At 35.5% G+C, this 72,089-nt stretch overlaps 6 protein-coding genes across 8 annotated transcripts; 3 read left to right on the forward strand and 3 right to left on the reverse strand.

Moving 5' to 3' along the window:
- The first annotated feature begins 13,735 nt into the window (after positions 1-13,735).
- On the forward strand, positions 13,736-18,402 carry LOC110775913 (uncharacterized). Its single transcript, XM_021980511.2, has 6 exons — positions 13,736-14,066; positions 15,635-15,820; positions 15,904-16,077; positions 16,590-16,696; positions 16,778-16,974; positions 17,522-18,402. The coding sequence occupies exons 1-6, from the start codon at positions 13,923-13,925 to the stop codon at positions 17,944-17,946; spliced, it is 1,233 nt and encodes a 410-aa protein (XP_021836203.2). The 5' UTR covers positions 13,736-13,922; the 3' UTR covers positions 17,947-18,402.
- A 377-nt stretch (positions 18,403-18,779) lies between these two features.
- LOC130472559 (uncharacterized) lies at positions 18,780-22,174 on the reverse strand. Of its 2 annotated transcripts, XM_056843898.1 has the most exons (3): positions 22,057-22,174; positions 20,642-21,441; positions 18,780-20,013 (listed from the first exon to the last, which is right to left on the reverse strand). In XM_056843898.1, the coding sequence occupies exons 2-3, from the start codon at positions 21,262-21,264 to the stop codon at positions 18,906-18,908; spliced, it is 1,731 nt and encodes a 576-aa protein (XP_056699876.1). In that variant the 5' UTR covers positions 21,265-21,441; positions 22,057-22,174; the 3' UTR covers positions 18,780-18,905. The 2 variants fall into 2 exon arrangements, with proteins under 2 accessions (XP_056699876.1, XP_056699875.1); XM_056843897.1 differs by lacking the exon at positions 22,057-22,174 and having other exon boundaries at positions 20,642-22,035.
- A 6,257-nt stretch (positions 22,175-28,431) lies between these two features.
- On the forward strand, positions 28,432-35,918 carry LOC130460094 (uncharacterized). 2 transcript variants are annotated; one of them, XM_056827752.1, is made up of 6 exons: positions 28,432-28,884; positions 31,381-31,539; positions 32,200-32,388; positions 32,736-32,845; positions 33,718-33,833; positions 35,171-35,918. In XM_056827752.1, the coding sequence occupies exons 1-6, from the start codon at positions 28,675-28,677 to the stop codon at positions 35,515-35,517; spliced, it is 1,131 nt and encodes a 376-aa protein (XP_056683730.1). In that variant the 5' UTR covers positions 28,432-28,674; the 3' UTR covers positions 35,518-35,918. The 2 variants fall into 2 exon arrangements, with proteins under 2 accessions (XP_056683730.1, XP_056683731.1); XM_056827753.1 differs by lacking the exon at positions 35,171-35,918 and adding an exon at positions 34,284-35,155.
- Positions 35,919-38,112: 2,194 nt separating this feature from the next.
- Positions 38,113-46,313, reverse strand: LOC110775912 (peptide chain release factor PrfB2, chloroplastic). The gene is made up of 7 exons (XM_021980510.2): positions 45,780-46,313; positions 45,118-45,330; positions 41,786-41,887; positions 40,170-40,307; positions 39,570-39,874; positions 38,700-38,853; positions 38,113-38,561 (listed from the first exon to the last, which is right to left on the reverse strand). The coding sequence occupies exons 1-7, from the start codon at positions 46,224-46,226 to the stop codon at positions 38,427-38,429; spliced, it is 1,494 nt and encodes a 497-aa protein (XP_021836202.1). The 5' UTR covers positions 46,227-46,313; the 3' UTR covers positions 38,113-38,426.
- A 1,839-nt stretch (positions 46,314-48,152) lies between these two features.
- On the reverse strand, positions 48,153-49,661 carry LOC110775915 (uncharacterized). The gene is made up of 3 exons (XM_021980513.2): positions 49,148-49,661; positions 48,694-49,026; positions 48,153-48,601 (listed from the first exon to the last, which is right to left on the reverse strand). The coding sequence occupies exons 1-3, from the start codon at positions 49,659-49,661 to the stop codon at positions 48,153-48,155; spliced, it is 1,296 nt and encodes a 431-aa protein (XP_021836205.2).
- Positions 49,662-51,446: 1,785 nt separating this feature from the next.
- Positions 51,447-52,313, forward strand: LOC110775914 (uncharacterized). The gene has a single exon (XM_021980512.2). It carries the CDS (start codon positions 51,447-51,449, stop codon positions 52,311-52,313), a length of 867 nt encoding a protein of 288 aa, XP_021836204.2.
- The last annotated feature ends 19,776 nt before the right edge of the window (positions 52,314-72,089 follow it).

A 72,089-nucleotide genomic window follows, 5' to 3' on the forward strand; every position in this document is an offset into this window, starting at 1 on the left:
ATTTCACGTCGCGGGAAACAAAATACTCCTTACTCTCCAAGTCATACAATTGCCATCCTTTCTTTCCGAACGGATACCCAAGAAACACACACTTGCGACTCCTTGACTCAAATTTGTCTCCCTTGCTCCGGAGATTGTATGCGTAACACAAACAACCAAACACACGAATGGACTCATACGAAGGCAATTTTCCAAACAACATTTCATACGGGGTTTTATTGTGAAGAATAGGAGTAGGGGTACGATTAATCAAATAAGAAGCTGCAAGAATACATTCTCCCCAGAACTTTTTCGGCAAATTACCCTGAAACCGTAAAGCCCTACCCACATTCAAAATATGTTGATGTTTGCGCTCAACTCGCCCATTTTGTTGAGGAGTACCAACACAAGATGATTCAAAAAATATGCCATGTTTGAAAAAATAACCTTGCAAGCAATTAAACTCCGTCCCATTATCACTGCGAACAACTTTAATGACTTGATTGAATTGCCGTTGAATCATAGCAACAAAATGAAAAAAAACCGACTCAACTTCTGTTTTATTACGAATCAAATAAACCCAAACGGCTCTAGAAAAATCATCAACAATTGTTAAGAAATATTTCGCCCCACAAGACGAAACCGTCTTGTAAGGACCCCACTAATCAATATGAATCAATTCAAACACACGGCTAGCTTTACTATCACTAATAGGGAAACTCTCTCTACATTGCTTTGCACGAGGGCATACATCACAAATTTGATTAGTTTTTCTACTTAAATGACTCACAGGAGGGATCAATTTTAATATCTTCTCTGACGGATGCCCCATACGTTGATGCCATAAATCCACCACACACGTTACTGCCATCACCCGCACCCTCGGAACACCACGGAAAAAATATAGACCGTCCTGTCGTTCACCCACGCCAATCACCATCCTCGTCAACTGGTCCTGAATCACACAAATTTTGTTAGTAAACTGAACGACACAACGTAATTCGTCACTCAATTGAGTTACAGAAATTAAATTGCAATTTAAATTGGGCACAAATAGAACATTATCAATTTGCAAACCACCACCCAATATGACAGAACCCATTTGATTCGAGTTCGCAAGTTTTCCATCCGGCAGTTCGACAAGATTATTGTCTATGGTTTTGACGTTGCTTAAAAACGACAAATTTCCCGTCACATGATTAGAGGCGCCTGTGTCTATTATCCAACAATAATCGATTTTACCTTGAAATTTGGATTGAGATTTATTGGAAAGAAGATCAATTATTTGTTGAACCTGCTCACTCGACACACCAGCCAGCCCTTGAGCATTCACTGCTCCTTGCACAACCTGCTGCTGCGTGCCACTGCTTGAAGCGGGCAGTCCCCCCTGCACTGCATTCGCACGGACCACCATGCCACTGCCACCTGCAGATTGCCGACCACCCCTGCCTCCTCTAACAGACGCACCTCTACCACCCCGTCCGGGACCTCGGCCTCCCCTCTTTTTCTCGTCCCACCACTCAGGAAAACCAATAAGCTGATAACAAGACTCTTCCGTATGCCCCTCACGATTGCAGTGTTGACAAAACGACTTCTCACCATCCCCATACCTCTGTTTCTGGCGTGCCTCAATTTTAAAGGCCATTACGGGCTGCTGCCCTTCCTTGACTCGAAGACTCTCCGTGTTGATGACAGTGTGGTACGCGACATCAACAGAGGGCAGCGGGACCTGAGCCAATAGCTGGGCACGAATTGCCTCGTAGGGTTCATCAAGCCCTATCAAAAAGTAATGCAAATGATCCTCCGCCCTTATGTCTCCAACTTGTTGCGCAATATTACATTTGCACGCACCACACGTACACCTCGGCACACGACTATACATCACATACTCCTTCCATAGCTTGGATAACCTCCCGTAATACTCCGTAACAGACTCCGTAGAGGTCTGTTTACACGCTCCTAAGGCTGTTTTGACGTGACATGTGCGGGTGCCGCTCACAACACAAAATCTCTTCCGCAAATGAATCCACAACTCCTCAGCAATATCAAAATCTTCAAGTTGGGACCTTAGATTCTCAGCAACAGTATTAGTGATCCACGAGACCACCATAGAGTTAACGGCGATCCAGTGCTTCATCTTGATCCCATCTCCTGTCGGCTCCTTGATCGATCCATCAATGAAACCGTACTTGAATTTCGACACCAAGGAACGTCTCACGGCCTTAGCCCACTCATCGTAATTCGATGCTCCACGTAGTTTCACCGGCGTAATAACAATCCCTGGACCATCACCCGATCCCAGATGATAATCGAGATCAACAGTTTTGTCTCCTGCGGATTGATCATCAGCGTCGCCCATAATTTCTCACGTACAATATTCTCAAACTCTCTGGTACGGCTAGGAGAAGAAAAAAAATTAGGGTTAACAACCGTGGCTCATGATACCATGTCAAATTAACACAATGTCTCAAGTGTTCTCATTAATCTCAATTGTATATATATTACACAGGAAGGCTAATTCGGTAATTCCGTTTATCCTACAATATATTATATTAACATAATATACTCCTTATATATCGTAACAATTTTAGTCGGGTAGGAAGATAGCTACATGGCATATTGTTGGCATTATACAAAAATTGTAATTTAAAATGTCATTAGAAACGAGTATGTCAAATTATCAAGCAAAATATTCTCTGCTTCCTTCAATTAGGGATGAAGACAAACTATAATCCACGTTTTTGTGTGTTTTTGTGACGGCCTTTTTGTTTTGTTAACATGGAGTACGTTGTGAATCTTGTGATAGACATCTCACCTGAGTTTATATCTTGCATTTCTTCGTATGGGAATCACAAAGCATCATTATTTAATTAACAATCCTCCCCGACGAGCTCGGCGAGGCGGCATGCTGTGATGTGTAAGCAAACACATCACAAAGTCAAACATGTACAATTTCTTTAAAAAAGAGTATCATTTCATTAAAAAAAGTGTATCATTTCGTTAAACATAGTACCATTTCGATAAAAAATATACGATTTCGTTAAAAAGAGTATCATTTCATTAAAAACAGAGTACTATTTCAATTAAAAACATGTACCATTTCATTAAAAAAATTTGTTGTTATGTTTTTGTAAAAACATAACAGACTGCGATTTTAACTTTCTCTCCGACCGAGACCCTCCTAAGCCTTTGCCTTTAATTATACGGAGTGCTTAGAGCAACAATAAGGGAGGGACTCTTATTTTGGTGTCTCTTAGTCTCTCTCCTATGCCACATAAGCTTCAACTTCAAATAAAAGTTACCTCCTAAAATTTGTGGAAATGGACTAACTCTTAATACCAACTCTTATTCTCTCTTACCCTCTTTTTTTTTATTATATTTTTATACAAAAACAATGACATGACACTAGCTCTTATATGTAAGAGCTAGCTCTTATTTCAGAAATTTCTCTTACAATCTCCAAATAAGAGACTCCCATTACACACTTAAGAGCTAGCTCTTATTTTTTCTCTTTCCTTAAGAGTCACCTAAGAGCTCTCCCTTATTGTTGCTCTTACGAAATAAGATCGATGCTAGTTAGCCTTTGTCTATGGCCATGTTTGGTAGATAGAGGTTTGTGAGAAAATTAGAGGTTTGGACCACTATTAGAGATTTGACTAGTCAAAACCTCTAATAGTGGTGTTTGGTAAACAGAGGATTTTAAGGGAGGATTGTGCCAAATCCTCCAATTTAAAAAACGTTGGAAATAGCAGCGTTTGTGAAAGAGGATTGAAACTGAAGATTTGAAAAGTCTATTTGCTCCCATCTTCAACCTCCTTCTCTCTCCTCCATTAACAGATTTGCATTTTTTTTCTTTACATTTTATAGTACTTCGTATTACTCCGTTATTTGTAGACAAATGAATATGAATTTATAATACAGAGTACTTTACTGCGTTCTTTGTTTGTGAATTTGCTTCAATATAAGTTTAATTAGAATATACTTTATTTCCATTAAAACGAAGAGGGAAGAACATTACCTCTCAAAAAAAATGGTAAGCAGACATTGTAATGGAGAGATAGTTAGATGATATAATTACTGCTCAATATTATTTTATATCTCTAAAAAAAAGTGAAAAATGTTGAAAGTGATCGATTTTTTTTACAGTCGAACTCAAGCAGCGAAGGAGAAGAAGAATACCACTTTGTAGATTTATTTGGAGTTCTTATTATTTATTTATTTATCTTTCATTTTAATAGTAAAAGCACTTTAACTTCCAAGCACTACTCATGGTGGACCAGCTAAATATTTAGTTTTGCCCAAAGCACATACTCTAGAATTGTAAATTAGTAGCACACCCTCTACATTTTTTTTAATTAAGAAAAGTGGTATTGCTATAAAAATTGATGTCCATAGATGTCATTTTACACAATTAAATAGTTTACTAGCTTTTAGATATCAGCTAAGTATTACCAAACACATTTATAAAAACAGCTAGTTAAATCCGCAGTCAAATCTGCTAAGTAAAAAGGTAATCAGCTAACTGCTAATACAAACAGTAAACAGCTAAACGCTAAACTCTAATTACCAAACATGGCCTATAACTAATACGGAGTACTTGCGAATTATGATCCATCGATCATATATAATTGGTTAACTAGATCATCTGTACGGAGCATATATTTAGTGTTTTAGGTTTGTACTCATGTGTACTGTGTACACAGTACAGTGTACTCTGTAATGTTATACTCCCTCCGTCCCTTAATACTCGCACCGTTTCGACTGGACAGTTTGCCAATGCACTACTTTGACCACCAATATCTTTAACTTCATACTATAAAAATTTATAAAAATATTAATATTTTGAAAATATATATTAAGATGAAACCAACAATATATTATATACTAATATTTGTTTTCATATAATAGAAATAAAATAGGGTTAAAGTGAATTATGTGAATAGTGCGAAAAGTCAAAACAATGCGAGTATTAAGGGACAGAGGAAGTACTACGGAGTAGTATTTATCCCGTGTCATGCACGATTTTGTTATATTTTAAAGGTGACTTTAATTTTTCAATTCATCATATGAGTAAAAGAGTATATATATGCATTTTATTTCGAGTTTTAATTAATAGAAATATAAGAAACGATAACTTATTACCTAGCCAGAATTGCAAAATAAGCCTGAAAATTACGCCAAGGAGAAAATGAGAGAGTGAAAGTCATTGAGTGAAAGAATGAAATTAAGGATATGATTATATACCATTTTAGTCTGAAACTAGTGTACGACCCGTGCGATGTACGGTTTATATATTTTGACTTTAAGTGCAAACTTAAATTAATTTAGAAATGAAACATAGAAAAATACGTACATTTTTTTTATTTCTTTTCACGCATCACCCATAATTTCATGTTAGGTATAAAATCAGTTATCATCCTATGAGCTTAGAGATATCAATTCTAAACCTGAACCGTTGGACCCGCTAGGTTGGTTAGATCGTTTAGAACCCAAATTGTTATTAACCCGCAAGCTGGAACCCAAGACCCAATCCGATTATATCCAACCTGAACCGACCATAAAATATTAACCCCATTAGGATATGAAACCCGATAACAAAACTTGTTCTGCAGCAACCCGATCCGTTTGAACTCAAACCTAATGGATCTAAAACCCGTTAATGACCCAATCCGTTTCAATCAAAACCAGGTTACCCCGAGGAAAAAGATTTTATAATCCGAACTGTTTTAACCCGTAACGCGCTTAATCAGAAACGTTTACAACTCGTAACCCGCTTAATAAGAACCATTTATAACCCGTAACCCGTTTAATTTTAGTCGTTTACAACTCATAACTCGTTTAATTTTGTTACCGATTCTAAATTCTTAACACCTTTAAAAGTTTGTTCTTACCTGTGTTCTCTAATTAAGGCCTCAATATTAGAATTTATAAACGTACTAAAGTTTGTGATTTTATAATTTGGAACCAAATTCACCTGACCCGAATACAACATCTACCCATTTCACTCCACTACTGATTTATCCACGTTCTATGAACCTAAACCGATAAAAACCTAAACCGAGATAAACTTGAACCCGGGGTAACCCATCGATCGACCCATTTCAGATCCGATATTAAGTTCAAATACTATCTCATTTTCTTATTGTGTTACCAATACCCATTTTAAGTACCCGTCCAATTTCAAGTTGATTCTCTTGAAATCATGTCTTATCAAATGAATAAATTTAATTAGATTTAATCAGGTTCAAGTCCAGTAAGTTCAGATAAGTTTGAAAATTTTATTTCAAATAAGGTGAAGAGAACGCACCCAACCTCCATTTTTCTATGTCCACTCACTTATTTATATGTGGTCAAAATAACAAATAAGTAAATAAATAATTAATTGTACTTTGTGAAGTATTTATGAACACTACAAGAATTTGTATCTTTAACGACAACCTAATTACGACAGGTCAAAAATTCCGTCGCAAAAGCCTTTTGTGACGGGGTTAACAACAAAACAAAGACGGGATCAACCGTCGCAAATGTCTTTTACGACGGGTTAACGACGAGATTTTTCATTAACGACGACCCCCTTTTATGACGGGTTCGCGAAAGAAAATGCCGTTATTAATCAACGATTATTGGCCTTTAACGACGGAATTTCCCGTCGTTAATGGTACAATTTTTTGTAGTGGAAATAAATAAATTATGTTGGCTAAAACTCAAAACCAAAACAAACCTACGGTGTTTAAAAAAGCGCGCTTAAAGCACGCTTAAGCCCTGAAGCTCGAAGCTCTAGGGAAAACGCTTAATTAGGTCTGAACGAAGCTCTTGTGATTAAGCCCGCCGAAGCGCGCTTAAGCGCATGAAGCCCGCGAAGTGAAAAAAGCACGCTGTTGGCGCTTCATTGAAATTCTTTTTTATTATTATTATTTTACGTTGAAAGCTTTTTTATATGTTGTTATTGTGTTTTGGACCACTCCCTATTAATCCTTAACAATAGAAAGTATACCAATAGTCCAAAAAAGAAGAAAAGAGAAGACAACAGTCACAACAGCCGACCCTAGCTTCTAGCTTCTGGATAAACACTATGTTATATGCTTTATTTTTGTTAAAGCAAGGAGTAATATGTTTTTGTTAAAGCAAGGAGTAATATATTTTTGGAAGCAAATCTGATGTTTATATATTTTTGTGGTTATTTTAGTAAGATATATATTCATAATAGTAAAAATCTTTAATTCTTAAAAATTGCGCTTCACTTCGATGAAGCCCGCGCCTTGCACTTGCGCTTTGCGCTTAAGCTCTAGGACTCATATCGCTTTAGTGCACTTTGCGCTTTTTTATACACTGAACCCACCACATGCATCACCAAGAAGGATACAATTTTATCTCTATAAATGTCCATCACTCGTCGAATCACTACATATATATTATCGTCTAATAGGGTGGAGACAGACAAATGTTTATTAAATTCGCTTCACCGATTTTTTTATTTTAATTTTGATATAAATATTTTATGGAGATATTTAAGATAATAATATTCATGGAATTGAGAATACTTCTTACTCGTAAAGTTATAAGATTTTAGATATTAGTTAATTTATTTGGTGATAGCTTTCAACTTTTCATATCTTATTGTTGTGTGTCCATTTAATTAATAAATAGTGGGTCAACTACATACTTCTTAAAACGTTAATAATTAAAATAAAAATAGGCAATAAAAAATTTTGACTCGTGCATCGCACGGGTCTTATTTTTCATATATGCAAAGATATTCATAATTTCATTGTATAAATGTGTGAGAATGTACCATGATATTGTATAAAAGATTAAAGGAGTATGTATGTATATTAGTAATATTGTCAATAATATTATTGTGTATAAAAGTATTACACAAAATCGCATTCCAAATAAAAAGTTCATGATACGTTATTTAAGTAAAATATACAAAGATATGATTATGTCAGGTAGTACTCCGTATGATTACGATATTATGCATGAGATTGACTACGTAAAACATAGATGTATTTTGTGGAATTTTTCATATTGATAAGTCATTGTTATCATGAAATGCAGTCAGCCTATTCTGACAATAATGTATCTATTGCAATTAATTTTATGTGCAATATATATACACTTTTTTTATACTACCTTCGTTCTTGAAAGTTCTTTACGCTTTCCGTTTTAGTATGTTCCTGAAAGTTCTTTGCACTCTGCTTTATTCCTTTTTTAGCATATTAACTTTACATGTGTGCCTTCATTTGACCCACTACAACATGCAACTTGCAATATTTTATTATAGGAATCCACCATTACTTACCCAATCACAATATTTTAATATTAATTTTCATCCTAGCACATTGTTGGAAAATTTATAGCCACTCATTTTCTCATTTGTTACCCCACCATCACATGTTCACAAAAATTTCTTAATTACCGTGCAAATAGTAAGCGTAAATATCATTTAGGAATGGAGGTAGGCATTGATCTTGTGGACTTAATTTCAGTTCCATTTAGTTTAATTCAGTCCAGTTCAGCTCCATTTAGTTCAGTTCAGTTCATCTTCTTATTTATTGATCTTATTTTATTATTATTTGGCAAATACAACCCAGTAAAGTTCTGTCAATTACAACCCCAAACTTTTAATTTTGCCAATCACAATCTCAAACTTATACATCCATTTTAAATTACAACCGAAGTCATTTCTCGACAAAAATCACCGGAAGATAATGTCATATTTGATTTTTTTAATTTTTATTTTTCGATTTTTTTTGTTTTAGTTCTTATTTTTCGATTTAATTTTCTTTATAGATTATGTAATTGTTTTTTTAGTAACATTATGTCATCATTTTTCGGTAAATTTTGCTGGAAAAGAACTTTGAGTTGTGATTTAAGATGGATGTATAAGTTTAAGGTTGTAATTGATAAAATTAGAAGTTTGAGGTTATTATTGGCAAATATGAAACTTTATTAGGTTGTATTTGACAAAATTTCCTTATTATTTTTATAATTATAATGTTAAATATTACTATTAATTATATTGGAATGTTCATCTTTATTTTCATTTATTATTATTATTATTATTATTATTATTATTATTGTAATTTTTATTATTTATTATTATTACCATTATAAGCTTTCGAATTTTATTACACTTTTTTAAAAAATATTGTTAGAAAAATATATAAATACATTTGATCTTCATCCTTCTCATCAACTCATCCGTTCCACAATTATGTTCAAATTTAGAATTTTGACATTATTAACAATTGAACAAAATCTTCTAAATTACTTCCAATACACAAGAAAAAAACATATTTATACGGGGTATTGTTTGATTCGTCTCAATGAGTAATTTAATAATATCAAAAAATTATATTTTTTACAAATACATAATTAGTGATATAAATTATCTAAAATGTGCATTGGAAAATGTGAAAAGTATAAATTGGAACATCAATATGGAACGGGGGCCTGAGTATTACATACCCATTTAATACCCACTTTATGTATCCAGATCCACCATTTATCTTATTATGATTCTTTTCATAATTGTGCAATCACTTTCTTTTATTCTGTTCTCAGCGATATAAACATAAACAGAGGGAGTATTTATTTAGTTAAATTTTTGGGTCAATATTACGACATATAAAGCCTTAATTATAAGATATAAACATTATAAATTCTACGATGGCTAATCGAGTTAGAAATTTCAAAATCATATTTGCTCCTTCACCCCCAGTATGATATAATATGATATATTGTTAGTAGATCAAATATTTTACATTATAATATGCACCCACTTTATTCGACCAAATATTCATTCAAATATGTCATACTCCATCCTCTTAACTCAATTAATTCATTTAAAAATTTATCTTATTCATCAACTTTTAAATCGAACTTAAAATAAATTGTAAAATACAAATTAATATCTTTCTAAGTTATATGTACATATATGCTCACCCATCTTATCTTGTTATGTCTTTTGTATATTATTAGCTTTCGGTTTTTATTACACTTTAAAAAAAATAGAAAAAAAATATAAATCCATTCGATCTTCATCCTTCTCATCTATTACTTACCCATTTTATGTTTCTATCTATAATTGTGCAATAACTTTCTTTTATTATGTTCTTGGCGATATAAACATAAACATATGGAGTACCTATTTAGTTAAATTTTTGTGTCGATATTACGACATATACTTTCATTAAATTAGTTTTGCATGTACATAATATGAAACAGATCAGTTGCGTTGACATTTACTTCGTATGTCGTAATACCATTTAATGTTTATACTTCACTAATACATAAATATAAAAGATATTTTTTAGTTGGGCAACAATATCTTTTAAAATATACTTCGGAATAAGATATTGAATTGAAATATATCCTTCAGATAAATGATTTGTTTAATTAGGAAGGGGAAAAGAGTTGGAATTTTTTTTGGTATGTTTATTATCAATGGAATCTTTACGACTTATAATGAAAATCAATTATATTTTTCCTTAACTAAATTGTTTTAATTTTTATTTAATTAAAAGAGAGGCGAATCAATGAGTGACATTTGTCATCACCACATTGATTTCCTCTCTTTTAGTATAATATATAGATTAGAAGATGAATGAGAATGAAATTTATTGATGATGAATGGACATGATTTTTTGGGATTGAACGGAAAAATAAAATAAAGGATATGGTTAATTATATAGTGTAAAATTAGAAGATGAAGGATCATAAAATTAGTGTAAATTAGTAGAGGAAGGGGCATAAAATTTATTGGAGGGGATGAATTTTTTTTGGTGGTGAAAAAACATGAAATTGGAGAATGAAGGGGTATGGAAATAATTGGTATGATGTTTCAAGGAGGGACACACGACACTCCAGATTTTTTTGCAAATGTTCCTGTTATTAAGTAGTACTACCTCCGTTTCTGAAAGATCTTTACGCTTTGGAAAATGTGTTCAAAGTATGAAAACTTTGACCGTAAATTTTCACTATTATATACATCAAAACGTCACATGTAATATCTTGTTAGATTGGTCTCGGTATGTATTATAAGAATATCAGCTTCTTATAATTTTTTCACGTACAAATTAGATATATTAGTAGTTAAATATTACATTGGAGTCCGTGCAAATAGTAAATGTAAAGAACTTTATGAAACGGAGGAAGTACTACGTAGATCGATTTGAGAGAATATAGATTAAATTTTTTGTTTATATTGCTATTAAGAGAATTTCAGTCATCCAAGTAGTACGATTTTAATTTTTCCTCTTAATGTCGGGTTAACTCAAAAAACACAAAAAACTCTTGTGCTTTCTTTTGTTTTTGCTCCTATAAATAGTTTAACCCTTAAAATTTATTACGGGAGTGCTTGGTTGGGACTTGAGAGGTTTGGGGTAGAAAGCAAGGTCAGAGGTGAAAAGAGAGGTTTCACTAATCCAAACTTCCGATGAAAGTATTTAATTATGAGAGGTTAAAAAAGTGAGGTTTGAGCTAAAAGAAACTAATTTTGTAAAGTCCCTCAAAAAAAAAAAAACTAATTTTGTAAAGGCAAGATAGTTGTAGGAGCTTTCTAAAAGAGAGGTTTGTGAATTTAGTGGTCAAATAACTATTCTATATATGATAAAGTTGGTATCAAATTCACTACCCTTTATCAAATATTTTCTCAAACTATAAATTATTCCAATACTCTTATTAGTCATTTTGCAAAATTAGTAATGACTAAATACCAATTATATGCGAAATATAAGCTAATTATATATTCATATAGTCAAATTAACTAATACAAAAAGCTAACAACTAACTTTTAATTATTACAAGAAAAACCAGATATGATTTTTAAGTGGGGAGTGGTAAGGGGTGTGAATTTTAAATGATTTTTTTTGTAGGGAGCAGGGGTGTAGGTGGGGAGGTTTTTTTTTTTGCATATCAGATATGTGTAAAAACACACATATCAACTAAAAGACAAATAGCTAAAAGACAAAAAAGGAAGTACCATTCATGTTAAAAAAGTACCATTCTGTAAAAAAAAGTTCCATTCTGTAAAAAAAAAGTACCATTTTTGTTTACAAAAATACCATTTAATTCCTTTTTTGTCCTTTTTCCTATTTTGTCTTTTGTTCTGATATGTATTTGCCCATACATTTCTGATACGCGCTTGTACTTCCTCTGTAGGTGGGTTAGTAAGGAAATGTGAGAAATAATATAATATTGGTAAAAAAAATTCATTTATAAAAGCGATGCAAATATTAAAGGACGATCCGAAAAAGAAATCGGTGTGAGTATTAAAGGACGGAGGAATAACATTTATATATTTTTATATTCAACCCTTAGAGTCGTATATACTCTGTATAATTTTTCTATTGTTTTTCAAATTAAGGGTATCTTTATTAAATTGATTTAATTGGGCTTGAGCATGACGGCTAGTGAGAGTCTAGCAAGTGAAGCAAAGTGTTGGTCAATATCAGCCGTCATATACGTGGCCCAAAACTTTCCGACACTCACGGCTTTCTTATTCATATTATTTGCGTCACTTTCAGTTTTCATTTCCGTAATTTCAATTCAAGACCCCCCCTATCTTATCATTATTATTTTATATTAAGGTACAAGCATTTTAATCATTTACTTGAATTGACAACAGATTTCATACAGCAACACGTACTATTTATTGGCTCCTCTGAGTTCTGTTTCTTTAACAATCCGTAAAATTAATCATCCTCTATTACGGGATAATTATTACGGGATAATTATATGATGTCGACTGTATATAGAGTTAGATGTATCAAAATGTATTCTTTTGTTCATTTGACAAAATTTTAAATGATCAAAACTTATTGAATGACCTAGATGCATAATGGAACAGTAGAACCCTTATCCCTAACAAAGACAGACATAAATAACAAAATATCTCCACATATGCCTTATTTCTTTAGATAAATGGTTAGAAATGTGCGAATTAAAAGGAACAAAAAATAGAGTAATTTTATTTTATTTATTTAATTACTTTACTTTTTTGTTATTTGATAAGAAGCATGAAGATGATTCAAAGAAGGGAGTTAAGGCACTATAAAATGAAAGAATAATAGAAAAAAAAACAATACGAGTTGTAGAAATGAAGAGTAAATTTAATTTTACAAACTTTTCTATAAGGCGGTCTTACACAAAATACCACCTTGATGTCATATAAGTTAAGCAATGAAACCAATTAGTTAAGCACTTGAACTAATTAGTTAAGCATTGAAACCGATTAGTTAAGCAAGGGAATTAATTAGTTAAGCAATTGAATCAATTAATTAAGCAATGTAACCAATTAGTTAAGAAATGGAACAAATTAGTTAAGAAACCAAAGTGGTCTTTCCTGTAAGGCGGTCTTACACAAAAGTTGTCGATTTAATTTTGCCTCTTTAAAACCTTTAAAAAATGGTAAAGAACACAAATTAATTGGGGTCGAATAATCAATTTCCGAGAACCATATAACAAGAAAGTTTTGACTTTACGTATATTAAGCGTAATATTTCTTAACCATTTAACTTATTTTGAAAGAATCTAATGTGGAATAGTACGTAGAGTACAGTCTTATCTTATCCGACCTGTTAAAAATTACTCCGTATTCGGTAAATTTTTCCCTTCTACTACAAGAAAACGCAGAAAAGCCTTTACATTTTTTCTTTTTCATGAAGAAACATAAAAATATAAATGAAAATGAAAAAACGTGCGCCGCTAATGTGTTTATAAAAGAAGCAACCGTAGTCAAAGAAGTCCTATCCCAGCATTAATACAATTGTCGTTAGCTTCCAAACTCCTCCTATTTTCTCTCCCCTATATTCCCTCGTATTTTCCCGGGAATTCCCTTCTACATTTTCGACCCAAAAATCTATCCACTAAAATCTATCTTTTCTTGTTTTACTGAAAAAAACCAGAAAAAATATTAAAAAAACAGAGGAGAAAAAAAAATGAGTTGGAGTAATAATGGTGATTATGAAAACTATTACCAGAGATACTATATTAACAACGACAACGGAGAAGCCTTTCCTAGTGTTTACAATGAAGCTCCTTTTCATGGAAATGCTTCTTCTGAGCTTCAAAACGATCTTACGGTACTACGATAATTATATTCATGACGAATTCGTTCGTTCTTTCTCGTTCTTCTTTATTATTGCTTTTAGTTTATCAGCATACTTAACTACATACTACATGAACTACACGATGTTTTTATGTGAAGAATTGCTTTTAGTTTATCTTTGAAGCATACTTAACTACATACTACATGAACTACACGATGTTTTTATGTGAAGAATTCAGGTGAAGAAGTCTACAACGGGTATTTAGACCCGTCATAACCTAAACCAACATATATTTAGTCACGATTCCTTTCACGACGGGTTTGTGAATCGTGACGGGCAATCCCGTCGTAATTGTTCTTTTACGAAAGATAGTTATATTTTTTTATAAGTAACCGGTTAGACGAGTATTTTTTTTAGACGAGAAATTTTGTCGTTAATAATTTGTTTTTTATTTGATGTGAACAACACGGGTCAATTATAAATAGGGGACCGAGATTCAAACGTGAGACCTATCAAAAAAACTTTTTGTTTCACCACTAAGCTTCTGGAAGTATGAGCATTAAAAAATGGAAAAAACAAAGATCTTCTATTTGGATTTATTACTACTATGTAAAGTTAGATTTTATACCTTTCTAGTTCTCTTTCATAAAGTTCGTGTGTATTCTTTCATAAAGTTTGTGTACACACGGGTACATCTTTGCTTTTTTTAGAGTGAATAAGCTTGAAAATACTTATTCTCTTTATTGATTTTTGTACTCTTTATTCGATACGATAATAAAATCAAATTATCTTTTAGTAATAGGATTATGCATAAAGAATTATATCTACTCCGTAGTTTTGATTTTGTGGAGTATTTCATGATTTTGATTTCAAGATCCCGTCTGCACACATAAATTCCTTAAAATTAAAAATGGAAAAAAATAAACAAAAAGGAGATTTTCTATTTGGATTTACTACTATGTTTAGAGTGAATAAGCTTGAAAATACTTTTTCCTTTTTATCGATTTTTGTATTCTCATTAACATTTTTTTTTGAAATGTATAAAGAAGTATATCCATCGTTGATCTTGTGGAATCACATTCATTATTCAATGGTATATAATGATAGAAATTTGAGGATGCACGCGTAAGTTTTGATGGACCTGGTAATATAACGAAATTGCATTGTTATCATTAATTACATTAGTAAGAATTATACAACAATATTTGCTTTGGTAGAGCACTTGTTTCTACCCTCATATTTTGTGGAGCTCTCTTGATTAGATCACATCTAAACTTATGCAAATACAACATATTTATAGTGGTTGTATCCTAGTTTCTAGATTTTCCTACACTTTTATTTATCTAGATTTTTCTTAACTAATTCTAGACATTTAGCTAGATTTTTCTACACACTTTACTACTAAATTTTTATATAGTACATTCTAGATTTAGATTTTTTTAAATTAACATTTTAACGTATAAAGTGTATTTCATGATTTTGATTTCAAGATCACATCTAATTGGATTCTTTGTAAACGCAAAACTCAATAGCATATATCCTCTAATCACTACGTGTACTTGTGTCATTTTAGCTGAATTTTGTTTGTATGATGTTGGTAGGAACTTGACATAGAGAAGGTCAAAAGAGGTGAGAGTGAACTTGGATTGAAATTGACCAAGACACCATCATTATTGAGTTTGTTCAGTAATGCTTCTATAACAGATGATACCAACTTATCTGGTTCACCCGAAAAGCTCAAGGCTGCCAACTTTCCTGCTTTGTCACTCAAAATCGGATCTTGGATGGTAATTCTTAATTCTTGGGATTCCGTGAGTATAACTTAGTAATGGTAACATTATTTGATATTCAATAATTATTCCTCTAACAGAGAGAATCTAGGCATGAAGGTGAGTTGATAGCCAAATGCTACTTCAAAAAACGGCAATTAGTTTGGGAAGTATTAAATGGTAACCTGAAGAACAAGATTGAGTTTCTATGGTCTAACATTTCAGCCATTAAAGCTACTTTTCATGCTAATGGTCCAGGAGTTCTTGATATCATGGTTAGTTCCCTTATCATTTTCCATATCTTGGGTAATAACACATGTGCACTTCTCTATTTATACTTACTAATGTTTTGTTTCTCCAATTTATTACATCACCACACTACTACTAGAATGTTCTTTGTTTCTTCACCAATATTACAACACCTTATAGCACCTTCTTCATTCATGCATGTATCCAATCTTTATTATTCTCATTTTTCTAAAATTATACTACCTCCGTTTCAAAGAGTTCTTTACAGTTGCTATTTGCACGGACTCCAATGCAATATTTAACTACTAATCTATCCAATTTCATATGTGAAAAAATTATAAAAAGTTGATATTCTGAAAATACATACCGAGACCAATCTAACAAGATCTTACATGTAACGTTTTGATGTATATAATAGTGAGAATTTACGGACAAAATTTTCATATTTTGAACACATATTCCAAAGCGTAAAGAACTTTAAAAAACGGAGGAAGTATACTTCAAATTTTAACTAACATTATTTTTTCCTGAATTTTAGTTGGAAAAACCTCCCTTGTTCTTCCATGAAGTTAACCCACAGCCTAGAAAGCATACCAACTGGGAGCAAACCGAAGACTTCACTAAAAATCAAGCTTCCTTGATAAGGTATTTACAAGTACTAAATAGAAAGAACAAACAGAGATGAAGGGAGTAGAAAATTAATATACTATAATTTCCTTCTTGTAGGAAACATAGGCTTATATTTGGCCAAGGAGTCTTGGAGAAGCATTACACCAAAATCATACAAGCTGACTCTAGATTGCTGTATATAAGCCAACAACCTTTCCCATACCAAGCTAGTATGTACTTCAACGAAATTCACTTCTCCAACCAGCTTTGTTTCGAAAATCTCTCTGCCGCGCTTCCTTCAAATCATCCTTCAAGTACGTATTACTACCACCGTTTCGGTGAATATAATAAAAATATGGATAAAGTAAGATAAATGTGTAAACAGGTAAGAAAAAATTAATAAAGTAAGAGAAATTGAGTGTAAAGTTGTAATTGTTATGGGTAAGAAATTTAAGATGGTAAATTTTCATGTCAAAAGATTAATACTTTCTCCGTTCTTATGCATATGATATTGGCACATATATTAAGAAGAGGTAAAAAATTCCTTCAAAAAAAAGGCAAAAAAACAAAGTTAAAGGACAAAAATGCCCCTTAAAACAACAAATGATAATTCACCTTACAAAACTTTCGCATAATATAAACTAAAATAAAATCCTAATAGAAAATTATGTCAAATAAATAAGAACGACAGAAATATATAAAACAAAATGTAAAGAACATTATGAAACAGACTAAAACGGAAAATGTAAAGATCATTTTAAAACAGGGATAATACTTAACATCTTAATCTTGTTTTTGTTCGAGTTTCAGTACAATTAGCTCACTGCTTCCTTATTTTTTTCCCTCTCTGAATCAATTTAGTTATGGATTTTTCGGGCCATTCTAAAAGCGCGAGTTATCCAGTTCACCAGCAAGAACTTTCCCCCAACAATGAGGATCATCATCCTTACTATCTCAACAACCAAACACAATTCGCGATTTCATCATCTGTTAGCCAGGAGAGTACTACACATGATCAGCAAGGCGGGTATGTGTACCCGGATGTAAATAATGTTCCGTTGATAAACAACGATGTAGGACTGCATCCATTAAGCTACACGCTACCACATGATTACATGCCGCAGATGGAAGCATTCGGGACTGGTCTTCCCTACTTGGGAGAGTCTCATCAAACACGTTATGACTACGATGAAGCAGCAGGCGGTACAGATCAGTATCAATTGAGCCATGAATATGATCAGAGTCAGCATTATTATAACAATGCAGGAGGACAACATTGGTTATGATGAATTTAAGTCGGAAGAGTTAACAAATAATATAACATATACCAAGTATATGTTTTGGTGATAACGGTTTACTAACTCTCAGATCACATGACATATCACTGTCTCATGTCTAATTAATATACTATTAGGCATGCATAGGCCGGGATGGTCTACCAGTCAAGTAAGTGTATGAAGCCATGGCGGTCTCATAGGAGAGTAACGGTTGGTGAAGCTAAGGATAAAAAAACTTTGGATTAGGCAAGTGTGTTTCAGAAGTGTAAGATATATTCTGTATACGTTGAAATATATTCAATACAAATTAAGATCGTTTTCTTTACACTCTGACTCATGTATGACTTTCGTCGTGGAACACCTTCAGCTGAATCTTGATCACGATAAAAGGTTCACAATAGCCAGTAAAAAATAGTTATACTAAACTATTTACACGTAAAATAAATGTTATTCAAATTCTTACTATTGTTCTTTTTACTCTCTCAAGAAGTAGAAACTCCTTCAAAAAATACAGTGATATGGCAGTGCCGTGTGGATAAGTTTCAGCTTTTGGATCCTACAAGTTCTCTTAGAAGATTGGCCAAACACATACTTATTTTATTAACAAGAACAGAACAATAAACATGCACAATGCATTTACTAGTAGAACACAAGCTATAAAGCTACCACTGACGTAGTTAGATAATTTAATTGAAATCTAATTTACCTTCCGAATAACATAATTAAATTTAATTTATCTTTCGATTTACATAACTAGTTTGATAATTTGGGGGACCGCAAGCAATAACAGGCGAGTTACAACAACTAGTAACGGGAGAGAGGAAAATGTATAAAATAGAAGAGAGTCTAACCAAGAATATACTCCAATTTATAATGAAGGTATGTAACAAATTATGAGACGCGGAAACGCGTAAAACTTGAAGGAAAATGAGTTCCAATTGATGCCTTGACAAGCTTTCTATGTACATCTATACCCAACAACATTTAAATGGTTTGTATGTACCAAATAAATCCCCCATACAATCCAAGCTCCTAGAAACATGAAACTTTCTTGTATCTAGAGAATAGAAGACCATTTTATTCTTTCCTCGAAATCTTGGAAAGTAGATTCTATTTCTCAGCTTAGGATCTTTACTCGATACAGAAACCGATGATACCCGGCTAATAAAGAAAACGTGGTTTTCCAAACATGTAATTTCAACCCAACTCTTGATGACAAGGTCAAATCTAAAGACTTGAACCCACTTTCCTGTCTTCTCAATGAATACAGCGTATAGTTCTCCTGTGCACTCAATCAAATTAAAGGAAAAGAATTTTCGAAGAGTTTTTGGCTTGCCGTAATTTTGCCAACTTGGATTTCCGTCAACCAATCGAAATTCTCCAAGATATCCACGCATATCTAAGTAATAAAAAGCTCCTCTAAGAAAGACGGGACTACTAGTACCAGCAGGAAAGTAGGTATTTTCAAAACCACAACGAACCCATGTTCTGTTCCTAGATTCAAGGTAGTATAAGATGAGCTGATTGTCATCTTCATCACGAGTATTAACAATTCCAACAGTCAAACAATCTGGGCAAGTTGGAGAAGATGAGAATGCAATGCTCCTAAACTCTACACGATCCTCTTCGTTGTTAAAACGTGGAAATTCCCCTTTAACCCCTGTGTAAAGATTGAGATATTGCAACGACTTTTCACCAACCAACAAGAGTAACCAGCCATTCTTGGAGAAGTGTAAGGTAAAGAGATCGTTGGGTGACAATTGGAGGATGCTGGAACGTGAATCATCCCGGCATGGATCAATCAACTCACATGATATAAACTCACTGTTGTTGGTAAGGAACATGAACAATGGGAATATGTTGTTAGTTCTACATTGAGGTGCAGGGCATAGTGATCGAAGTGTTTTGCAACTAGCGCGGAAGTTCCAATACTCGAACAAATGCATATAGTTTGATATATGTTCTACCATATGTAGGGGAAGCTTATTCAACATGCTTTCTTGTGTTACTGACAACTCGAGCTGGTTAATAATCGGCTTAGCCCCTTGACTCTGGAAATCTATTTTCGATGATGACCTGAGAAAAAAAAGAAAAGACTGAGTATCAGCATATACACTAACTTGTTTTTTTTTCTTTTTACTTGTATTGATAATCAAAGAACAAACACACCAAAAGAAGTCGCACCAAATCCAAGTAAACAAGAAAGCACAACAAAACAAAACAACTACCACCTTCGTTTCGTTTCATAAAGATTGATACTATTTGCACAAATATCAATACAAAAGTAGAAAAGAGTGTGGGGTAATAAAGGTAAGGTAATAGTAAATATTCATGTCCAAAAATAGAATAAAGCAAAGTGTAACGAACATTATGAAACTGACTAAAAACGGAAAGTGTAAATATTATTTTGAAACTTATACTCTCTCCGTATTTATTTAAGAAGTGGGGTTGAATAGATATTTTAATAAGAAAAACAAGTAGAGACCATGTCATTTTAGGGAGTAGGGTGTGGGGGTGGGGTGTAGATATATTATTTAATTAGATGGTGGGGTTGATAAGTTACTAAAAATAGCAAGTGTATCTCTTAAATAAATACGTCCGGAAAAGACAAGTGTATCCCTTAAATAAATACAGAGGGAGTATTATAAGATGCAGAAAAATGTATGTAGATTTATGAAACGATATGGTAGTACTAAGTACTAACCTTGTCTTTGTCCTTAGACATGGTGGAACGACCCAAACAAGAGAGCTGTGAGGGTTTACTAAGTTGGGGCAAGGACGAAGAGCCATTAAACATTGCTTGTGTACGTTGTACGAGTAGGATTGTATGACTCCTGGTTGAGGACACATATGAAAATAGATGCAATCCCCTTGGATACCTGAATCTGAATCTGAATCTGAATCTGAATCTGAATCTGAATCTCCCCAGCACCAGGTGGAAGAAGAATATCCTAGGAAAAAAGCGCGACCATCTAAAGAGTTGATCTCACTCCATGTTTTGGAGTCAAAATTGAGCTGGAAAACTCGAATAGCTACCATGTCATGTAAACTGTTTACGTGTATTAAAACACGGTAAAGAGTGTTACCAGATTCAACAAAATATTGAGCAAACCCAGGTTGATTTGGCATGGAAGGATCAAGAGCAGGAATTAGCAAGGGCTTAAACAAGACTGAATGATAATCTACCCTGAAAAATACATCCACCTGGTAGAATTTACCTGAATCATCAACAAAATAGACAACTCCATCGAGAAGAAAGAAATCACAAACGTCAAAACATGAACTATCACTATCAATATCAAGGTCATCATCAAGTTCAAGCATCATTGTATACCAACAAGAATTAGGATGTGCAGTGCGGTAGGAAAAGATAAAGCCATCATCATTGAATGCCAAGAACAACAAACAATCGTTATCTAAGTCAGGGGATGATGATGTCAGCAGGCACTTGATATTCCATTGCTCTGCCTCACTTGATATTGCTAACGGCGGGAAGGTGATGAACTGGGAAGTGGAAGGATTGAAGATTGAAATCAGTTTCTTTTCGAATTTATTGCGTAGAATTAACCACCCATTAGACGAACCCAGAATGATGTTACGCCGTAATTCAGGGATACTCTTGATGTAAGATTCAGGTGAGTGTGAGTGTGAGATCGAGTAGAATGTCTGAAATTGTCTACGTTTACAAAACCCATGCGTATACAAAAACCAAGGTGTTTCCCCAAGCGATGGAGGACGCAGTTTATCAATCCTTGCCTCCATCATCACCAATTGATTTTTATTTTTCTAATTTGTTTACCAAACAGTAATTAACATAAGCCACCCCAATTCCACATATATATAATTATGACTAAGAAACCGAGTTCAATTAGATTTCCTATCTATATTCCCATAAATTAATTCAATTTAAACACAACCATATTCAATTTAAACACAACCACAACCACAACCCACCCATAAACCGATTTCAATTAGAATTGTATCAACAACCAATTCTAATTTCCTAAGCGATTTTCATAAATTAATCTACTACTCTCTAAAGTATTTAGAACAAACAAGACTGATGAATTCGATAAGAAAACAAAATTTGACTATAAAAAGAGTTAATAATGTACTTACTGGTTACAACATTGCGCAGTTTGAACTCACCCAACAGAAACTTCAGAAAGCTCAACTTTTTTTCTTTTTCTTTTTCCCGTAAAGCTCAACTCTGATGTTCCTAAATCCTACAGTTAAGTATAAAGTTGGGGTTTAAGCAGGGGCGGATCTAAGAATTTATAAATGGGGTCCAAAAAATTAATAATTTGCTTTATAATTTCTCGTATTTGCTCATTTTAGGGAGTTAAAGTTGGGTAAGGAGTTATAATATTATAAACTCTATAAAAAAATATGTGGAAGATTTAGGAACTTTAATTTTTGGGTTTCATAAAAATAAAACTCAACACATAATCCAAATTACTGGGTTAACTTGGCGCGATTTCAAATAAAATGGGACAAAAAGAGTGTATACGACAAGTTTTCATTCTTTGAATGAGATTTTTTATTACAATTGTCGCTGCACAAATTGTACAAAACGACACTAATAAAAAAAAAAGGAATATCATTTTTAATGTATGGGGCATTACGCTATTATATAATTAGGCCTCTTAAAAGTTCAAAAAAACATGTAACTATAAGTCTATATATATATATATATATCCTGTGCCAATTACAAAATTAAAAATAGAGGATAAAATAAATTACTTATATATCTTGTGCCAATTACAAAATTATTTTGAAGAAAAAAATAACACAACTTAACTAATATTTTGTATTTTTATAAAAGCAAAATCATGAGTCATTAATTATATAAAAATAAAAATAAAATGATGAAGAAAAAACGACCAACAAAGGGTGAAAAAAAACATGACGAATTTATATGATCGATTAAAGGCCAAAGTAAAAGGAAAAAAGTGAGAAGAAAAAAATATGTTCAATGTCCTCTCACTAGGCCTCGAACCTTGGTATCCCAAGAAATATAGCAATCAAGCAACCACTAAGATACAAGTATATTTCATTATCTATATTACAAGTTAATTTATTATATACTGTATTAAATAATGGGGGTCCCTTTGGACCCCTCCAAGGCTATATAGGTCCGCCCTTGGGTTTAAGGTTAGTCTCTTGGGTTAAAAGTTTAGGTCCTTGAGTTGAAAATCCACATGTCATAATACAAATGTTCTTCATATGGTTAAAAAATCCACATGGCATTAGTAAAGTTAAAAACTTTTAAATCATAAACTTTTAGCTACATTTGAGATTGAGTAGAACGATTTGTTTTCGTTTGTGTAATAATCTATTATTGATTTTTTCGGTTTATTATTTTAGCTAAAAGGTTTGTGCAAGTAGTGTTTAAATAAAATGAAGTAACGGGTGAATTTTGTAAGCACTTAGAGATCGACAATACGAAATAATTTTTTTTATAAGGATTACATTAGACGTGCATGTATATATATATATATATATATATATATATATATATATATATATATATATATATATATATATATATATATATATATATATATATATATATATATATATATTTTTTAAACCAGAATTCCGAACTAAATAGATTGGACATATATTCTAATCAAATCACCTTGTTGTGAATCTTAATGCAACATTAGCCGAACACATTACTTGAATAAGGACATATAGTTATATGATGTATATACACGTGATTTTAATCATTTATTTTGAGTACCACTTTGAAATGCTATTCAAACTCATTGATCCATACTAAAATGTAAGAACTAACATAAATAAAATTTGGAGCAGCAATGATGTGAACCCAAAGCCCAGCTACCACCATTTCTCAATCTTACTACTACTATACATTTATCAAATCGTTTTGTTCCTCCTTGACAGGGCGGACCTGTATGGTTTTATAGGGGTCCAAAGAGAACCCCATTTTTTTTTTAAAAAGAACTTAAAAATGTATTAAGAAATAAATTAAACTTAATAAATTAAGTATATAGTTAAATCATGCTGATAACAATAAAATGCATTGCAGCTTAGTGGTTATGGAGTACTCGCGCGGGGCAGCATTATATCCCAACTAATGAACTTTATAAAAATTGTTTTACTTTTTAACTTCTTTTTTCTAATCTCTGAATTTATTTATGGTTTCTTTCATGTTTTTTGCCTTTCTAACAAAACGATTTTCTAATTTTAATTTATACGCGAATTAAATTTAAATGCAAAAATTAATTGATTACGGAGTATTAGAAAAAGTTTATTTTGATCAAGCTTTTTTTTTAAATCCTTTTTATTTTCTAAAACCTAACTAGTTCTCCCAATCAAAAATTTTAAAAATACTTTCTCCTCCAATTAGAAATAATAAATATTTCAAATTAACAAACTACATTTAAATAAATATTTAATTACAACTTTAATTTAAAAGCTCTTTTAAAATACTTTATAAATATAATAACTAGATTTATAACTAAACAAAAATACGGAGTATTACAGCTTATATACTATCTCGATTAACTTTTTGTAATGGTTTGAGTTTGTTTGATACATATTACATTCTCCGTTTTTAATATTTGCAGCATTTAGACTTTTTACACTATTCACATATTCTACTTAATTTGACTATTGTTGTTGATTTATATTTAAGATAAAAATATATTCATGTAGGATCGTGTTACATTCATCGATCTCAAAGTACGTTTTTTTCCAAAAACAATTAATAAAAAACAATAGTAATAGTAATAGTAACATTAACAGTAACAACAACAATAATAATAATGAAAACCCTGATAGAGTGTTACTTTGGTGTCATTGAGAAAAACCTCGTTGCTAGGTACATGTTTAGCCCAAGGGAGGTTGTTGTTCTTAATTAGTTGTATCTACCCCCCGCACGCACAAGATTTTCTGTTTACCATCCCTATTGATGGCTTTGGGCTGAGGATGAACCATTATCAATTCTGCTATGTGTTGTGCTAAAGGATCACGATACCTATGTTCTCTGAAGTTAGTTTATGTTCGAGTTGCAATGCTCCCAAGATGGACCAATGGGGAGATCATTTGGATGTCCACTGCTCTAATGAAGTGGGTGTGAAGTTCAAGCATAATTTGGTGCATGATATTCTTGACGATATTTGCATCAAAGTTGTGATCTTGGTGTGTAAGGAGGCTCCCATAGGTTCCCCTTCGAAGGCTGGGAAGGATCTTAGACATGCAGACCTTTTACTATATAATTGGTTCCAAGGTAAAGATGCGTGTTTGGATGTGACTGACATCTCTTCCTTTGCTGGTATGGATGTGAGTTCTTGGGCTCCTAGCTAGGGTTGTCTTGCACAATGTTGTGGAGAAGAAAAAGAAGGAAATATGCGTCCAAATTAATTTGAGGATAACGGATACAAGTACATCTCATTTGCTATCTCTACGTCCAGGGAACTAGATAAGGCGGTGGCTTTAGACACGATTTAATTCACGTATCAAGTCTCTTTCTATTATTCACTCTAACAAAAGAGTGGTGCATTTATCTTTCATATGCAAATTGAGTTTTTGCACAATCAGAAGGAGGTAATTAAGAGCGAAACTTGTTTTTAGACTCTCATCCAACTTTATGTAAACTGTTCATACGTATTCAATACAACTATATAATAATTATTATTATAGTAAAAACAATAATCATAACAATAATAATCATCTAATCTGAACTTATTTTTTCTAATCTGATATGATATGAATTTTTTTTTTTGGTAAAGGTAAAATATATTATAAACACATGACCAAAACCAATACAAGCACCCCATACGATATCTCAACTGAAGGAACCCTCTAGGAGGGACCCAACAAAAGAGCTTAGGGAGAAGAAACAACAAAAACCTACCAAAAAATCTCTATAAGGAATCAAACCATTCCTTATCAAGCCTACTGAACTTCTTCCCTTGTATTGTTGCATCTATGTTTAACAAGGAACTTAAACTTTACAGTTTTATCTACACTATGAATTGTGTGATCCCAAAAGCCTTTATTTCGAACTTTCCAGATTGAATACACTGTGGCGGCAACAACAGCAATGAGAACTCCCTTCTTCTACTTTGAAGCTTTACATCTTTCTCTAATCCACTTACAGAGAGTTTCAATTTGAATTGTTCTGTAGGGAAGTTGCATCCAACTCATAATACCTGTGAAACATCTGATAGCACACTCACAGAAGCCAAAGATGCGATCCACTGTTTCTGAAGCAGTTCCACAAATAACACACTCATCAGAGGCAATTAAGAACACCCAAGTGTTTCAGCCTTGAACAGGTTTGCAGTCTTTGTATCAACACCAAACCTGTGTTTAGGAATACTACTTCTGGACCACAGTGTACCAGACCAGCTTTGAGGGGTGCCAGTATTGTGCAGCAGCTGATAGACCCTAGAAATGGAATAATTTTGACTCACATTCCAGGTGTCACATTGGAGAGACTGCACCAAGTCATGCTTGACCTTACAAATACATTTGAAACTCCAGCTATCTTGCTTTGGAGCTTCAAAACTCCACCAATTCTCTTGCTTTACATAGACTTCACTCACCCATTTCACCCATAGAGAATTCTGTTTCTTTGCAATGTTCCAGACTAGCTTACCAATGGCTACTTTATTCCATAGCAATATGTTCCTTAGGCCCAAACCACCTGCTTTATTTGTATCACACATCTTATCCCAACTAATATAGCCATTTTTATTGCTATCTGCATCACTTGACCAGAGGAAGGGCCTGCACACTGAGTTTATCTTTTTCAGCACAGCTTTAGGGAGTAGAAAAATCTGCCCCCAGTACACATGAATACTCATTAACACTGAATTGATGAACACCAGTCTCCCTGCATAAGAAATGTGCTTGGTTTTCCAAATTCTAATTCTTGCAGTAATCTTCTCCAACAATTGTTCACAATCAACTATACTGAGCTTTTTAGTGCTAATGGAAACACCAAGGTATCTAAAGGGTAAGGAGCCAATAGAGAAACCAGAAGCTAAAGAAATTCTTTTCACATCTTCCCCGTGCATGCCTACACAATAAATAGCAGTTTTCTCCTTACTAGCCTGTAGGCCTGAGGTTTCAGAGAAGAGATTCAACCCCTGAATTAAGCAAAACACAGATGGAACATTACCTTTGCAAAATAATAAGACATCATCAACAAAGCAGAGGTAGTTTAGGGCCATGTTAGAACATCTAGGATGAAACTTAAACTGCTGTAAGGTCCCAACATATGACAAAGTTCTGGAGAGATACTCCATGCAGATCACAAACAAGAGAGGAGAGAGAGGGTCTCCCTATCTGAGGCCACGTTTAGCAGGGAAGTAATCATGAGTACCTCCATTTAGGAACAGGGTGTATTTTGTAGAGGTTAAACACACTATGATGAGTCTAATGAAGTGTTCAGGGAAGTTCATAGCTTTAAGCATTTCCTCCACAAAACACCAGTCTACTGTGTCATAAGCTTTTTTAATATAAATCTTGATCATACAACTCTTCTGTCCAGCTTTCTGTGTGTAATGCTTACCAAATCTTGGCAAATCAGGACATTGTGTAAAATTCTCATTCCCCTATAAAAGCTCCTTGATTCTTGAAAATGATAGCAGGGAGCACTGACTAGAGTCTTGTACATAACAGCTTTGTGATACATTTGTAGAGGACATGGCAACATGAGATAGGTCTAAAATCCATTACAGTGGCAAGACAGTTTGTTTTAGGGATTAAAGAAATAGAAGTAGCATTAAGACTCCCTAAGAGTTTTCCATTGGAAAAGAAATTATGAGTAGATGGTGTTTTTCTGCTTCCTTTTCTTGAGACATTGGTGAAAAGCTCTGGTGTTATCATCACCTGTGAAATAAACAGGTGTTGATAACACCAGAGCTTTTCACCAATGAATTTATTTTTCTAATCTGAAATAAATAAGTTCCTAAAATAAGGTGAACTAAACAGGGTTTACTTTAATTTATTTTGATTACCATTTTTTAAAAAGGTCCAGAATAACGAACTCCGGACAAAATTACAAACTTTTATATGAGACTGTCTTACACAAAACACAACCTTCTCATATAAGTTAAGCAATAAAACCAATTAGTTAATATAACAACTTAATTAAATAATTAATTAATTAATTAAGCTTAATCAATTTCATGCTTAATTAATTAAACTTAAAACTAATTAATTAAGCATGAAATCGAATAGTTAAATAATGGAATCAATTATTTAAGCAATCAATACGGTCTTTTCAATAAGACTGGATTACACAAAAATTACCGATACAAAATAAGTCCATATAGAGTAAATTCGAATAAGTATCTTAAAACTAAACAAATCATAGAGTGTATTTCGCGGATAGGGACTAATAATCCTCCAATAGGAAATAGATTAGATCCACTTAAGAGGGCTAAGTCAACGTAGAATAAATAAAACTAGGGTTACTTGAAATTACTCAATTAACCACACTCTTAACAAACTTCAACCTCCCCGTACGCCCGCGTATGATCCGTTAAATCCTTCTCTCTCTTCCCTAGATTCTCTCTCTCTTCCCTGGATTCTCTCTCTTCCCGGGAAACCCAGAGAAAAAAGAAAAAAAACCCAGTCGACCTTCGTATGATATAATGCAGGCAATCGTATAATGTTTTCCGATCAAATTAACTACAACACTTTCCCGATAAACTGATCGTAACCGAATCTTTAAAACAAAGAAAATCGAGGAGAATGATTATGGGGTATAGTGACGGTGGTTGTGATCCTGTTTTGTCAAGTTTTGAAGGTCATGAAAGAGACAACAATAGCGGCGGCGGCGGCGGCGGTGGTGGCGGTGGTGGTCATGCAAGCGATTCGGATACTAATTCCGAGTTAAACAATGATAATGTTACTGCTCCTCCTGCTGCTAAAAGACTTAAAACTACTGCAACAATATCTCAGGTATGTACCATGAATTACGATTTTATGGAAATTTATAACGCGTGATTTTTTCTCTTTGAAGTTCTTGATATTCTTTGTAATTTTGATGAATAAAAGAGAACTACTCATGCATGTTTAAATTAATTAAGGAATTTTAGGGTAATTTTGATGTATTGGAGTTATTTATCATGGTTGAGTTGCGACATTTTAACTTTTTAAGTACGTAAAAGGTAATTAGTTTAATTGTTCGAGTTTCGATTGATTATTGTTTTGCAGTTTGTTCACCTGATTTTTGACTGAAATTAATGTATATGAAAGTTTTTAAACTTATTTTCCTTATATTTTATTTTCTCTTCACTTTATTTTTGCCTAAAACTTATTTGTGGATTAAACTTTCTGTCAAAAACTTAAAACAAAAAATTTGGTTGAAACTTATTTAAATTTGTGTGTTAATTTAAATGTCTTTAACAAAACCTAAACAAAAACTTTACAAAACCTAAACAAAAAATTTGGCTGAAACTTATTTGTGTGTTAAACTGTCTGTAACAGAACCTAAACAAAAAAATTTGCCTGAAACTTATTTGTGGGTTAAACTGTCTGTAACAAAACCTAAACAAAAATATTTTGCCTGAAACTTATTTGTGTGTTAAACTAAACAAAAAAATTTGCCTGAAACTTATTTGTGTGTTAAACTGTCTGTAACAGAACCTAAACAAAAAAATTTGCCTGAAACTTATTTGTGTGTTAAACTGAAACTTATTTGTGTGTTAAACTGTCTAACTTATTTGTGTGTTAAACTGTCTGTAACAGAACCTAAACCAAAAAAATTGCCTGGAACTTATTTGTGTGTTAAACTGTCTGTAACAAAACCCAAACAAAAAAGTTTGCCTGAAACTTATCCGCGTGTTAAATTGTCTGCACAATTTTTTTTGATTGAACTTATCCTAATTTTTTTTGTTGAATTTATTTTTTTATTAAATAATTTGAAATCCTAAATCTTTTTCATCGATTTAGACCAAAAAAAATTTGCCTGAAACTTATTTGTGTGTTAAGTTGTCTGTAACAGAACCTAAATAAAAAAAATTGCCTGAAACTTATTTGTGTGTTAAACTGTCTTTAACAGAACCTAAACAAAAAAAATTGGCTGAAACTTATTTGTGTGTTAAACTATCTGTAACAAATCCCAAACAAAAAAATTTGCCTGAAACTTATCCGCGTGTTAAATTGTCTGCACAATTTTTTTTATTTTTTTATTGAACTTATCCTAATTTATTTTTGTTGACTTTATTTTTTTATTAAATAATTTGAAACCCTAAATCTTTTTCATCGATTTAGACCAAAACTTTTCAACCAAATCTTGTTTGTTGATTAATACCCTCTTCTTTTTAATTTTTTATGACAACAATACCCTCTTTGTAACTTTTTATGCAACGGTATTCCATTTGTTCGGGTCAAGCCCACAACCATTTATACCTCATACTTTTTTAGGATCTTCGTAATTTTTACTTTATAAAGTACTACGTACTATGTACTCCGTATTAGTGGTTTTTGGTTGAATCCCCTTACACTTCAATACTTGATTAATTAGTTGATTGAATTTATTAGTACAAAATCTTTTGTAAATTCATGTAATTATATATCGGATCTACTGAGATAACGTGACAATTAGATCGATTATAATAGTACTACGTAGATAATTATGTACCATGCATAATACTACCATATCTCATCGAACAAAATTACTAATCCTTTGTTTTTCTAAATTGATTTTTACGACTTAATTAATTAACTCACAAAAAATGTACGTAATACATTTTATAGTACAAAAACCGTTACTTAAGTTTAATGATTGATAATAATTTGATTTGTTTGATGTAAATGTAAAACCATGTTTTATCCAATTTATAACGTATTGTGGTTAGTGGTTACTATGCCAAGCAACCCAATATGGCAATATGTATTGACCCGTCCAATATCAACCCGCTTCATTTTGACCCTTTCATGACCTGACCCACGTAATGACGAGGTCTACCCTCTCCTTTTATTACGTGTCTTTTGCATGAGACTCTAGTTTAATACTTCCTCTGTTCTTTTTAGAATGAGACAATTATTTAGGCACGTTTGCCAATGCACGATTTCAAACTTTAATAAATTCAATTATGGATATGAAAAATTTATAAAAAGTTAGTATTTAAAAAATACTTGTTGAGATGAATTAATCTAATAAGATCTCACACGACTATATTTTTCTTAAGTATAAATCACAAAAGGAAGTCAAATGAGTTTGTGTGAATAGTATCCAAAAACTCAATTGTGTCATGTAAATAAGAATGGAGGAAGTACAATTTATGATGTACAACCTAGTTCAGTATGTATGAGACAAAATTTTGTTCCATTTATTTATTTTTATTTAATTTATATATTTTTACTTATTTATTTATTTATTTATTATTTTGAGCAGACTGATAAGAATATATTTATATAATTATAATTTTGAATTTTGAATTTTGTTGATAGGCTATAAGTCTCCTTTTCGAGCTCTTACCTCCTCCAAAGATAAAGCTAAAGCTAAGAGGGGCTGAGAGGTTGATAAGTATAATGGGTACCCCTCAACCAGCAAATAACTCCAAAGCTATTAACTTCTCTGCTTTGTCTCTTCAAATTGGTTCTTGGAAGGTACGTCCTAGTATTCGGATTATTATTGCAATTATCTTACGCTCTTTATTGCAAAATCCTGTAGTACGATTTAATCTTTGAGTAGTGTTTTATGACTTGACTTGCTTTGCCTTAGGTATAACTTAATGGTTTTTGGTAATTAACATTGATATTTGATCGATTTTGTATAATTTCTCCATTACTTGAATATTGCACCATGTTGATTTTACACTATCTAACTTATAACTTGACTCTTAATCTATCGAATTATGTAAGTAAATATGGTGAATGCACAATATGAATAGTGTAAAAGTTAAAATGATACGATATCTCACTACAAAAAATTGTACCATTAACGATAGGAAATCCCGTCGCTAAAGGTCAATAATCGTTGATTAATGACGGAATTTTCTGTCGTGAGCCGTTATAAAAGAGGGTCATCGTTAATGAAAAAATCCCGTCGTAAAAGACATTTGCGACGGTTGTTCCCGTCTTCGTTTGGTTGTTAGCCCCGTTTTGCGACGGGATTTTTAACCCGTCGTAATTAGGTTGTCGTTAAAGATACAAATTCTTGTAGTGTCTATAGAAGTATAGTTTCTTGAAATGACAAAATTAAGAATAACCATTGTTGATAATATGTAACTATGTCACTTACTATATGTGATGATACTATACATACAGTTTAACGCAATGCGTGATGGAGATTTGGTGGTCAAGTGTTTCTTCAAGGCTAAAAAGATGGCTTGGGAAGTATGTCTTTTTGACGGGATTGGGCCTAAGAGAAAGGCCAAAATTGAGTTTGATAGCTCCAATATTCAAGATATGGATATTTTTGTCCCTGAAAACAGTCCAGGATATCTTCGTATAAAGGTTCGTACCCAGTTAACTTTTCAAATATATACTCTGTAGTTAGTTAATGCCTCCCTTCTTTTCTGAATACTCGTAATACTTAAGTATGCTCGTAGTTTTTACTTTTTAGAAAGGTTTGTGAAGTAATACATGGAATAAATAAACTAATGTGCATGTAGAATTGATATGAATATTTTGATTGTTTTTAGAAGAGTGGAATAATAAAGAATTGTTGCTAGTAAGTTAGAATAAGAGAAAACCCCACAATAAATAATTAGGGGTGTAATGGAAAAATAAACTAATGTTGTTGCAAGTATTAAAAAATGGTCAGAAAAGGTAAGTGTGAGAAACTTATTTCCCATGTGCAGATGAAGGGAAGTCCCTCGTTCTTCTTTGAAGTTGATCCACAACCTAGGAAGCACACAAAATGGCAAGCAACAACTGAAGATTTTACCGACAACCAAGCTTCTCAAGCCTCGTATGTATAAAATTTATTATTATTATTATTATTATTACCCTGTTCGGCAAAAGTAGCGGGTAGCGGTTCAGTAGCGGGTAACGGTTGGAGTAGCGGGTACCGGTCAATAGTAGCGGGTAACGGTTAGCTGTCAAAGGTAGCGGGTAACTGATATGAGTGTTCGGTAAAAGTAGCGGTTGATATTATAAAATAAAATAAAAGGTGAAATATTATTTAAAACTTTATTATAAATTTGTCAAACGCTACCCGCTACCTTAAACGCTACTAATTTTAACGTTTGATAAAAGCTACTCAACCGCTACCTCTACCGCTAAGAGCAACTCCAATGGTGGGCTACAAGGTGATGTAGCTAAATTAGCCACATCATATTTCTAGCTGCAATTAATTTAAGCTATAAACTTTCACATTGGTGGGCTACAATCTCTTGTAGCTCCTATAATATTTAATTCATATATTTCCCCTTTTATTTTTTGAGCTACCTGCCCAAAATAGCTACAATGTTTTAGTAGCTGCTGATGTCATTATTGCAACAACGGTGGGCTACCTGCTCATATATTCTTTTTATTCGTGAGCAGGTCTATTTTCCAACCATTGGAGTTGCTCTAACCGCTACCTAAATCGCTACCTCGCCAAACACTTACAAATTTTACAAGTAGCGTCTTGACTCGGTCAAAACGCTACCCGCTACCTCAAAAGCTACCGCCGAACACGCTCTTATTATCAAATGTTAACAAAGTCAAACATTCTACAAATTATTAGTGGGCAGCCGAGATACTATTCGTTATTATTATTATTATTATTATTATTATTATTATTATTATTATTATTATTATTTCCCCTAAATATATTAATTTGCTACTTTTTGTTTCCAGTTCTGTGCATGTAGTTAAATGCAAAGCAGGTGTATTGGAGAAGAATTATGTTAAGTTAAAGACTGCTTATCCTGTCAAAAAATTCCGCGAATTGCCCTTGCCAACCCTCAATCAAGGTACATATTTAATTAATACGATTACATGTTTTAATTTGTTAATTAATGCTAGGGGCATTTTCTATCCTTTCCCATCTATAAATTGTTATGTATGGAAAAAATAATAACCAAGGAATAATAACTTGTTAAGAATGATTTTGGTAATATTTTAGTCGAGTTGGTATATCATTATAATCAATAATGAAAAATATATTTATTTAATATGTTGGTCAAATTTACATGTTAGAGGATTAAATGAGTAAGCTTAAGATTTACCAATGATACATTATATTTAAGGAAAAAATATGTCAGTTAAACATTTCATTAATTTTTTGATCAAATAATAATTTTAAACTATCAGTGCATATATCAAACCTAACTCCAGTTTTGCACCTATTAATCTGTAACACGTTACAAGTATGTCCACTTTACAAGTAATATACTTTTTAACATTGTTATAATACTATGCAGACTATCAATTGCTTGTTGGTTCAGTGGTGATTGGGGCTGAACATGGTAGGGAGAACCCGTGTTCGATCCCCCGCAACAACAATTGACCGGGGATTGAAACCTATCCACCCAGAACTCGCCCCGAATCCAGATTAGCCCTAAGGATGAACCGGGTGCTAACACCAAAACAAAACAAAAAAAATACTATGCAGACTTAGTTTTTATATCATATATTCATGCATATATACTACCTCCGTTTGGCTTTGTTTTTATATCATACATTCATTCATATATACTACCTCCTTTTCAATAAGTTATTTACATTTACTATTTGCGCGAAATCCAGTACAATGTTTGACCGTCAATATATCCAATTTTGTATAGCAAAATATAAAAAGTTGATATTTTATTAAAATACATTTCGAGACGAATCTAACAAGATATCTCATGATAATTTTTTATAGATATAATAGTGATAATTTATGGTCATAGTTTTGACTGTTGAACACATTTTTAAAAGCGTAAATAATTTAATAAAACGGAGGTAGTATTTGCTAATATGAATGTACGTACCCCTATATCTATTTTAGAGCTGATCAACGATGGCCCGGCCCGAAAAATACTTGGGGTTTGGGCAGACTTGGCCCGACCCGACCCGAACTTTTTAAAAAATTTGCGGGCTTTGGACAACGTAAAACAACAATTTTAGTTATAAATTAAGCCCGGCCGAAATAGCGGGTTTTGGGCACAAAAAACGGCCTGAAGTTTGGCCCGGCCCGACATAATGGGCAGATTTTTATGCCCTCGACCCGGCCCCGCCTTTCGATCAGGTCTAATCTATTTATTATTACTATTATTTATAATTTTATATGCTTCACTTGTTGAATTTGCTATATTTAATTTTGCAGCTGATACAGAGGAGCATCCACCGAATGATATTGGAATCGAAGACTATCTTGAAAAATATGATGATTCATTGGATGTATTCAATTTTGATGATCCATTTGATGTATTCAATATTGATGATCCATTGGGCCCAATTACACCGGAACTGTACGATAATTTGGGCCAATTGGTAAGTAACGAGTCACCAGCTTCCGGTATATCATTACCTGTAGACGACCTCGATAACACAAACCAAGGCACCGGAGATGTGAATCCGGCGACATTGAGGTCTGAGACTAGTGTTGGGAATCAACACAAAACTGGCTTACTGGAAGATATGATTGCTGGATTTGTTCCTCACTGTCTATAATTATGGAGGGTTTATAGACTAGAGTACGTACTACGTGCTTGATATGTATAGGTTGGTTATACTGCTCGATCTACTTATACATATACTATACAAACTTTTTTTTTTTTTTTTTTTTTTTTTTTTTTTTGTGTGTGTGTGTGTGTTAGCACCCGCTTCACCCTTAGGGGTAATCCGAATTCGTGGCGATTTCTGGGTGGATAGGTTTCAGTCCTATCCCAATTGTTGTTACGGGGGGATCGAACACGAGTTCTCCCTACCAAGTTCAGCCTCTATCACCACTGAACCAACAGGCAATTGATATACTATACAAACTATAGAATAAGAAAGTTATAGAATAGAATAAGACCGTATGTAGGTATGTATATATCATTTTTATTCATGCATTAATGAAATCTCTTTGTTTACAAGAGGTGCGACTTTTATCTCACAATTAGCTAAACTGTTTTGCTAGTATACTAATATGTTACAGTAGTTCATGATGATTTTCTTCGGTGAATATTTCCCCTTTCTTTTCAAGAGGTTTTATGTTTGTGGGTTGGTGTCGACTGTCGAGTCCCGGGGTTTTCTATTGTTGGCGTGTATTTTAAGATGGAAATCGTGTTGTTTCTATGATGAATGTACTTTGATCGATGATCTAGATCGATCTGGGATATGAAGCAATTTCTATTTTTTAGATAACTCTAACGTTTTTGTAACGAGATACTCGACACAACCAAAAGATGTTCTGACATCTAAGTTTTTTAATTTCATGGTCACAAATACGGAGTATTATTTATACCATGATTTTAGAGCCGTTCTTTAGTACGGAGTATTTATTTATTTAGGATCTATTTTACATCGTTTTCTGCTTTTTTACAAAACTAAAAACCAAAAAATGAAAAAAAAATCCATTATTTTGTTGTCCGTTTTCAAAATGAACATGAATACTATATGTTTCATATTTTGTAAGTTCACGGTTTTATCTAAACCATATGATTTGCTAAAACAAAAAATAGAAACTGACATTGATTCCGAATGAATCCTATGAGCATGTACATTGGAGCTCTTGGAGGGCTCTCTAAATAGCTCTCCAAGTAACTCTCCAACAAAAACTATCTCTTGGCTAACATTGGGGCTCTTGAGTGGTTCTTGAATAGCTCTTCATGAAGAGCTACTTCAAGGTAGCTCTTTGCCCACCAAGATTTAATTCTTGTTGGAAAGTGGAGAGTAACTTTGAAAGTGGATAGTAACTTTGGTTAAAAAGATAATTAGTTATGGACCACCAAATGGTTAAAAAGATATTGAAGAGCTCACTTGAGGAACCAACCAATGTTGGCTGTTTTTAGGAATGAATTCGTGAGTATATTTTGTAGAGAGAGAGTGGAGAGAGCACGATTTACGAAAACACATTTGTTTTAAAACTTATTTCCCATCCTGCATCAGAATGAAACTTATTTACCATATTACCGTCTTGCCGTCCACGTAGGATCGGATAGAGTTACTTCGGGTATTTTTTAAAAATTTCTTGACCAAAACCGCTATCTCAAATAGCGGTTATACAAGCTAAATCGCTATCTGAGATAGCGATTATATAATTATTAGTTTAATTTAATCAAACGAATTCTTCGCTATCTCATGTTTTAAATAGCAGTTTTGCTTGTATAACCGCTAACTCATGTAGCAGTTTTGGTCTTAAAAAAAAAAAGACCTCACTCCGATCCTACGTGGACAGTAGTTTGGTAAATATGTTTTATTTGGATGCAAAATGCATGGGTAATAAGTTTTAAAAGAGCCTTATTTTCGTAAATCGTTTGTATGCTCGTTATTTGGAAAAGATAATTTGTTATTATATTTTAGATATGTTCTTATTTAGAAAAAAAAGATTTTTTTTTATATTTTAGTTCTGTTCTTGTTTGGGAAATTTTTATTTGTGCATGTGGTACAAACTCTATTTTAATGAAATTTCTCCGCCCGTCAATTATATAAAAAAAATAAAAAATTTACTCCGTAACCAAACTTACATATGGCTATTTGATGTTGGTGTGCTGCTCTTTTGCGGATGTATTAGAGAATTCTTGAGCTTTTATCATATATTCATATGCATAGTATCCAAAATCTTTGAGCTACTCTCTTGATTGAAACCAGTTCAGAAATTGCCCATTTTGTTAAATGGTTGAAATACAAGGATATTGAGTAGACAGACGGTTGATGTATCAGACTCGACCCTATATTTCGTAGCATGCATTCCCATCCGTGTCGCAACTGATTCGGACTCGACCCTATATTTCGTAGCATGCATTCCCATCCTTGTCGCAACTGATTCAGTAAGCTATGTGTACGGGGCACGGAGAACTGCCTTCGGTCCCCATGATTTTTTTTCGGACTTTGAAAAGCTTTAATTTGGATGTACAAGAGCTTGTTTACAATTGATCACATTTGAGGATGCAACTCTCCTAGTCTCATATTTAGGGAGAAGTAAGCCAATTACATTGCTTAATTGGTAAGGTTAAGAAAAGTAGAAATGCCCATTTTGTTAATGGTTGGTGTAAGTTCCACCAAGATAGAAATAATTAATTTGCAGAAGCTCAAAATAATAAGCATAACTTAGTTGGTAAATCAACTGAAATGTAACATTTTATAGCTTTGCAAATACTTTGCACAGTTTTACACCAAAAAAAGCATGCAACAAGATTCGAGTAACTATTACAAGAATCTCCCCTGTAAAGAGTACTTTTATTTCGTAGATCCTGTAGTAAGAAAATGTGTAAAGCACATTCAATGATAGCATTTCTGCAATTACGCCGTTAACTAGTGACTCCAGACCTCCCGTTGAAGATCCTCCACTAAGATGTGGAGGTCGAATGTCCAGGAATAAGAACATTCTCGGGCATTGACAAAAAGCATTAGCCCGTCAACGTCAATGATGTTTGCTACAAACTATTTCCATGTTTATCAACTGATGCAGACAAAAAACTGAGTATGAATCCATCAAGGTCACCATCTAGGACAGATTCAGGATCTGAGACCTCGTAATTTGTACGAGAATCCTTCACCATCTGGTAGGGCTGCAACAAGTCATGGTAAAAGGATTGTTAAAACATTGCTTAAAACTTTCTTTGCATCTCAGATTTTAAGGGGTTTTTTCCTTTTTTTTTTTTATACAGTACAGTATGGAAAACTGGTTGGAATTTGAATATTCTTACTTGAAGAACATAAGATCTAATCTGGTTGCCCCAACTGATCTCTGTCAGTGATTCTGTATGCTGAGAATTCATTTGAGCTTGGCGAGCTATCTCAAGCTGGTCAACACGAGATTGGAGAACTGCCATCGCTGTAGCCTTGTTTTGATGCTGCGATCTGAAAGAAACAAAATAAAAATCAGTGAGAGATGCAGCACTGAGAAACTTTAGGTGCAGGAAGATGGTTTGAGAAGCATAACCTTAGCTACAGCCTACGGGTAGCTATATTCAGATGTTGGGAGGAATTAATTAATAATAAATGGTCAAGTAAAAAAAAAATCCTATTCCAAGGATCAGTCTGTCTCGTCTAACTACTCCATCCTAATTCCTACCCGACTTTTTTGGCCACATTTCTATTTTATGGATTTGCTAAAATAATATGCTACTTTTTATATCGTGAAATTATGAGCTGTCTCAAAAGATCGTTACTATGTTTTTATTGGATTAGTAGTATCATACAATTATTTTTGTTCTCAACCATAGCACAATTATGAAGATAATTATGCTATCTCTAGCAAACTCCTTAGAAATGATCTATAACCAAATGTGGCATATTAAAGTAGGACGGAGAGAGTACTATCTTTAATTTGTAAATTAAGATTGCAAAACTTAAAAACTGGAAACAACAATCTGGATAGATCATTTAAACTATTTCAACAATATACTAGGGTTGAAAATGAGAGCAAGCTCCTAAATATAGAAAGGATTTTCCACAGAGACCTAGTGCATATATTCATGAAGGATATAAAGTTAGCATGAAATAAAGAAAGATAAAGTAATTCTCCATCTATGCATCTGTGTCTAAGAGACTAAAACCAAGGATCAGATACACACCTTTCATTTTGACAAGTAGCAACAATCCCCGTAGGGATATGAGTTATCCTGACTGCGCTGTCGGTGGTGTTAACTGACTGGCCACCAGCTCCCCCAGCACGATATCGATCAATGCGGAGATCTGATTCTTTAATTTGCACACGAGTGGATACATCTTTGAGGATTGGTATAACGGCTACAGCAGCGAATGATGTATGTCTGCGCTTTGCACTATCAAATGGTGAAATACGAACCAATCTGTGTACCCCAACTTCTGCTTTTGCATATCCATATGCATATTTACCATCCACTTTGATTGTTGCCCGCTGGAATCCACAAAAAGTAAGAAATCAATAAATAAATAAATGAATACATAATCATTCAACGAAAGCTTTCAGAATGTAATCCAAGTATTTATTATTCCTAGATTGAGCAAAAACACAACCATATAAATGAATAGGTGGATAACCTTAATTCTAAATTTGTGTGTTTCTCTTTTCTTTCCCTTATCTATAATCCAGTTCAATTAAGCCAAACTTTGACCAAGGTTGCCTGTCAATTTTTGTCCAACAAATGGTCGAAGCTAAAGGTTTAGAAAATAAAATACACAAGCCGCACAACCTTGATCCCTGCCATTTCACCAGGCATTTCGTCCACAAGAGTAACTCGATATCCACGTCGTTGAGCCCAGGATTTGTACATTTCCATGACCATGGAAGCCCAGTCATTGCTCTCTGTGCCACCAGCTCCAGCTTGAACCTACATCAATTTATTGATATTAAACTTGCTATTCTCCTTTTCAGAGAAAAGTTACAAAATGTGAAATATAATCCCATCATACAGCACTTTGAAAAAAGAACTAGGGAGAGGAGAATGAAATTTAGAACAAACAGATACTTTTATTTGATTCCTTTTCAAACTTCTGTGAGTTGTGACTAATGCAATATCATCTAGGCTACAATCAAACTGATGTTATTTCTCCAAGATATTTGAGATAAATTCCAGATGATTAACCAAAATTCCATCTCTGCCACACCACAAAGTGAAGCATACGCTAATTGTGACGGTTGTTCTTGCACGATGATCTAACTCTGGGCCTCTTTTTAACAATGCTTTAGGTTTTAGTCTAAATCTGGATTCAATCTGCTAGTTTTATCTCCATAGGATTATCATCAAGTTGATAATTGTAAAAAAAAGGAAGGGGATTGCATTCAAGTCAACTTGCAAGTTGCAACACTACAGATTATAGAAGATTACGAATCCTTGTTTCTAAAACAGGAATCAATAGTGAAATTAGTACATCCTCTTATTCAAAGTCATTGTATTACTTCCTTTTCTGGAATATTTGAAGATCAAAATCCCTATATGTTTAGTTGTTTACCACCTATGGCTCAGCGTAAGTAGTAGGTGGTAAACAACTAAACATAAGTTAAGACAAGAAAATTAAGAAAAATATTTAAGAAGCTTAAAATGCACTTTAGCTCCTGGCAACAACTACTGTTTAACCTGAAGTCCTGAACTGCTATGTTTTGGTAACCAGATAATCAGGAAATTTGTTTCAGTTTGCATGGCAAAAAAAATTGTTTTACGATGGATATAATAAATTAACGAGCTGATCCGTGCCCATAGAGACCCCAAATACACTAACCAGGTCACAAATTCCATTAAGCAATTCTAATCAGAACAATGGGGAGTGCCGAACTGGTACGCATCATTTCAAAGAAAATAGCCCTGAAGTGTTCAAATTTGACAAGCCCTGTTTTTCTGAAACAAGTACTAGTCCATGGGAACCAAATCCATTTACGAATATAGCCATATAAGATGCTGCTTTTCTCCCCAGAGGTGGAAACTACTAGGGGTATTTCGTTGTTGTTAGAAGGGGCATTGACAGTATTCAAAACGAGATATAATCAGGTTTGAGTAACCAATCTAACTTTTCCCTCCCACACTAACGAAAAGTTCTAATCTTGTTAAAAATCATTAACAGAACACAGATAGACTCTCTAGTATACTGTCCATATTCTGCATAGCTATCACAAAATTGTATAGTTAAATTAGACATGCAGATGTGATTACATATAAAAAGCCAATACATTTTACCCTCGTGAGACAGATATATTAGGAATGAAATTACACTATCTGGGAACTGGAAAACAACTAAAACAATCTCTTTTGGACAATGCCCAATTGCCCACAAGGAAAAGTCTTCATTAGGAGCCCATGTATAAGATACTGACCTCAATGTAACAAGAAGCAGAATCATGCTCTCCAGCTAACATAGCTTCAAGTTCTCTCTCCTTTGAATCTCTTCTCATTCTAAGTAAAGCATTCATTGTTTCCTACAGAAAAAAATGCAGTAAATAAATGAGATTACTAATTTATAATCCAAACAACCCAATTTAGATAAAGCGTGTAAATAAGAAAGATCATAGAGAACTAACAAGAAACTCACTTAATTGAAGCGACAAGGCATTATACAAATATCTGCATGGTAGGAGAGTTGAAAGTTCTTGGAAAATTTATTGTGCAGCACGGCACTTGTCTAAATTCTAAAATGAAATAAAACTACCTTCTTTGCACGAGAGAGAGAGAACTGCAACGACGTCTCAAGTTCATACCTAAATGAAGAAGTGTACTCAGTTAACCGAGTGGGGATCCTCTCCATTTCCTAAAACTCTAAAAGAAATGGATGGTAATGCATGAAGGGTGGGAATGGGGGGGGGGGGGGGGGGGGGGGGGTAATAGGAGATGGATGAAAGGAAATGGAGATCCTAATACCAGTTAACCTCATATCAAAGGGAAACTAGCATTCTGCTTTGTGTCAGGAACCTTTTCAGTCCCTAAGACGAACCAGTTGATCAATAATGGTAGTGAACATGTTTCTGTTAGTAATGGATGATTGAGATTCATTTACTCCCTCCCCTATTTTTTTATAAAAAAATATCAAAACATGAAACATCCCATCAACCTCTTTCTTCCTCCTCTAGTTGCTCGTGTCCCCTCACCTTCTCAAAAGTCAAAACAGTAACTAAAATTTCATCCATCACCACAATAAACACCCACATAAATTTCATCCACCACCATATGGAAGTTCATCCAGCATCTATATCTCTTTTTTTGACCTGTTCAGTGTTCACTGAAGGCTACGGCAAATTTCCGACCGCTTTGCAGTGGAAATCAAAAGAAAACCCAGCAGAAAGTAGATAATGGGTGAAAGACAGGGATGCAATTAACCCTATTGAGGAAGTGGTGAAGATAACAATGGTAGATACCCAGATTTTTATACAAAACTAGAAAGAAAAAGCAATAATATAGTGTGCTGGAGGGTTGTTGTCACTTGTCAGTCATGGAAAATTTGGTAACCCCTTTGTTCTAGGGCAAACAAAAATGTCAAACTTTTTCTCCCCTAATTATTTGACCCTAATTACCCGGGATCCAGGCGACCCCTAAATGTGTAACATTTACAAAAGAGGTACTGGAATCCATTTTATTTGGAACTGAAGAGAATCCTACTGATTTAGGCAATTAGGAACTCTTTAGTGTTAGAGGACTTCAACCACCAACGAAACTGAACAGGTTATCTGGGCACATTACATGCAAATCCAACTAAAAACTACACAGTTTTTGTGATGAAGAATAAAAATTAACACAAACTCCATCTAAGCCTAAAAGAGCCATTCATATATCACATTATCACCATGAATTAACTAAGCCAATTAAGAGCATGGCATTGCTCTTTCCAAAGAAACGGCTATCCCTGAGCACATATTAGACAGATAATCAAGCAGGAGTTTTGAAGGGAAGAAAATGAAAGTACTCATTCCTACAGTGAATGTAATAGGGACAGACAAAGAACAGCTAGGGTAAATAGTGGCGTAAACAATCCTTCGTTCCTGTTATGCAAAGAAAGAAACTCGTTTTCCACAATCTACAGGCTAATTTATTATACAAGGGAATTAATGTTCTTCAGAAGGCTTATCAGAAGCGAAATACTGCTAACTAATCCATAAAGAACGCAAAAAAACACCTGCTACCATCTTCAGTATCCAAAATTAACCATGCCTAAATATTTAGGTTCATGCTGCACAGAAAATAAAAATAAACTGCCTTTTAAAGGAAATAGCAAGATATCCTCTTAAGGTAAGTGTCCACAACTTTACAGGCCACCACGAACTAACCACTTCCACCCTGCCTCCCAAAAATAAGGGATATAGGCCAGCTCACTTCTTCAAATATGAACCAAGTCTATGATCTACCTGATAAATTCTAGTAGTCTTTTTACTCAACTCATTGTCTCGATTAAACCTACTCAAGGATAATATGTCTTTGGCATCCAATGGTACTCCGAACTTTCCACTTGACATATATGCATATACGTACTTTCTGCAGGGATTTCAGGCATATTCTCCGACATGTCCAACCAAAAAAATCTAATTGTTTCAAACACTCAAGTAACACCAACTTCAAATTTACTCAATTTAACACCAGATTCAAGTAAAAAAGGTATCAAAGTCACAGGGATGCAGCTCTTGAATGTATGATTATGCAGTGGCTGTGACAACTGTTTCAGGTTTCAACAGATTGTATAACACTCTAAAGAAGGAGATCATCCATGACTAAAATTGTGACTCTTCCAAAATATCATTCAAATAACACCTTCAATAACAAATTTCCCAATTTCTTTTTGCTTTGTAAAAGTAATAGGAAGCTCCACACTCCACATTCCATCATAGTATTGATACATACGCGTTCGTCCTAATAGATTGGGTAACAAAAGTGAATCACAACGCCACTTTTAGCATGCCATATATTGCTAGATCTCCATCAGTATGGTTTTGGCAACTTATATGTCCTCAGATGTCAACTTAACTCCCAGGAAAAAATTGACAGAAAATAGCAGGTAACTTGCGTAGGTTTTGTATCCATATATTCTTTTAAGTATGCAAATTAATCGTCACAATAAACCTTAAAGGTACAAAAGTCATTATAGAAATTTGTCACCAGATACAGTAATAAATTTCATATTGAAGGCATACACCATTTTGGGCATTTCCATCATGAATAAAACATGACGCAAATATTTTCAGTTTCTCATTTGTTCGCAATTGTGCATAGAGAGACACAACATTTTCGTTCACCGTCCATTCATATCATGAATAAATATAATGTATAAATTCAAACTCAAAGCCCGTGGTGGTTTAGAATGCCACTGAATCAGAAAAAACCTATCAGTGACCCAACAATAAATGTATTCTGCACAAAATCACTGAGCAAGAGCACAATTGAAGCATATTCTATACATTCTCAATACAGCCGCTTTGAAAATAGTAGTGATCAGCATGTCAAATATTTTACAAGGTCATTACTTATACGGATTATACGAAGTATTTGGTACCACCGTACCATCAACTATCACCTTCCACGAGGACATAACACAAAATGCAACTTTTAAGATCACCTGGCAAAAACTAAGCACACTTGAAAACTTTGACTGCTCAATAAACTAAAGTGAACTTCATATAGATGCAGAAAAAGATATGAGAACATGCCTAGAAGAAGTGAGGCGCACCGATTCCAACTCTGAATCATTCTCTTCTCGAGCGAGCTTCAGCATATCAATATGCTCAATCAACTCCTGCTCAAAATCCATTACCTCCTTGACTTTACCCATGAGGGAACCATGCTCACGACTTATCTTTCCAGCATGAACAGGATCATCCCACAGATTAGGTTTATTCAGCTCAACTGATAACAAGTCCAAGCGCACCAGCAATTTTTTCCACTACCACCATCAATAGAAGATATGACATTCAATAACACACCTTAAAATGAACTTAAAAACATTTAAATTGCAAGAATTAACACAAGTAATTACAGCAAAGGGTCTTGCACTTGCATGCTGTTTCAAATAAAAAATCCTTAAAGACATGTAAATTTTCCTAACCCAATTATACCTCCAGCACCAAATAATTGAATTTCACCATCATTTCTCCTCACTTATCTTCCAACTGAAATTGTGGGTACCCTAGCTTAGAACTCCATCTACAAGATTGCCCTCTATGGCTCACTATACACCCCCAAAAAAAGTCCATACAAAATCCAACCTGTTACCTCCCATTTTGATCAAAACTTGTTACAAAATCACAACTAGAATAACCTCACCTCAAAAAATCCCCTAGAAAATTGTAAAAGTGACTCAAATGTCCAAGAAATTGAGCAAATATAACTTACCTGCAAACGCTTTTTAATAAGATGAATAGACTGCGCAACAGCAGAAGCATGGCTCTTCCAATCACCCTCATCCTCATCAAGTATTGGCCATGGACTAGCAACAATCCCTTCCACGGTTAACCCATCAGAAGTTGCAGGCGCAGTAGCTTGGGTAGCAAAAAATCGAACCCCACTTGAAAATACCAATCCCTGATCATACCCACTTGATAATTTCGCATTTTTTATTAAATTCGTTGAATACCCAGAAAAATTTAGCAGTGGAATTGCATTTCCGAACAAAAATGTCGACTCTTGGAAATTCGATTCCCTTGTTTTGTGGTAATATGGCGGGAAGTTTTGGGTGTTTTGGGGGTTTGATTTGGAAGAGAAGAGGAAAGCACAGATTTTAGGGGTTTGACGGAGGATTTGAGATCGTAAATTTGATCTTCGAGCAAGGAAATGTACCATTTTGTGTGCTTTATTGAAGAGCAGTAGATGAAGAAGAAAAATGGGGTTTATGAAGAAGGTTGATTGAAGGGGTTTATGGACAATGCATATGTTAGAAATGTGGAATACATTGGGGCCGCGACGTCGTATTACCCTTTTGCTCAAGTAAATATAAGAATTGATGGCTGAGCTCGGCCCAGTCAATCTCCATGATTGGCGAGTAAAACATATCAAGGGTATTTTCGTAAATAAATTGTCTAAATAAACAATCTACGTATTTAGATATACAATCTCTTTATATATTAAAATTATTATTTTTTATTTTAATTTTTTTTAAATATCAAATATAATGTACATTGCAATTTTTAGATTGTATATTTTTCATTATAATTACGAGAATGCCACTTGATATGCTAATCAAGGGGATTATTTTGAAATTTCTCTTGATGGCTAGTAATTTAGGTATGTGAAAAAAAAAAAAACCAAAGCCGAAAGCCAAAAAGCTCAAAACGGAAATGCAGGTAATCGAACCGATTTTTCAAGTTTATGATCGTTTTGGGAAATATAAAAAACCCGAACCGAAATTGTGGGTAACCAAATTGAATTGCGGATAACTGAACCGGCCAAATCGAATATCACTTATATAGAGTTGAAATTTGAAATGTGTGAATCTCAACATCAATTGTATGTATAAATATAACGGTTTTTTCATGAAATGCCCCTGAGGTTTGAAAAAACGCACCAAATACCCTCGCGTGTTTCGATTCACATAATATACCCCTATTTTTTTTCCAAGTTTGCACAAAATACCCCTTAACTGACCTTCCATTAGTCCTCCGTTAAGTCGTGTTTATAATTCATAGTATACCACTTTTTATAAACTTAATGCATAATATACACCTATTTTGAAATTAAGTTGCACTAGATACCCAAATTGCAGGAATTTGAATTTAACGGCTAGATTTTAAACCTAGGAAGCAAATATAGTCGTTATGTTCTTGCTGCCTATAAATGCTACTAGTGTTCACCTCACTTGCATACTTTCCCCTCTCCAAATTAGCCATGAGCTCTCATTCAAAAACCGAATCTTCTTCCATCCCAAATTTAGCATACATTAGAGTTCCTAATAAAAATTGCTATTGCGGGAGAAGATTTGCCATTAGGAGCTCGGAAACGGCAAAATATCCGCAAAAGCTTTACTACAAGTGTGATCCTTGTGATACTTTCAAGTGGTGCAAAGGTTTTCTTGAGCACACAAGTGATGAAGTTCAGAGCAAGGGAAACAGAGATGATGAAAACAGGGGAATGCAAGAACAAGGCTGGGGAATGCAAGAACAAAGCAGGGGAATGCATGAAGAGTTGAAGCTATTGAAGAAGAAGATCAAACAACAGAAACAGCAGATCAATTTTGCATTAAAAGTTGGTGTATTAATGTTTGCATTTCTGATTTGGATAGCAATTAAGTAAAGTTGTAACAAATTTCATGAAATAAAGAGACTTTGTTCCATAAATACTTGTTCAAGCAAATAAGCTTTACATAAACTGATCTTTAAGTGGACAAACACCACTGAACTGCACAAAAACAGGTGTTCTAAGCATTTCACTGTTTCCAAAAAATGATCTCTGCACAACTGTTTCCAAAAACTGATTCTAACTAAACTGATTCTGACTAAACTGATTTGACTAAGTTAGTTTAGCTTTGTGCACTACAATTCACAAAATAATGCTCTGAGGTGACTATGCAGCTGTCTTTGACCTCTTCCTTGTGTTTGGTCCCCCATTTGATGTACTTGCTCCTGCTGCACCACTCTTTGAAGTGCTTGGTCCAGTGGCACTTGTTCCTCCACCCTTGCATGTTCTTGAGTTGTGACCAGATTCTCTACACTTTCCACATTTCACATTTGTATTCCTCTTCCCTTTCTTTGGTTCATTTGCCCCTCTCTTTCTCTACTTAGCAGGTCTTCCAGATGGTCTTTTGATGGTTGGAGGCTGAATGGAAGGAAGGCCAAAGTCAGGCCACTGAGATGGATCTGCCATGGGATGAATGTGTTCTGCATAGGTTAGCTTGTATGCAGCAGCCTTGAACCATGGGGATATGAAATCATGGGGGTTCATCCTTTGGTCATATATGACCCTCAGTGCATGCTTGCAGGGGATTCCACAGATCTTCCACTTCCCACAGGCACAACTTCTTGTTGCAAGCCTAATTGGGAAGTTGACATGTCCATCCCTAATCTCAAATTCACCCCCTCCACATGTTGTGGCATAACATAACCTGGACTCAGCTGTCCTCTCCTCTAACTCTTTCAATGCATATGCAGTGAGCTGACCATCCTCCATGTCAACTGCCTTGTCAAATGTAGCCCCCACCCTCTGCATACACCAACTTCTGATTGCTATACACCAGCATATATAACATTAAACAACAAATAACACAAAACAGGGGTATATTATGCATGACTGTGATCACAAAACAGAGGAGTTATACCTTCCAATAATGAGAAGACAGGCATGTCTCTGAAGGGCTTTATGCATGCATTGAATGACTCCACAAAGTTTGTTGTGTTGTGATCACAACAAACAGTAGAGTCAAACTTATGTCTAGACCACTGCTCAATGCAGCTGTTCAAGTATGCAGTGGCATTTACATTGTACTCATTGATCTTCACCATGGCCTTACCAAACACATACTCATTGTATGCATTAGCAGCTATCCAAAAGAGCTTGTGGAATGCAGATCCACTGAAGCCATTGTTCTTACAATTCATGTATAGGTGTTGGCAACAAACTCTCCTAGTTGCTCTAGGAAAAGTTTCTCTAACTGCCAACTCAACACCCTACACATAACACAAACAACAAAAACAGGTTCACTAATATAGAAACATAAACATAAGAAAATAGTAAAGATCAGAAAAGAATAAATATCAGATCAGTACACATACCTTCATCTCTGTTGCAACCCTCCTGCTCAAACATTTGCATCAAGCATCTCATGAAGTAGGTCCAACTGTCACAACTCTCAGTGTCTACTATCCCATAGGCAAGAACAAAAAATTTATTGTTCCCATCTATGCCAACTGCTGACAGTAGAATGCCCTTGTAGAAACCACTTAAATGAGCCCCATCTATTCCAATTATGGGCCTACAACCCCTTAGAAACCCCCTGACCTGTGCAGCAAATGAGAAGAAGCAAGCTCTGAATTTTGGGTTCACATCCCTACTACTGGCCCCCCATGTTATAAGAGCATGACTCCTTGGGTTTGTTTTCTTAATCATCTCAGCATACCTAGGCAACAGCTCATATGCTTCAGCCCAACCACCATGCAGCTTTTCCTTGGCCATACTCCTGACCTTGTACAGTAGCCTCTTTTTCACCCTCAATTGAAACTTCTCTTGTGCATACCTCCTCAATGTCTCCACTGGGATCTCTGGATTGGCCTCTATTTCCCCCAACATGTGCTTACACAACCACTCAGAGGTCACCACTTGTAATACCTCGTATTTTTATAATATTTATAAATTATTTTATTATATTTATAAAGAATTTTACGATTTATTATCATTTAAATAATATTTAAATGCATTTTATTTAATGTATTTTAATTAATTAGAATATTTATTATTTTAATTAATTACGAAACGAATTTAATTCTTGAGTCGGGAAATTAAATGAGTTGCAAATGATTTTTTTAAAGCTTTGGGTTTTAAATAAAAAGTCCAGTTCGTTTTATTAAACGAGCCCAATCCAAACAGTTTAATTTAAATCCTAAGCTAGCTCAATTCATTTAATTCCTAAGCCCAACTCAAATATCCTAAGCCTAGCCCATCAAGGGATTAGGGAGCCTATAAATAGACTCCCCCATCATTAAATGAACCCCTAAAATTTCATAAAGCCCCTTTTTGATTTCTTGCACCTCACTCCTCTCCTCTCTTTGCTCGGCACACCGCACGCACGCACACAGCCCCGTGCCCGTGCTACTGTGCTCTCGTGCTGCTCGGCCTCACGCCCAGCGCTGCACTCTCTCGCTCGTGCCCTCGCGCGCAGCGCCCACACCTCCCTCACTCTCTCGCTCGTGCCCTCGCGCACAGCGCCCACACCTCCCTCGCTCTCTCGCTCGTGCCCGCGCGCACAGCGCCCAACCACACTCTCGCCTTCTCTCGCTCTCTCTTCGCGCACAGCGCGCGCCCCTGCTGCCCTCGTCCCCTCGTCGCAGCGCACGCCCGGTGCCTCATCCCTTCGCTGCTGCGCGCACACACACGATCGTGTGTGTGTGTTGTTGTTCGTGTTCGTTTTCCAATCTCTTTTCGCCCAATCACAATTAATTCGTGGTTGTTCCGTGCTATAGGCCGGATTGGTATAATTCACTTCTTCCTTACCTATTCTATTTAAATTTCGTATTTTAAATTATTATATTAATATTGTTTTGAGTAATTAAAATGCTGGGAACCGGTTATGAATACCGTGGTTTGAGGATTTGTGTGTTGTGATTCATTAGGTTTGTTTTAATTATTAAAGGATGAATTTTCAGATTTGTTTATTTAATAAAGCATTGATTTTTATGATACTAAACTAGTGTTATTGTGATTTTCAAATTAGGGTTTTAACCTAGACCTAATGAGTCAATTGATTAGCATAATTAGGTGATGATTTTAATTATGATAATCAACTATATTTTCAGATTTGAATAAAGGTTTAAAGTGTTGATTTTTATTGATTTTAAAGGCGGAAAAAGTATGTTTTTGTACTAGGGATTGATTTTGCAAATTGAGACGACTTTATTATTGAAAAACGATTTAATTCTAAAGTCTAAAGGAAGTTTTAATTTTTATAAAGTTGCTGGAAATTTAATGAACATGGAAATAATTTAAGTTTCATTATTTTGATGATAGGAGGTGATTTCTAGTTGAGTGCTCGTTATTGCAAAGTGGCCCCTATGCTTAGGTATTCAAGGTACGTACAAGTCTAGGGCGACCACACCTTTTTGTCAATGACATTACATGATTGTTGATGATGTGAATTACATTATGTGAAATCATGTTTATTTTGGTGAACGAGCATGTGTTTTGTGATGTTGGATTTATTGAATTAATTGTTGAACAAGCATGTTGAAATTATTATGAGTATGGATTTCATTGTCAATCATGTTGTTCAATATTTATGCATGTATGGTTCAATTCACATGCAAGGGATGGATTAATTATTTGTATGCTATTGTACGGTAATCTCCTTTTTGGCATGCAATGCTTTCAGAATTTGATATTCAATGTGTAAACCAGAAATCCGTTAAAGGAAGGGCGATATCCGAAGCATTGGCTGATGGACCAATCTCAGGAGATGAAGTTGATGACGATTTTCCGGATGAACATTTACTCAACATTGGGATATCTAGGTGGAAAATGTACTTTGACGGAGCATCTAATAGAAGGGGAAATGGCGCGGGTGTTTTGCTCGTTGATCCTTATGGAACTCATATCCCTTTTGCTGTGAAACTGAGTTTTTCAACGACTAATAACACGGCGGAGTACGAAGCTTGCATTTATGGAGTTAAGGCAGCCTTAGCGGCAGGGGCAAAATACCTCACAGTACATGGAGATTCTAACCTCATTATCTCTCAAACAATTGGAGTATGGAGAGTCCGAGATGAGAGATTGCAGATGTATACCGAGTATCTTCAACAGTTCATTCCGTACTTCGAAGATATTGACTTCAAGCATCTTCCCCGAGAGCAAAACAGTTTTACGGATGCGCTAGCGAACTTAGCGGTAAATTTAACATGGGAAAACAACGTAAAAATTCGAGCTGTGACTATTGAGGAAAATAATTCACCGGTAGTCAATCTTGAACATATGATTGCTGCATTGACTTTGCAAGATGATAAAGACGCCTGGTATGCTGATATTAAAAATTTTCTAATCACTGGTCAATATCCTGAAGAGAGTCATAAAAAAGACCAACTGGCTATCCGGCGATTGGCAGCTCACTTTGTAATACTAAAAGATAGATTGTACCGCAAGGGTTTTGATGGAACTCTACAATTGTGTGTTGACCAAAAAAAATACAAAAGATCATGGGAGAAATCCATGGTGGTGAATGCGGTCCGCACATGAATGGCAGGATGCTAGCTCGAAAAATCTTGCGAGCAGGTTATTATTGGACCACTTTAGAAAGCGACTGTGTCCATTTTGTGAGGACTTGCAAGAAATGTCAATTTTTTGCAAATCTCAATCACATGCCACCTACCTCCTTACATAATCTCACTTCTCCATGGCCGTTTTCTAGTTGGGGTATAGATATCATCGGACAAATTCACCCAAAAGCCTCGAACGGACACCAATACATTTTAGTTGTTGTTGACTATTTCTCGAAATGGATTGAAGCAGCGTCATATTCAAAGCTAGGGGCAAAGCAAGTCTCCAAGTTTGTGATCAACAACATAATATGTCGTTACGGAGTGCCTTTTGAAATTATTTCTAACAACGGCTCTCATTTCGAAGGGCACTTAAAAGAAACTCTTGAGAAATATAAGGTCAGACATCATCAGTCTTCCCCTTATCGTCCTCAGAGCAATGGAGCAGTTGAAGCCGCCAACAAAACCATTCGAACGATAATTGCAAAAATGACCGAGAAAACCCGGGAGTGGCCTGACAAATTGCCATATGCCCTTTGGGGGTATAGAATTTCTATTCGGACTCCAACAGGGACTACTCCGTATTCTCTAGTATATGGAATGGAACCTGTCCTTCCCGTCGAAATCGAAATTCAATCACTCCGGGTTATGAATGAAAGCGAGATATCCGAAGATCAATGGTTTAAGGTTCGGTACGACGAACTGGCCCTAGCAGACGAACGAAGATTGGAAGCCCTAAACAACATCCAACTTTATCAACGACGTATCGCGCGAGCTTTCAATAAAAGAGTGCGAGATAGGGGCATTCGAGAAGGAGATTTGGTCTTGAAAGAGAATTGGGCTCCAATACATGATCCTCATGGGAAATTCAAGCCTAACTGGTCAGGCCCATTTCTGGTCAAACACATCACCTCAGCAGGGGCAGTGAAACTGGTCGATCTTAACGGCGACGAATTCCTCCATTTTACCAACCTTGACCAGCTTAAGAAATATTACGTCTAGTATTTTGATTATCGTATGATCCATGATGTATCCTAGTATGAGTAAGATAGCTTTCAGATATATTAGTTAGAAAAGTAAGCCTCGTAATATCCTGAACTACGCTTTGACCTGATTCCCTTATCATGGGATACGTAGGCAATCCACGTGGATTCGGTCAAAAATAAAGGTGAAATCCATTACATATTCACTTATCCTACTTTTTTAGGCTGAAAAAGGCACTAGCCCAGCCATTAGAGAGAAGGCCAATGCATTAGTCAAGGGGCAATTGGCTCACCTGATGTATGCCACTTAACTCTCAAGATCCGTTAGGCCAAAAAAAAGGGGGGGGGCATAAAAGGAGAGTAATAGAAAAGAAATGAGAGAAAAGGCCTAAGCAATAATTGGATCATAAGAAAAGAATAGAGAGAAGCCCAAAAAAAAAAAAAAAAAAAAAAAAAAAAAAAAAAAAAACGTGATGCTTGTGTATATATGTATGTATATACATACACATATATATGTTATATGTATATGTGTATTTCCAAATCTTATCATCATAATATGTTCAAAATTTACCATGTGTAAATCTTTATAAGTTCTATGCATTACTAGAGTAATTTAGTGTCATCATTTGCGTGAATATTTTGTTTTGCATCCATGGTCATAAGTGCATGTTTGGGCTTATCATGTGAGGATTCAATATTAGAGACTAACAAGTCATTATGGTCTTAATTAAATCATGCAACGCATATTTCTTTTTAGAAAAAATAACATTCTCAAGGGCTTCATTTTATTTCATCAAATTCTCGCATTACATTGATTTTTTTTTTTTCAACTCCCCAAATTACCTTAAGCCTAATACTTAAACACACTACAAAGCTTGCTAGGGCAGTCCCTAAACAAGTATTACATCCATAGGAAATACAATTTCAAAACAAGAAAAACAAACAAACAAACAACCATTAGGAAGCCATTTATTTATTTTTTATTTTTTTATCATCACTCCTCCTTCTTTATCTTCTTGATGACCCTACTTGAAGACTCAGCCTCCGTTTTAGGCCTCTTATAGATTCCCACATCTCCACGACGCCACCTTTCATAGCAAGCATCAACTATTGGGTACCTTAAAACGGGAAGGAATGGAATTTTCTTTGTTCGCTCCCAAGCAATAAGCAATTGTCGTAGCGATTTATCATCAATCCAATGAGTTGTGCAGTCGTCGGTTGGAAGGTCTCTAATGAAAGTTTGCCGCTGCCCAATTTGCCTAAGACACCTCCATGGATAATAGAAGGTGATCTTCTTGATACTCGGAAGAACTACACCCCTCTTATTGGCGGTACTATACACGATTTCCTTGATAACTAAATGTGGAGTCACCCATTTTTTTCCCCTGAGAGCGCTAAACTCCACCTGTTATTATCCCTCACTTCACGATATAGATTGGAGCAGCCTCTGGAAAGGATGATTTTAGGATGATAAGCAAGTGCTCTCAAAGGATTCACCAACTTAAACTTCTCCATTAGCCACAAATGAAGCACTAGCGGACTCCCTTTCATGAAAGAGAACGGTTTTTCCTTTTGTTGATCAAGGCTTAGGACTAATTCTCCCAATATTATTGGTCCTAGCCTACACCCATTAGTCACTTGGGGTACATAACCAGCCACATTTTCGTCACATAGCCCAAGATCCTCTTTGAACAACAAAAGACCCATAAGAGCAATCATGCATGCTTTAACTCTAGCTGAGCCATAAGAAACAGCAAGTTCGAGATTAGTACCCTTGGCTCTAAAAGGTTCAAGAACACAATTAATAAGAATAGAATATCCATGATGGAAAGTCATACCATCATAGTGGGAAAGACCTGAAACCTGACGCAGATAACCAGTTAAGGAGCTACATTTTGTCGTGATAACTAACGGCTTGTCCGCCTTTTTGAAACATAGTAGGCCCTCGATCTCCTCCACCATGGGAACCATCTCTTCACCATTAAAGTTAAAAACGTGTTTTTTCTCATCCCAACACCTAGTGGATGCATAAATAAGATCATAGAAAAGAGGGAGTTTTAGAAGAGGAAGAAGGGAATCAAAGAATATCTTGGTATCGCCAGATTGCCCGTCAGCAACCTCCTTTCCCATGGAATACAAGAGATCCTTATAATCTACTTCATTAATATCACTTAGGTTATTGGGAAACTTAGCATTCATGGCCATGATTACAAGAATATGTATTGAAAAGGGGGCAGGAGGAGAAGGAACACTTAAAATGCACTCAAAGTGTTTGAATTGCAAGGAGGGAAAGGATATGATTTTCATGCTTAGCCAAGCCACGACTTATATACTAATGTTCATGTCTTCAAAGCCTCTTAAAAATACAAACAAACCAGAAATATTGACCCTCCCCATAGGCCATGACAATCTTACAAGAAAGCCATGCAACCAGTCAAGCCAAGCCACGTCAAATTCGTCTTTTTCTTAAAATTTTCTTTTATGATTCCCAAAAATCCGTTCCCATTCTGATCCCATATTGTAAAAGTATGTTAATTATGAGGATATATCTTCAATCCCATCTTTAATACACCATTAAAGCTTGTTAGTCCTAAACCGGGTCATGCCAGGTCGAATCTGCATGTTTTTGTCTTCCTGTTTTCCAAATTGTTTTTGCATTGAGTTTACCTTTATTAATCATTTAATATACATTTATTAAATGAAATGAAACATTTTAAAAACTTTATTTGCTAGAAAAAACACAAAATTCACCAGCTGAAACGCTATCTTAAGCCCGCTTTTGCCTGAAAGTCAAAATTTTCAAATTTTCGACCACTCTTTTATTTATTTATTTATTTTTTATTTTTTTTAAAAAAAAAAAAAAAAACAATCACGGTTTCTTTTTATATGGATGTCATTTTGACTCTCAACATGATCACTAACACATCCAGTCTCATGCAAGCGTCGGACCAAATATCTGACGTTTTGCCCAAATCAGCATGTCGGAAGGTGTTTCGCTCAAAACTTGGCCTTGTACAAGCATTTAGTCATGGAGTTCCTTTAATCCATTCTGAATTTATCAAGTTAAAAACCCCTTGATTTTAAATCCGAACATCAAAGTCGAGCTTTGACCAACTAAACAATTCTCGAGATTAAGCAAACTCAGCCAACTTTCCAGTTGCGACATTTCAAGCCAACTTTTCAGTTGCAATGTTTCGGGATGAATGACTCTATTCTTCTTGGACCTATCATTTGGTTTTTCAACCACACATGAGGAAATGATTAAGTAATTAATCAGTCCTTTACAAGCCGGTTTTTCAACCGCCATATTAAGTCTCACTAATTGAGATTTTCTAAGCCAGTTCTTTTCAACTGCATTGATCAAGTCTCATTAATTTAAACATTAATTGAGATCTCTCAAGCCGGTTTCTTTTTCAACCGCAACAAACCGATGATGGATCTCATCGTTTTGATTAAAGCCAGTTTTCTTTCAACTGCAATTAGAGCCGACAATTGGCTCACACCTATTCAGAGTCCATTCGAGCTGGTTCTTCAACCAGTATCAAGCACTTGTTACCTAAAAACTTTCCTTCTAGATCAAAATTTTGCGTCTTTTTATAAAGCATTGATCATCGTTTGTTCCAAACTCGATCAATGAGGGGCATTCTGTAGACACCAAATTTTGATCCATAATTTTTGTTATGATCCTTGTCAAGGAAAATATATTTCTTTTTTTTTAACATAATTTTTGCTCGAGTTTCTTTGTTCATTACCTCGGCCGTAATGGTAAGACGATTTAAGGAATAACAACGGTAGTAATTAAAAATTCGAAAATATTAACAATAAAACAAAGACGATTTTATTTAAATGCCCAAAATCCTTACATTGTACTCCTAATCTACCAAAATAGCAAATAAATCGAAGTACAACTCGAATCGTGCGCATTTCGTGCCGGAAACCTCCAAGCCTCACTTGTTCATAATTATGAAAACCACGAGCGCCACTAGTAGCACAAATAACGCCATGATCAAGTTCAAATACAAAGTTAGCATCCGAAAATGCTCATCGAAAGGAGAAGGAGGTGGTTGATCTTGGTTGTTGGGAGCCATGGTGCCGTGAAAATGGAGGATTTTGATATTTTTGGATAAAGTGTAGATAAGAAATAAGTGGTGAGTGGTGAATTGGATAGGGGTAATCTCCTTTTATAAAGGAGCACTCCGTATTCCGTATTGTATAATATGCTTTGATTCTACCGTATAATACGTCAACACGCTAACAATAACTTAATTCAAGTTTGTTATGTGTAACGACACGCAAAAATTATGTGTCTATCCCTTATCCAACTAGTTGTTGGACCGTGCGCTAGCTCGCACGGTCCCGGCCCCAAGATATACAAATTCGTTTTGTTAAAATATTATATCAAAGACAAGCATTTATTAATTTATGATAAATGCAAGAAATATAATAAATGTTAGAAAAGCTACTGAAGTTCAATTGCATGTAATAGACAATAAGAAACCATAAATACATATTCAATGTAGGTAATATTGGTAGTTTACAATGTGGATTCAGAGGAATTCTAGTGTGTTTAGTGATCACTATGATCCTATAGAGACAGTTGTAAGTAGAATTCTATTTTGTGTGGCTTTTAGAATTTAGTTTGTGCCTGTTGGGCTTTGTGTTTAGTCGTAGTGTTCCCAGGTTGTTGGGAACTTAGTGTTGGTCTTTGTGATTGGGTGTTCTCCTTACTTTGGTAATATAATCAATTTTATTTGCCAAAAAAAAATTATTGGTAGTTTTGAGGTACAATAGCAAGCCAAAAGGTGTTTGGGTATTTTCTATAAATAAGAGATTTCAAACTCCTCTATGTTCCTCGGAAAAATCCAACCACAACACCTAGAGTTACTACTATAATAACAAGCTTTTAAAAGCAATGATTCAGAAGGCATACACATGGTTGTTAAACACATTATTGTAAATGATATATTTTACACTTGCAGCTTAGCAAGATGCACAACGGACAAAAGAGAGGAAGAAAACCTTCATTCCCCAGCGACGTCTTGTTTCAAAATTGCAAGACATTACACTTGGAGATGCTTGGTTGCCGAAAAGTTCTTGCTCGGTCTCGAAGGATCGTTCATAAGTCTTGTATAAAAGATAACACAAACACAATTGCAGAATCAGAAACCTGAATAAAAAATCCAACGACAGACCATCATAACCTGCAAATTATGGTAGAGTAAGCAGGATATCAATTCAACAGAATTAGCAGGCTAGTCCAAGGTAGCTATGGACCTATGGCTAAACTTGAACCAAAACCAGACTATAAATCCTGTAATACAAGTATCGGAAAAACCAAGTGGCCAGGGAAAATAAAATATCTTTCCTAACCTTGAAAATCAATCCAGGAAAATAGTTAACACCAGACAAACATCTACATCATAATTGAGCATTTAAAAAAAAAAAGCCACAACATAATGTGATATCATTGACCTGGCTCCTCACCAATTAATTGAATTGTCACAAGTTTAATGTGATTTGCTAGGGTAAAAGTATGGGAAATGATCGGTCTTATTGGGGGAGGGGCTAGGGAATTAGATAACGCAAAATCAAACAATAAGACCAATTCAAGTACTGGAACATCAGATAAGCAATGATGGCAAGATGACAATCATTACCTTAATATATTTGAAAATACAGGTAGATCGACCCTTCACCTTGCAGCAAGCAGATTTCTGCATTATGCATGACTCGAAATAAAAACCCTTTAAAGATGAAATTTGATACACACGTAAAAGAAGGGGACAGGGGAGTGGGGGGAGGTAGAAACATTAGTGTTATAGCTTTAAGTTCTACTTCGGGATTTTAATTCATTCCATTTCCTTTACCTCAATAGGTTCAAAACAAAGAATAGACATACCAATAAATATGGCAGTACATTATATCTTCTTCCTTAGAAAAGAAAGAGAATCTACTTCAGAAGGGAAACTTGGGAAAATTGTAGCAGAAAATTGATCAATCGCAGATTTTAGCTCTTTGAGCTTTAATTTTTACCTGCAATAAGCAGCTGATTATCTTCTCAACAAACAACAAACTTAAAGTCTAGTTAATGGAAGGATAACAAACCTGACAAAGCAACTGCCAACACGACTTGTTCAGCTTCACTTTTAGCTCTCTACTACTATCAGTTTCAGGTATGTAATCATGGCCTTGTCTCTCTACAACATCTTCATCATCACTATCAACAAAGGTTGTCTCCCCCCCCCCCCCCCCCCCCCCCCGGAAGTAAACACCAGCAACTTTCCTAGGCCTATCTTTCAATAACTTTCATACCAACCCCTTGTTTCCCAGTTGCATTTTAGTATCCTGGAAATCACCCAAATTTAAATCCAAACCAAACCACAACTTTTCAGTTATGTTTATCTTACTCTACAACCTATTAATTGTCAATAAAAAAAATCAACAGGTGGTAAAAGATAAGATTGTATTTTCCATCTTTATTTCTCATTCTGAGATATGATTGGCATGATTTTAGATCTTCGCCAGGTGGTAAAAAGATATATATCATAGGCTGCTCCACAACTTCCTTTAGATTCTCGGACAATACAACTTTAATAAGGTCTTCTTTAATAGGCTTCAATGACTGCAGGATCAAAAAAGGCTTAAGTTATTGACAGACAACAGTTTAAAGGATAACCAACCAGGCATTGCCCAAGTCCAGCATCATATGAACTACAGTGAACGGCTAATTAGATAGTACCTTTAAGATGAAGGTAGCACTCTCAAATCCAGCAAACGGATTGAACTTGTTTACTATATTTATATGAGCTGTTTCTAAATCTGGCTCGATGAGGGCCTTGTTAATTGGATAAACCTGTAAAAGAAGACATATTAGAACTTTATAAATGTAGAATCTTAAAGCTACCAAAATAAGTGCAATATACAGGTGAACAAACTGTTTCAGATATTTACTGGATAATCTCCTTCGGTTCTTGGACAGCACGTTGTATATCTCTCAAAACTCGTTTAACAAGGTTATTGTGAACTCCACCGGTAACAGACACCCGAAGATCCACTAAAGGGCGCAGTTTTTCACTCAAAGCGGAGCTTCAACTGTTTTGCATTAATATGCATCTTTGTGAGTTTTGATACATAAAATGGCCAGGGAGTTGGGAGGAAAGTGCCACATTATGATATAACTATATCATATAGTACTTCGTAACAGATTCATGCCTTAGCTTAGCATTTAAAGGCGTCAACATTGAAGCAGCAAGCAAGTAAAAACATTCATCCTTAACTCCCTCGTTATGCATTTCTCAAATGATAATAATTCCTTGATTGGAATAATCTCAGAACTGCTACTATCTTATCGAACGTGATCCTTCAATAGCCCTGCCTTTTTATGATGATGTGAACCATCCTCAGTCATCGTCGGATCTGTTCTCGCCGCAGTCGGATGTGTGTTTTCTCCCCAATACCCAACTATTGATTCTTCTTCTTCCCTCAAAACTCCAAAATTTGCTTCTCCATTTTTTTATTCTTGTTTTTGGGTTTGGTTAAAAAAATCAAGTCAGAATTTAGAAATGTAGAGAACTAAACAAAGCATGTGTCAAGCATATTACGCTTGTTAGAGTCGCACATTGGACTGGACTGAATAAGATAAACATATGTGTCTGGTGTCCCACAAAAAACTAAGGATCTCAAGCATACCTGAATCTCCAAACTGATTACCAACATTAAGAATTGACCCTTGGCTCCTTGATCCAGTATCCTTGGTATCGCTACCGTGTCCTACATAAGATCCGCTTGATGCAAGTAGTTTTGAGGAGGAACTAAAACGAGGTTACGACAGAAACTGTGAGGCTTTAGCAGAAATAAGGCTTACCGAACCGAGGCCCCTAGCGGCATTACATGAGTAGGGGAAGGATCAAATTCACACTTCATAGTTCAGGCCAGCTACTGGAAGGAGCAGGATAACAAATATTAGTATATAACAAAGAGCTAGTAAGCAGGTAGACTATGAGTTTATCAACCACCTTCACAAAGTTCACTCATACTATTAGATTCATATCAGAATATCATAGTTTCAAACTTGTAGTATATGCTATCACAATCATCAAATAATCACAACCCCTATAATATAACTTATTCCCTCATTGTAGCTTCCTCGTATATTAAAGCAAATGCAGTCTTGATGCTCGAGTTCAACCTCTGTGAGTCTATGAAGCCTTTTTCAGCTCTTACTCTAATCTTTATAGTTTGCGCATAACTAATAATTATTATTCCCAGGCTCTGCAAATGAAATCTATAGAAATATAAAAGGCTAACTCAAGTGTTAATTACAGAAAAAAGATTGTTGAATCAGATATATGTAGTAGCTTATGCATGTTGATTGGAAATCAAATTATAAACATGAAAAGTGAAGATATTTAATGTGGAGTAAGAGCTGTTGTGATATGAAATGGTTAGAGAGATGACATAATGTACTAACTGTAGTTAAACTCATCACTAATAGCGTAACAATAATAGAAGACGCATATTCTAACTATTCTAACTCATCACAACGGATTATTCACCACTACAATCTAACTATTCCAACCACAATGGATCATCAGCTTATTGCTTTATATAGAAATTTGAATATTACTCACTTCAATGGCATCTCAAAAGGCTGAGCCGAGGAAGTGTGTGACACTAAAGTGCGGCTATGATATAAACTCTTTTCCATCAGCCACTGAGTAAAGACTGGTGAGTACTGAGTACAAAGACTCAAAGAGCAAAGACTAAAATTAGACTGATGATATGGAAGTGTGAAAGATAGAGAGCAAAGATTGAGACAGGGAGGAGAGAGAAAAGAGGAAAAGAGGATTATCTACTCCAACAGTACCAAATGTACGGGAAAGTGGAGGGTGGGGTGGTAAGGGGGTGAGGGTGTTAGGTTATGATACATATGACAATTCATAAATCATGCGGAAAAACCATAAACCCAGGAAAACATATTATTTACACATAATCATTTAGCATAGATTAGATGCATACTCTTTGTTGCGTGCCTTCCCTAGCTGCGCCCGAACCGAACAAGAACAAGTCTTTAGGACTCCAAGTGTCGTCCCTCCGTAGATAGTCCACAGCACGTCCGGATCCGCCTTAAGATTGACCAACTAGAATCGCCCTTAAGGTACTATTATTTTCGGCACTTTATAGGCAAATGTGTGACTGAATTTTTCTCTCAAAAACTCACTTTGAATACTTTGAAACTTGTGTTATAAATTGTGAGCCCTAGCCTCATATTTATAGCGGTATGGAAAGGGAATCGAAATCCTATTCAGATACAAATTAATTAAACCTAGAATCCTACAAGAACTCTAATTTAATTAATTTATCAAATAGAATTAGGAATTTAATCATTAACCGAACTCTGCATGTTTTAGGAAACGTGCACGAACACAAACACTTGCACACACACGCACGGCAGCCACGATGGGCCCCATGCGTGCGCGCGAGCAGCAGCCCACTCAGCGCCCGCGCGCGCTGCGCGCTGCGCGTGCTGTGCGCGCTGTGCGCTGCGCGTGCTGTGCGCGCTGTGCGCGCTGCGCGCTGCGCGCAGCCTGCTGGGCCTGGCCTTGCGCTGGGCCTGGCGTGGCTGTTTGTGCGGCGCGCTTGGCTTGCTGGGCGATGGCCTGGCTTCGTGCTGGGCCTCGTCCGGCAGGCCTCGTCCGATGCTTATTCGTACGATGCGCTTCCGATTAAATTTTCCGATTCCGGAATTCATTTCCGATACGAACAATATTTAATATTTCCGATTCCGGAATTAATTTCCGTTTCGAACAAATATTTAATATTTCCGTTTCCGGAATTATTTTATGATTCCGGTAATATTTCCGATTCTGACAATATTTCCGTTTCCGGCAATATTTCCGATTCTGGCAATATTTCCATTTCCGATAATATTTTCCGACACGTACCATGTTTCCGTTTCCGGCAACATCTACGACTTGGATAATATTTATATTTCCGATACGATCCATATTTCCGTTTCCGGCAATATCATCGTTTCCGGAGTATTCATTCCTTGCCTGTGACGATCTTAGCTCCCACTGTAACCAAGATCCGTCGGTTCCGAATATTCATAGATGGAGTATTTAATGCTATTAAATACTTGATCCGTTTACGTACTATTTGTGTGACCCTACGGGTTCAGTCAAGAGTAAGCTGTGGATTAATATCATTAATTCCACTTGAACTAAAGCGGCCTCTAGCTAGGCATTCAGCTCACTTGATCTCACTGAATTATTAACTTGTTAATTAATATTGAACCGCATTTATTAGACTTAACATAGAATGCATACTTGGACCAAGGGCATTATTTCCTTCAGTCTCCCACTTGTCCTTAGGGACAAGTGTGCATTTCCTAATTCCTTTGTCGCTCGATGCTTGCTCTTGAACATAAGGTAAGAGTTGTCATCCTTATTATGTCCAGAGGTGTTCCTCGGTTTCAGAGTTCAACTGATCAAATAAACAGATAATCATAGCCTATGATTCATCCGAGCACGGCCATGCATTTCACAGTTTCTAGCTCTCCGAGTGGCCTTGTACAACTTTTAAGCATCTCATCCCGATTTATGGGAGGACAATCCCAATCTTGCGATCTTGAGATTAGACTTCGTTTGATAGGTGATTACCTGAGCGTTGCCTTTATAGCCTCCTTTTACGGTGCGACGGTTGGTCAACGTCAAAGCAACCAGTTCTCAAACAAGTAATCTTCAAATCACTCAGGTATTGAGGATTTAGTGTCTAATAATTTAATGAAATTTACTTATGACAGACTTTCATCTCTTACAGTAAAGTTTCATAGGTCTCGTCCGATACTAGTCTTCCCAAAGTAAGTATCTATGCAAATGATTATGACATTGCCATGTCCACATAGTTCAAGAAACAGAACTACTAGTCATCTTGCATTCTAATCGTCTAACGTTTTCTATGCGTCCAATTTTATAGAAAACTCCGATTAGGGACCATTTTCAACCTTTGACATTCAAGTTCACTTGATAGACATTTCTTAGTCACAGGACTGGTCCTGACAGTCTATCTTGAATATATCGTCAAATTGAAGGGACTCATCATTTAATAAACCACAAATTAAATGGAAAAATGAATTCTTTTCATTTATTATGAATGATTAACCGATAATGTTTTACAAAGATTTAAACTCTAAAACTTTAAAACATTAAACAGAGACATCAAAGCCATTCTCCAATATGCTTGATTCCCATAGCTGCAGTGTGCGAGTTGTGCTTCGCCTGCGGCAGAGGTTTAGTTAATGGATCTGATATGTTGTCATCAGTTCCAATTTTGCTTATCTCGACTTCTTTTCTTTCAACGAACTCTCGTAGAAGGTGAAATCTACGAAGTACATGCTTGACTCTCTGGTGGTGTCTAGGCTCTTTTGCCTGTGCAATAGCTCCGTTATTATCACAATACAGGGCTATTGGTCCTTTAATGGAGGGGACTACACCAAGTTCTCCTATGAACTTCCTTAGCCATATAGCTTCCTTTGCTGCTTCATGTGCAGCAATGTACTCCGCTTCAGTTGTAGAATCCGCAATGGTGCTTTGCTTAGCACTTTTCCAGCTTACTGCTCCTCCGTTGAGGCAGAAGACAAACCCAGACTGTGATCTGAAATCATCTTTGTCGGTTTGGAAACTTGCGTCCGTATAGCCTTTAACAATTAATTCATCATCTCCACCATAGACCAGGAAGTCATCTTTGCGCCTTTTCAGGTACTTCAGAATATTCTTGGCAGCAGTCCAATGCGCCTCTCCTGGGTCTGACTGGTATCTGCTCGTAGCACTGAGTGCGTACGCAACATCCGGGCGTGTACATATCATAGCATACATTATTGAACCAATCAATGATGCATATGGAATCCCATTCATTCGTCTACGCTCATCAAGTGTTTTTGGGCACCGAGTCTTGCTTAGAGTCATTCCATGAGACATGGGTAGGTAGCCTCGCTTGGAGTCCGCCATCTTGAACCTATCAAGCACCTTATTGATATAAGTGCTTTGACTAAGTCCAATCATCTTTTTAGATCTATCTCTGTAAATCTTGATGCCCAATATGTACTGTGCTTCTCCTAGATCCTTCATCGAAAAACATTTCCCAAGCCAAATCTTGACAGAGTTCAACATAGGAATGTCATTTCCGATAAGCAATATGTCGTCGACATATAATACTAGGAAAGCAATTTTGCTCCCACTGACCTTCTTGTATACACAAGATTCGTCCGCGTTCTTGATGAAACCAAAGTCACTGACTGCTTCATCAAAACGTATATTCCAGCTCCTGGATGCCTGCTTCAATCCGTAGATTGACTTCTTTAGCTTGCATACCTTTTTAGCATTCTTTGGATCCTCAAAACCTTCAGGCTGTGTCATAAACACAGTTTCTGTTAAAACGCCGTTTAAGAAAGCAGTTTTGACATCCATCTGCCATATTTCGTAATCGTAATATGCAGCGATTGCTAACATTATTCGAATAGACTTTAGCATTGCAACTGGTGAAAAGGTTTCATCGTAATCCACACCGTGGACTTGCCTGTAACCTTTTGCAACCAATCTAGCTTTGAAAACTTCAAGTTTCCCATCCTTGTCCTTTTTCAGTTTGAAAACCCATTTGCTTCCAATGGCTTGGTAGCCATCTGGAAAATCGACCAAATCCCATACTTGGTTTTCAGACATGGAGTCTAATTCAGATTGCATGGCTTCTTGCCATTGCTTGGAGCTAGGGCTCGTCATAGCTTGCTTGTAAGTCGCAGGTTCATCACTTTCAAGTAATAGAACGTCATAGCTCTCGTTCGTCAAAATACCTAAGTACCTTTCCGGTTGAGATCTATATCTTTGCGATCTACGCGGGGTAACATTTCTAGATTGACCATGATTCTCACCAGATTCTTCTAAAGATCTCTGAGTTTCATCCTGAATGTCATCTTGAGCATTCTCTAGAGTTTGTTGTTCGACTCGAATTTCTTCGAGGTCTACTTTTCTCCCACTTGTCATTTTGGAAATGTGATCCTTCTCCAAAAAGACACCATCTCGAGCAACAAACACTTTGTTCTCAGATGTATTGTAGAAGTAATACCCCTTTGTTTCCTTTGGATAGCCCACAAGGATACATTTGTCAGATTTTGGATGAAGTTTGTCTGAAATTAATCGTTTGACGTATACTTCACATCCCCAAATCTTAAGAAAAGACACATTTGGAGGCTTTCCAAACCATAATTCGTATGGAGTCTTTTCGACAGCTTTAGACGGAGCTCTATTTATAGTGAGTGCAGCTGTATTTAGTGCATGTCCCCAAAATTCTAATGGAAGTTCGGCCTGACCCATCATTGACCTGACCATGTCTAGCAAGGTTCTGTTCCTCCGTTCTGACACACCGTTCCATTGTGGTGTTCCAGGAGGAGTCAATTCTGATAGAATTCCACATTCTTTCAGATGGTCATCAAATTCATAGCTCAGATATTCACCGCCTCTATCAGACCGCAGTGCCTTAATCTTCTTGCCTAATTGATTCTCTACTTCACTCTGAAATTCCTTGAATTTGTCAAAGGATTCAGACTTATGCTTCATTAGGTAGACATAACCATACCTACTGAAGTCATCAGTGAAAGTGATAAAGTAGCTGAAACCACCTCTAGCATTTGTACTCATTGGTCCACATACATCTGTATGGATTAAACCCAATAGTTCATTTGCTCTTTCTCCAACTTTAGAGAAAGGTTGCTTTGTCATTTTGCCAAGTAAACATGATTCGCATTTACCATAATCCTCTAAGTCAAATGGTTCTAGAATTCCTTCCCTTTGAAGTCTTTCTAAGCGTTTCAAGTTTATATGGCCTAATCGACAATGCCACAGATAGGTGAGATCTGAATCATCCTTTTTGGCCTTTTTGGTATTTATGTTATATACTTGTTTGTCGTGATCTAATAAATAAAGTCCATTGACTAATCTAGCAGATCCATAAAACATCTCTTTAAAATAAAACGAACAACTATTGTCTTTTATTATAAAGGAAAATCCCTTAGCATCTAAGCAAGAAACTGAAATGATGTTTTTAGTAAGACTTGGAACATGGAAACATTCTTCCAGTTCCAAAACTAGCCCGGAGGGCAACGACAAATAGTAAGTTCCTACAGCTAATGCAGCAATCCGTGCTCCATTTCCCACTCGTAGGTCGACTTCACCCTTGCTTAACTTTCTACTTCTTCTTAGTCCCTGTGGATTGGAACATAAGTGTGAGCCACAACCTGTATCTAATACCCAAGAAGTTGAATTAGCAAGTATACAGTCTATAACGAAAATACCTGAAGATGGAACGACTGTTCCGTTCTTCTGATCTTCCTTTAGCTTCAAGCAATCTCTCTTCCAATGCCCCTTCTTCTTGCAGTAGAAGCATTCGGATTCAGAAGTGGGTTGACTGACCTTTCTCTTTGCAGATTTAGCGCCAGTTTGCTTAGTTGGGCTGGCTTTGTTGCCACCTTTCTTAGCATTCCTCTTCTTTCCAGATTTCTTGAACTTGCCCCCACGCACCATAAGCACATCCTGCTTATCACTTTTGAGCGTCTTTTCAGCGGTCTTCAGCATACCGTGAAGCTCAGTGAGCGTTTTGTCCAGACTATTCATACTGTAGTTCAGTTTGAACTGATCATACCCGCTATGAAGAGAATGGAGGATGGTGTCTATAGCCATTTCCTGAGAAAATTGCTGATCCAGCCGACTCATATTCTCAATGAGTCCAATCATTTTGAGAACATGTGGACTTACGGGCTCGCCTTTCTTAAGCTTGGTCTCAAGAATTTGCCTATGAGTCTCGAATCTTTCGACTCGAGCCAGATCTTGGAACATGTTCTTCAACTCACTAATGATTGTGAAAGCATCTGAGTTGATGAACGTTTTCTGCAGATCCGCACTCATGGTGGCGAGCATTAGACATTTCACATCCTTGTTGGCATCAATCCAACGATTGAGGGCTGCCTGAGTGACCCCGTCGCCTGCAGCTTCGGGCATCGCCTCATCTAGGACATACTCCTTTTCTTCCTGCATAAGAACTATTTGCAAGTTCCTTTGCCAGTCAAGGAAGTTTTTCCCGTTCAACTTCTCCTTTTCGAGAATTGATCGAATGTTGAATGAATTGTTGTTTGCCATATTAAAAACTACAATTGAAAAGAATAAACAAATAAATAACCATTCACAGTTTCTCTTAATAAACTTAAATTCTAGCATACATGCATAATTCAATGTTTATTAAGCATTTTATTCAAATTATGTGTTCCGGCAGGTGTGAATAAAATGATTCCAAGATCCTAAAATCATTGAAGAACTAAGCACAGTTTGTCGACTTAATCCTAGAACATCTTAGGTAAGCAAAAGCCTTTTGCTAATAGTCTAGAAACTATTCTTGGTTGATAGGTACGTCTAAGAACTTATTAGGTAAACCTATCGAATTTGCCACGACATAAAAGGACTCCTTACTTATATCGTTGAGTTTCACCAAAACTAACATGTACTCACAATTATTTGTGTACCTTGCCCCTTTAGGACCAATAAGTAACACCTCGCTGAGCGAAAACTATTACTAGATTGATGTAAAGGATATCCAAGCAAGTGTATATTTTGGCATGGCACCTTTTAACTCAATTTTTAAGTTTGGAACTTAAGGCTCTTACTATGTTGGTTAGATTTTAAGTGAACTAAAATCCTTAATCATGCAACATAATCAAGCTTTTGATCTCATGCATTTTAAGACATATTTAAAACAATAAATAACTTAAAACATGCATAAGATATTTGTGATCTAGTATGGCCCGACTTCATCTTGAAGCTTTGACTTCAAAGTCCGTCTTGAAAATCTCTGTGGGAGGCACCATTTTCTTCAAATAGGATAAGCTATAACTAATTACAACTATTTGATGGTTCGCAGACCATATTTGAATTGAAAAATAACTTTGGTACTTTAGACCAATTACATTCAAATTAATGGTACGCAGACCATATTTTCTATCCTATTTGGCCATACTAGTCACTTCATAACCTGCAAAACAGTACATATACAATATATACCATTCACCCATTCATTATCATGAATGGCCCATATAGCTGGTTAGTAAAACACATTATGCATCACGTAAACATTTGCAGCAATTAATCAAGGGCACCAATAATCTACCAATTATTCAGTCCTTATTAATTCTAATCAAGTTGTTTTAACCTTAAGGATTTGTAGACCTAATCAAGAGTTTATGACTAAAAAGCGCTCCCACTTAAACCAATAAATTCATATGCTTTACCAATTTTAAACATAAAAATGTATTTCTAGTCTAACCGGAAACATACAAATTTAATTAAAATTTAAAGCTCATATAAATTTATAATTGAATCCAAAAAGTTTAATTTAATTTCAGTCGCATTTAAATTAATTCATGATTTTAATTTTAGTAAAATAATTAGAATAAATAACATTTATTATAATTATAATATTCAAAATTAAAATCCAAGAAAATAATTTAAATTATTAATTTTAAAATTAATTAAAATTACGTGAACTGAAATTTTCAAATTAAACATTCAAAACGATCTAATCGTAACGCAAACACCCTACGCGTAGCACGCCCATGGGCCGCACGCACACAGCCATTGCTGGCCATGTGCGCGCAGCCCATGCGCTCGTCGCATAGCTGCTGCATCCCTTTCGCAAGCCTCCGCACGCATTGGTGCTCGCTGCGCGCGCCAGCGCTCATCTCACGCGGGCTATCGCTCGCAGTGCGCGCGCGACATCGCTCGCTGGGCGCGCGACATCGAGCGCTGGGCGCGCGACATCGCTCGCTGGGCGCGCGACATCGCTCGCTGTGCGCGCGAGCAATGCTAGGCGCAGCGCTCGTGGCACGCGAGCTTGCGCTCGCTGCGCGCGAGGCTGCGCGCTCTTGTGCGAGGCAGCGCGCGTTGTGGCGCAGCTCGCTTGCTGCCCACACGCGACTGCCTTGGCTCGCCCTACGCCCATGCCCATTCGTCCATTGGTCGTGGCACACGACACAAGGCAGGGCTGCTGCCTTGTGCTCGTGCACTACGCCCTTGCTCATTGCATTCGTGCCGCACGGGCGACGAGCTCCCTTGCTCGTCGTCGCATGCCCGCATTATACAACACCCCTTAAGGGTAACACGAAGCGTCCATTGCTTCGTGCGTGCAAGTTATATGAACGAATCGCATAAAAATTTAAAATTTATATTTAAAATTAATGACAAATTAATAAATAATATTAATTTCATAATTTTAGGGCGAAAAATCGAAAATTTATTATCCAATTGATTTCCGATTGTTATGGATTCAAGTCTAGGTCATAAAAATTTAAAATTTATCGTAAATTTACAATTTTTATGGTGGTTTTTAATCATAGGTTTCTAATTAAATTATAATTAATTATGAAAATCAAATTAATTCTAAATTATTCTAATTTTCAACAAATTAATCATAATTACAAATTAGATTGCATAATTAACAAGACTAGGCATTCAAACTTGTTAAACATATGCAGTAGGTCAATCAAAAATTCAAGATTTATCAACAAGAATCGCAAATATTTAATTTAACATCTTAAATTTACGAAATTTTGCATTCGAAAAACTAAAACCTTTGAAAAGTCATAGTTGGGCTTCGAATGTGAGAATTCTGGGTTCGGCAGAAAAATACTATTTTGTCAAAATTTTAGAATGCCTTTTACATGCGGAATTGACACAAAAATCACTCAATTCGGATGAGTAACGATGAAACTGCCGAAAAACTGCGTACGTATAATTAAATAAACGCAATTTGCAATTAATTAACAATTACGAAAATTAATCACCCCTTTTAATTCTTGCAAATTTGTAATATTTAACCATGTTCATGCAATTTAGATTATGAAAATAATAAGGGGCTCTGATACCACTGTTAGGTTATGATACATATGACAATTCATAAATCATGCGGAAAAACCATAAACCCAGGAAAACATATTATTTACACATAATCATTTAGCATAGATTAGATGCATACTCTTTGTTGCGTGCCTTCCCTAGCTGCGCCCGAACCGAACAAGAACAAGTCTTTAGGACTCCAAGTGTCGTCCCTCCGTAGATAGTCCACAGCACGTCCGGATCCGCCTTAAGATTGACCAACTAGAATCGCCCTTAAGGTACTATTATTTTCGGCACTTTATAGGCAAATGTGTGACTGAATTTTTCTCTCAAAAACTCACTTTGAATACTTTGAAACTTGTGTTATAAATTGTGAGCCCTAGCCTCATATTTATAGCGGTATGGAAAGGGAATCGAAATCCTATTCAGATACAAATTAATTAAACCTAGAATCCTACAAGAACTCTAATTTAATTAATTTATCAAATAGAATTAGGAATTTAATCATTAACCGAACTCTGCATGTTTTAGGAAACGTGCACGAACACAAACACTTGCACACACACGCACGGCAGCCACGATGGGCCCCATGCGTGCGCGCGAGCAGCAGCCCACTCAGCGCCCGCGCGCGCTGCGCGCTGCGCGTGCTGTGCGCGCTGTGCGCTGCGCGTGCTGTGCGCGCTGTGCGCGCTGCGCGCTGCGCGCAGCCTGCTGGGCCTAGCCTTGCGCTGGGCCTGGCATGGCTGTTTGTGCGGCGCGCTTGGCTTGCTGGGCGATGGCCTGGCTTCGTGCTGGGCCTCGTCCGGCAGGCCTCGTCCGATGCTTATTCGTACGATGCGCTTC

This window comes from Spinacia oleracea, chromosome 4, assembly GCF_020520425.1.
Source record: "Spinacia oleracea cultivar Varoflay chromosome 4, BTI_SOV_V1, whole genome shotgun sequence".
In the NCBI taxonomy this organism is placed as follows: Eukaryota; Viridiplantae; Streptophyta; class Magnoliopsida; order Caryophyllales; family Amaranthaceae; genus Spinacia; species Spinacia oleracea.

Bases quoted from the DNA above. Each gene is read 5' to 3' on its own strand.
- LOC130472559 (XM_056843897.1), bottom strand. From the start codon at position 21,702: ATGATGGAGGCAAGGATTGATAAACTGCGTCCTCCATCGCTTGGGGAA. The intron at 20,014-20,641 runs GTTAGTACTTAG...TTTTTTTCTCAG, and splicing joins TGTCTAAGGACAAAGACAAG to GTCATCATCGAAAATAGATT.
- LOC110775915 (XM_021980513.2), bottom strand. From the start codon at position 49,661: ATGTTGGGGGAAATAGAGGCCAATCCAGAGATCCCAGTGGAGACATTG. The intron at 49,027-49,147 runs GTATGTGTACTG...TTGAGTTGGCAG, and splicing joins GGGTTGCAACAGAGATGAAG to TTAGAGAAACTTTTCCTAGA. The intron at 48,602-48,693 runs GTATAACTCCTC...GCTGGTGTATAG, and splicing joins TGTCTTCTCATTATTGGAAG to CAATCAGAAGTTGGTGTATG.
- LOC110775912 (XM_021980510.2), bottom strand. From the start codon at position 46,226: ATGGTACATTTCCTTGCTCGAAGATCAAATTTACGATCTCAAATCCTC. The intron at 45,331-45,779 runs GTAAGTTATATT...TGATGGTGGTAG, and splicing joins TTATTAAAAAGCGTTTGCAG to TGGAAAAAATTGCTGGTGCG. The intron at 39,875-40,169 runs GTTGTGCGGCTT...TGTGGATTCCAG, and splicing joins GTGAAATGGCAGGGATCAAG to CGGGCAACAATCAAAGTGGA.
- LOC110775913 (XM_021980511.2), top strand. From the start codon at position 13,923: ATGAGTTGGAGTAATAATGGTGATTATGAAAACTATTACCAGAGATAC. The intron at 14,067-15,634 runs GTACTACGATAA...TGATGTTGGTAG, and splicing joins AGCTTCAAAACGATCTTACG to GAACTTGACATAGAGAAGGT. The intron at 16,078-16,589 runs GTTAGTTCCCTT...CCTGAATTTTAG, and splicing joins CAGGAGTTCTTGATATCATG to TTGGAAAAACCTCCCTTGTT.
- LOC110775914 (XM_021980512.2), top strand. From the start codon at position 51,447: ATGCTTTCAGAATTTGATATTCAATGTGTAAACCAGAAATCCGTTAAA.
- LOC130460094 (XM_056827752.1), top strand. From the start codon at position 28,675: ATGATTATGGGGTATAGTGACGGTGGTTGTGATCCTGTTTTGTCAAGT. The intron at 28,885-31,380 runs GTATGTACCATG...TTTTGTTGATAG, and splicing joins CTACTGCAACAATATCTCAG to GCTATAAGTCTCCTTTTCGA. The intron at 32,389-32,735 runs GTTCGTACCCAG...TCCCATGTGCAG, and splicing joins CAGGATATCTTCGTATAAAG to ATGAAGGGAAGTCCCTCGTT.